Raw genomic sequence first — 70,619 nt, forward strand, 5'->3', positions numbered from 1 at the left:
TTCTGAACGGATCCTTATCCATTCAGCATGCATTGGGGCTGAACTGATCCATTTTGGGCTGCTTGTGAGAGCCCTGAAACGGATCTCACAAGCGGACCCAGAAACGCCAGTGTGAAAGTAGCATAAAGATGCATAAAGCTTTCCTTGAAAATTAAGCCTCTTGCACACAACCGTATGTCTTTTTCTGTATTTTTCAGTCCGCAAAAAAACGGATCCACAAAAATACAGATGACATCCGTGTGCGTTCCGTTTTTTACGGAACATCTGGCCCCTACATTGCTGCCCGTTACCCCTGAAGAAGCCAGAGACACTGGCGAAACATGTCGGGGGGCAGTTTTAGGTTTTAATTAGCAGCCATGTTGCCCACTGTTAGAGAGTAATAGCAGCCCGGACGTTATATTGTGACCTGTTTGGCACCAACGACAGGCCACACTTTTAGGAGGACAGCAAGTCCACCAGTCCCACATTCATCACCAGCACCTGCTTGGCACTCCTAAGCAGGCTGTACCTTTAGGCGGATAACGGTGTTGCTGGCCCTGAGTGCACTGATATGAACTGTCTGGTATCACCAGCAGGCTGTGCATTCAGGTGTTCAACAGCGTTGCCATTGTCTGTATTAAATGGGTAGTTGCCAAAGAGCACTTTCTGCTGTGTGGAGGGTTGATGCCACAAATCTCCCCCTCACAAATAAAGGGCAACAACTTATAAACCTGTTTGGTTTTGCTGATAATCAGCTTGAGCAGGCATCAGTATCTACAGACGTGACAACGCACCCTGTCAGAAATAAATAGTGGCTGGGTCCGTTCACTGGTACCCGACTGGCATTATCATTAGTTCACACACTCCAGCCTGCCGCAAATAACTTGTAGGCTGTCAAACAGCCTCACAATCCATATAGTGGGATGAAGGCTTCTGTCTCCCACCATTGACAATTGATAATGTAAATCGACAATCCCAGCTGGTACTTATTTGGAATAATACTTGTGGGACGTGGCAGCATCTCCTGCTGTTCTCATGTTGTTTGGAGTGAGTGATTAAATACATCATCTCCAACCGGTGACATCTACCATCTCTCACAGTGGGCCGTTGACTGTGTTTTTAATACCTTAGTAGGTTATTCTGTTTGTTTGTCTGTGTCCCATCACATGTGAATCACACTTACCAGTGACACTTTTTAATGATCAAATTAATAAAAGTGAAGTATTCGTTTGTACTTGGGCCAAGATAGGTTTCTATTGCCCTTATAGGCATTTGTAAATATAGTTGTGGTTAACCTTGCCCAGGTCAGGTCCTGAATTTAAGGATTATCTGGCCCCTAATAGAACATTACTATCCTTGTCCGTTATGCGGACAATAATAGGACATGTTCTATCTTTGAACAGAAATATGGAAACGGAAGGCATACGGAGTACCTTCTGTTTTTTTTTTTGCAGATCCATTGAAATGAATAATTCTGTATTCAGAACGCAAAAAACGGAATGTAAACGGAAAAAAAAATGTGCAAGAGGCCTTAGGTGGTGCCTCACCAATCCCTATTTTATTTTATTTTATCTGGGCTACGGTGTATGGATCTGCAACATTCTCTTGGCATTACAACATTTACTTACAACATTTCTGTATTCCATAAGATCGTGGATGTGAAAAAAATTCCCAGGAAATCATTCATAAATTACTAATATCCAAGGTATTTAAACATAGTCTAGGCAAATGTACACCTTGTTACTGCCTAGGCCGACAAAAACCTAGTTCCTGGGATTTACTCCTGCATACAACCTCTACTTCCTTGCATGAAGAGATGATGGCATGGAAAATGGTCTCCTTATCCTCCTTGTTATCTGAATGAAATACACTGGGTGAACCTGGTCTCAAAATTCAGGTTCATGTATCACTATCTTGATAAGGAGCTAGACAGAAACAAAGAGCTTCTGACCCTCATCCACATACTGCTTTCCCAGGTTCCACTGGTGTTTCTTGCTGGACTTCTGGAAGTAAATTCCCTCTTTCCTTTTATTTCCTTCCTTTGAGGCCTTCAGTGTTGTTCCACTAAAAGAAAACCTAAGGGCTCATGCACCTGGTCGTTCCCGTATTGCGGCCCGCAAACAGCACGTCCACAATATGCAGGAACCGGCCGTGTGTACCTCGCATCACAGATGCGGACCTATTTACTTGAATGGGCCCGCAATCTGGAAGGTTGGAAGCACATTGTGGGGTTCCTCTCAGTGCCTCCGCACCGCAAAAATATAGAACTTGTTCTATTTTTTTGCGGTGTGGACGGATCACGGACCCATTCAAGTTGAATAGGTCTGGATCCGTCGTGCTTGTGCATTGGGGACCGCAAACGGCCGTGTGCATGAGCCCTTACTGTGGTCTCAACCTTACATATAGCAAAAATTGGGTTTACAAAGTATTATTACCCTTTTCCTTTCATTTATTCACATTGGCCTAAAATGCAACTGAAATCCCAAAATAGATCAGAGGCCAGAATAGTAGTATTCGTCACAAATTCAGGATAAATATAATTTTCTGTGGCCCTGTAATTGTCACAGTGATAATAATGTGACTGCCGTGGACACAGGCAGTGGTTTCTGATTAGTTGTATGGATTATAGTGCCACATAACATGGAGGTACACATTCCTGTACTCGCTAAAATGCAGCTCAAGTGTCTGCATAGGAAAATAATTTTTTTGGAGAACAAACCTTTTCTAAATATTTATAGAGGATCATTTGCAACGTAAGTCCCCTATGGCTTTTATCTCTGGGCATATCCATCACTCCCCTGGCAGGCTATGCTCCCCAGTATATGTCCACAGAAGAAACCAGAGGATAGAAGCCACAGTGGATTGGATTTACTTTGCAAATATTATTAAAATGTTGTTCACCAAAAATGTCATCTTTGGCCATACTGTAATATAGCACAGCACATCTAGACATGGCAGAGAGGCAGGCTTTCTCCCCAGGGCATGAATCTGACTGGGCAGTGAGCACTATGGGCAGGAAGTATCTCAGTACTGTGGACCTGGCTGAACTGCAGGTGAGAATGCTGTGGGAACAGGGCTACCAGACATAAGGTATGAAGGCTAAAAGACTAAGCCCAGAGGACCATATATACTACAAGCCCATGCCTTTATTTCACATTCTGCAGAAAGTACAGGTACGCTTTAAGGAATAATGAGGACCACCGGTGAGATGGTGCATACCCACTGTAGAATGGTAATGTTAGAAGGCATTGTTTTTGTATATACAGTTTAATCATCAGTAACAGTACTCCTAGATTTACAACTCTGTGAATACATTTGAAATTGAAGCCTCCTGTATTTATGTGTGTAAGAACATATGACAGTCACAACTATGAGAGCAGAGGAAATATAATGGGGACTGATGGCCAAACAGATATGCATGAAAGATATAGAACAAGAAGAATATATGAACATCTCCCGTATTTAGTACATACTTGTCAACTTTCATAAGTTATCCTCAATCATGCCATGCATGACCACACCCCCTTATAACTAACCACACCCACTTATAACTAACCACACCCACGTTTCATTCTACAGCACTGACCCTACAATGCACTTTTGGGCGCCAGGGCTGAATCCCAGCACCACATACAGTTTGGCCACAGCACAGTACAGTACCGCACAGTGTATGAGATTACACTAATCCCATGTGCACTTTGCAGATTGTTTCTGTGCAGAAATTGACCTGCTGTGTGGATTTCCAAACCTGCAGCATGTCAATTATGTGTACAGTTTTAGATGTGAATTTCACCCTTTTCCAATGAAGGGTGAGATTTGCAGCAAAACCGGTGTTAGACATTGCGGGAACTCGTGCGGATCTGACATGCATTCACCCGCACTTGCGTGCACGTGCCCTTAAAGTTCATGGAGGGCTACTTTCCATAGAAAGCAAGATTTGCTAACTCTTCTGTCGTGGAATTTGAGAGGTCTATCCTTTTTTTGGAAGAGGAGGCAAGTATGTGGTCCCTACTCACCTGGACTGACATCTGTGGGAATCTCTTCTTCCTTGATCTTCACGCATATCACTTCCTCCTCAAATTTTACATTTCTAGGAACATCACCCTGAATAGAGTGTAAAAAAATATGCATTAAAGGAGTTGTCTCACTTCAGCAAATTGGTAGTTAATACCAGGCATTTACTACTGTATTGTGATTGTCCATGTTGCCTCCTTTGCTGGCTGGATTTATTTTTTTTATCACATTATACACTGCTCATATCCAGGGGTTACGACCACCCTGCAATCCATGAGTGCATACACACTGTAGGAAAAAGTACTGGCGACCACCGCTGGATTTCAGGGTGGTTGTGACCATGGAAATGAGCAGTGCATAATGTGATCACAACACATCAGTAAGTGCCTTGTATTAACTTTCTCTACATGATAAATGCCATTTGCTGAAGTAAGACAACCCCTTTAACATTACTCGATAAAAACAAAGTCTACAGACGTCACATCGATATGGTTCCATCTACCTGAAGATCTTGTGTTGCATCATTGTGAAGTTCCGGCATACACTGAATGTGGTCCATTTGTGGGGTTCTGGATGAAAAGAAAGTAAGAAAATACACATATATTGTATGTAGGTTCCTTGATTGTTAGGGCTCATGCACACAAGCGTAATGGCTCAGTGCCCGTGCTGCAGACGACAAATTGCGGTTCACAATGCACAGGCACTGGCCATGTGCGAATGTGGACCATTGACTTGAATGGGTCCGCGATACGCAAAATACGACAAAAGATAGGACATATCCCATGGAAGCGCTTCGTATTGTCTCTGTGAGCTTCCAATCTGTGCCTCCGCTCCGCAAAAGATAGGTGAAGTCTTAGAAACACTCAAAAATAACACCTTTATAAACTGCTTGTGTGATTTCAGCCTTATTGCAACAGGAACTATCATCCAGCTTTCCCAGTGGCCTGCTTCTGCATGGCTAGATAGATTTTTAGTTATGGAAGGCATAATAGCTTCCAGAAACTGATATAACTAAGAAATGGCAGAATACTTTCCTTGACGGAAGAGGACAGTCCAGTGTAGTCATCTCTAGACTGCATGGCAATCACAGGATGGAAATGGGAGGCTGCTTTTACCTGGACATCAGGGAGTGATAACCTCTATAGAGGCATCTAGAGCGGAGCAGCTACTGGCAGGTCTGATGACGTCAGAGTCACGTGAGGCAGGCCACATGACTGTGTACTGTTTCCTTCCCACTGAATACACAGACCGCAGGAGGAAGCCTGGGCTGTAATGTAAACCTCAGCACATGGTGGGGGAGGGAACATGTCTGCCTCCTCCCAGCAGGTCAGATCCTCACTGAGGGATCCAAGTGTCATTGGAAAAAGATCATCTTTCATCTATGTATGGAGACACATATCAGTAATATAACATAAGAAAGGGCAATGCGCAGTACATCAGGTCTGGGGCACTCCAGACATGACCATTATGAAGGGGGTTATGTGTAGTAAAGGGGAAGCTCAGGTGCTGAATAGGTTAATATCCAGACTAGAGATGAGAGGACTCCACTGCATAACGGAAACAGGACGGATACGTTTTGCTGCCCATACACTTTTATTATGATGGAATGAATAATGGAATGTCTCTAAAGGCATTCAGTTATGCATTCTGTCATAGAATTGCATTATGGTTCGCGGTAACGGAATCCATAACGCAATTCACCTTTTACCAATAAGACTACTTTCACACTAGCGTTTTAGTTTTCCCGTATTGGGATCCGTCATATGGGCTCAATACCGGAAAAAAACGCTTCAGTTTTCAGTTCATTGTCAATGGGGACAAAACTGAACGGAATGCTCCAAAATGCCAAAATTCCTCTCCCTCATTAATATTGCTAAGCGCGTTCTGAGGAGCAGCCCACGGCCACCAGACATAGTGATCACATATTAAGAAATAGGCTCAGGTCCAATTACTTCCACCACTACCACACCTCGCCAGTCACATGCTCGATAGACCTCCTGCTCCCATCTGATTCTTCCTCACCTTCTCCTTTGACGTGCTCTGATGCCTGGCTGAGAGTCCAGAGGATGTCTGTACGGGCGGGTGTGGGGAGATGGGGTCTTCAAATGCCGCAAAACTAATAATAGTATTAATTACAGATAATACAACCGGATCCGTTCATAACGGATGCAGACGGTTGTAATATCAGTAACGGAAGCATTTTTGCTGAACCCTGCCGGATCTAGTAAAAACGCTAGTGTGAAAGTAGCCTAAACGAAGAGTGAACGAATTTCAAAATATGAAATTCGCTCATCTCTAGTCCAGACATAAGGACTTAGTTTGAAGGGTTAACATGCTTTGCAATAGAGTAGGGTTCTAGAAGGGCTAAAATTATACATAGCAATGCTCTGAAGCAGCCTAATAGAAGCAGACTAATAAAATATTTGTGTAAGAATATATATATATATATATATATATATATATACACAGGGCTTTTTTTCTCAGAGAAAAGGTGGTGGAACTCAGCCCCCCTCCCCTGGCCACACCCCTACCCACCCCTAGGACCGCCCCCTAAAACCGCCCCTTTAGAGAACAGGGATGCAAGTAAAATTTGGGGGGACTATAAAAGTCCAGCCCAGCAAAGAAACCCCCCAGATGGGGATGGCACTGTTAATGGGGGATCTGGGGATGGCACTGTTAATGGGGGATCTGGGGATGGCATCCGCAGATCCCCCATCCTATAACAGTGCCACCCACAGACCCCCCATCCTATAACAGTGCAATCCACAGACCCCCCCACCCCATAACAGTGCCATCCACAGACCCCCCATTAACAGTGCTATCCACAGACCCCCCCACCCCATAACAGTGCCATCCACAGCCCCCCCCCCCACCCCATAACAGTGCCATCCACAGACCCCCTCTTAACAGTGCCATCCACAGACCCCCCATTAACAGTGCTATCCACAGACCCCCCCCACCCCATAACAGTGCCATCCACAGACACCCACCCACCCCATAACAGTGCCATCCACAGTCCCCCCCACCCCATAACAGTGCCATCCACAGACCCCCCTTAACAGTGCCATCCACAGACCCCCCCACCCCATAACAGTGCCATCCACAGACCCCCCATTAACAGTGCTATCCACAGACCCCCCCACCCCATAACAGTGCCATCCACAGACCCCCCCTTAACAGTGCCATCCACAGACCCCCCATTAACAGTGCTATCCACAGCCCCCCCCCCACCCAATAACAGTGCCATCCACAGACACCCACCCACCCCATAACAGTGCCATCCACAGTCCCCCCCACCCCATAACAGTGCCATCCACAGACCCCCCTTAACAGTGCCATCCACAGACCCCCCCACCCCATAACAGTGCCATCCACAGACCCCCCACCCCATAACAGTGCCATCCACAGACACCCCCCCAACAGTGCCATCCACAGACCCCCCCACCCCATAACAGTGCCATCCACAGACCCCCCACCCCATAACAGTGCCATCCACAGACACCCCCCCACCCCATAACAGTGCCATCCACAGCCCCCCCACCCCATAACAGTGCCATCCACAGACCCCCCCACCCCATAACAGTGCCATCCACAGACCCCCCCTTAACAGTGCCATCCACATTCCCCCCACCCCATAACAGTGCCATCCACAGACCCCCCCCCCATAACACTGCCATCCACAGACCCCCCCCCCCCATTGCCGCTCCAGTACAGTTATAAAATGTGTAAAATTAATAATGATTCTATTCATGAGGCCCCCTCTGTAGTAGAACATTCAATATATCCATCCTACTCACAGGGCTGTTATCGTAATCCAGGCCGGCCGGGCAGACGAGCGGCAGCGTCACTGACTGACGTCACGTGCCTGCCCGGCCTACTTTATGAATGAAGCAGGCGGCGCAGGCACGTGACGTCAGTCAGTGACGCTGCCGCTCGTCTGCCCGGCCGGCCTGGATTACGATAACAGCCCTGTGAGTAGGATGGATATATTGAATGTTCTACTACAGAGGGGGGCTCATGAATAGAATCATTATTAATTTTACACATTCTATAACTGTACTGGAGCTGGGGGCCGGAGCACAGTGAACGCACCGGCCCCCAGCTCCTCCTCCCAGTCCCTCCCCGCTGATACATCGCAGCCTGCGATGCTGGAGCATGGCAGGCTGCGATGTCAAAAGGTGGCGGAACGCCGTTCCGATGCGTTCCGCCAGAAAAAAAGCCCTGTATATATATATATATATATATATATATATATACTAGCTGAAGGACCCTGCTTCACTCGGGTATATTTAATCTATTTCATTTAATGTTTGTGTGTGTCGTTAAAAGATATCAACACTATCCACTATAAGGGTCCATTCACACGTCCGTAATTTGGGTCCGCATTCGTTCCGCAATTTACGGATCCATTCACTTTCAATGGGGCTGGAACGGATGCGAATCCGCATTTTCGGGATCCGCATCTGTTTTTTCAGGATCTGCAATTCCGTTCCTGAAAAAAATAAAACATGTCCTATCCTTGTCCACAATTGCGGAACAGAAAAGGCATTTTCTATTATAGTGTCTGTGATGTGCGGATCCACAAAACACTTACAGATGTGTGAATGGACCCTAACAGTGACATCTACAGCACCCCGCTCCCAAAAAGTGACCCCCCCCTACAGTGCCCCGTCCCTTAAAATTGGACCTCCACAGCAGCCCACCCCCTTAACTTTGACCTTTACAGCAGCCTTCCCCTTTAACAGTGACTTTCAGAGCATACCACCCCCTTGACAGCGACCTCCACAGTGGCCTTTACTGGATCGGAGGCATGTCCTTTTGAACAGCTCACTCTAAGGCAGCAGCACTGTACTGTCTGAGTGTGAGCTGCAGGGAGAAAGTCACCCTCCCTCCCACCCCTGCAGCTGACAGAAGTCGATTTTTACCTTCATTTTTTCAATCCCCGTCGGCTCGGGAGTGGGCGTGGCCTAGCGGGACCTAGAAGTTGATTTTTAACTTCATTAAAGGGGCGGAGAGTGGGAGGGGGCGTAGCCTAACCAGATCGGGGGGGGGGGGTGTCCTTTTGAACAACTCACTCTAAGACAGCAGCATTGTGCTTTCTGAGTGTAAGCTGCAGGGAGAAAGTCACTCTGCCTCCCACCCCTGCAGCTGATAGAAGTTGATTTTTACCTTTATTTTTTCAATCCCTGTCCGCTCAGGGGGCGTGACCTAACAAGATCAGGGGTGTGGCTTAGCAGGACCTGGGGGAGGAGTTTTAAGTAGTTTGAGGGTGAACACATTGTGGCAGGGGGCTTGTCTGGGCTCCTTCCTGCAAGAGTGACGCCCCTCTGGGCACCTTACTGGCTCATTTGCATACCAAATAAACTGGATTTTCAGAGGATAAAAACTAAAAACCAATCCTGTAACAAAGGCACACCTGGAAATAAGGTACTAAGTGCTATTAGGCCATGGCTTTACTTCAATAGCAATTATCCTGGTGACAGATTTCCTTTAAAGCTCTCCTACAGCAGTGAAGATAAATGGCTGGGTTGTTATGGAAACCTGGAGTAAAACTGTGTATGTGTAACAGTCCTACAGGCTCACCTGAGTCAGAGGACCGCTGGCTGGAGGTAGGAGTGGAGCCCAGTGGCAAGGACCGCAGGCAGGTAGTAAGCGTGGTCAGACAATCCGGATGGCAACGGTGGTAGCAGTTCAGTAAGTAGGGATAAGGCAGAAGAGTAGTCGGTAGGCAGGCGGTGGGTCAGGGCAGGCGGCAGTAAGCGTGGTCAGACAATCCGGATGGCAACGGTGGTAGCAGTTCAGTAGGTAGGGATAAGGCAGAAGAGTAGTCGGTAGGCAATTCCTGGTCAGCAGTGGACTTCCAGCAGTAGTAAGAGCAACAGATGAGGAGACGCTTGATCAAGGCTCAGGAGCTCAATAATCAGCAAACTGGAGTGCAAGGGGCTGGACTATATAGGGAAGTACCAGGTGTGGGGAATCAAGGGTAATGAGCAAGGCTAGGCAAGACTGAGGTTAACTAATAGGCTTCAGGGAGGAATGTCCAGAGAGGACGGTAGCCTAGTAAGCAGGGCTACCGCCTGGGATGTGGCTGGTCACGGGTTCGAATCCCGACAGTACTCCCCCCCTTCCAAGGTGACCTCTGGGCACCGCAGGGGCAGGCTTACCGGGGTGCCGTTGGTGGAACTCTTTTACCAGTCTGGGGGCGTGGACATTTTCTTCTCGCTCCCAGGAGTTATCCTCGGGAGGGTAACCCTCCCACCCAATTAGGTATTGTAGTCTTCCCCGGTGGATCCTGGAGTCGAGAATCTTTGCGACAACGTATTCTTCTTCACCCTGTACCCTCACAGGTGGTGGAGGGGGCGAGTGGCGGCCTGTGAAGGTGTTCTCCACGTATGGCTTGAGGAGAGAGCAATGGAAGACAGGGTGCACCCTAATGGAGTCCGGGAGGTCGAGCCGGAACGTGACCTCGTTGATTTGTGTGGTGATCCGGAATGGACCCATGTATCTTTGGGCAAATTTTTTGGAGGGGACCTTCAATCTGAGGTTCCTGGTGGACAGCCACACCTTGTCTCCCACATGGAAGCCCGGGGTGGGTTTGCGACGTCTGTCTGCTCCCTGTTTAAAGCGCCTCTGGGCAAGCTGGAGGTTGTCTATAATGTTCTCTTGTGCCTCCTGTAGGGTTGTTAGGCGTTCGGCCACTGCTGGGAGGGTGGAGGCAACGGGTAGGTGGGGAATGAACACCGGGTGCGAGCCTGTGTTAGCAAAGAAGGGGCTGTGCTTGGTTGAGCTGTGCTCAGCATTGTTGTAGGCGAACTCGGCCGTGGGGAGATGATCAAGCCAGTCATCCTGCAGGTGGGAGCTGAAACAGCGTAGGTATTGCTCTAGGGTCTGATTAGTTCTCTCCGTCTGCCCGTTTGACTGAGGGTGGAAAGCAGAGGACAGGTTCACTTTAACCCCGAGCTTCCAGAACTTTGAGGCAAATTGTACGCCTCGGTCGGAGACCACGTCGTCCGGGATCCCATGCAGCCTGAAGACCTCTCTGAGAATAAGATCGGCCGTCTGTTTGGCTGTGGGTAGGCCTTTGTAGGGGATGAAATGGGCCATCTTGGTGAGACGGTCGACCACGACCAGGATGGTGTTCATCCCGTTTGAAGGAGGAAGGTCTACCACAAAGTCCATGGAGATCGAGCCCAAGGGGCGGGAGGGAATCGGGAGGGGTTGTAACAGACCCACGGGAGAGGAACGAGGAGTCTTATTGCGGGCACAGACCGTGCATGAGGAGATGTACCTCCTTGATGTCCTCCTTGTATGTTGGCCACCAGAAGGAGCGGGAGAGAAGCTCCTGGGTCTTTCTTGTGCCAAAATGGCCGGCCACCTTGGAGTCATGGTTGAGTTTGAGCACTTCGAGCCGTGCGATTTCTGGTACATATAGTTGTAGGTCCTGATGAAACCAATGACCGTTCTTAAACGTAAGGCTGACATTGCCTGTGGGATGGGAGAGGAAGGGGTCATTTTCATATCCTTCTTTGATTGTGCCCAGGAGTTCTTTAGAGTAGGTGGCCCCTACGACCCTTCTCTCGGGTAAGATGTTATTTTGGCCCTTGTTACTCTGTGAGGGCTCGGAAAACATTCTGGAGAGGGCGTCAGCCTTGCCGTTTTTTGATCCAGGGCGATAGGTGATGAGATAGTTGAAGCGGGAAAAGAATAGGCTCCATCTGGCCTGTCTGGCTGAGAGTCTCTTAGCGCTGCGGATGAACTCGAGGTTCTTGTGGTCAGTTAGTACGATTATGGGGTTGGTGGCTCCCTCCAGCAGGTGTCTCCACTCGGAGAAGGCATCCTTGATCGCCATTAGTTCTTTGTTCCCGATGTCATAGTTCTTCTCGGAGGGGGACATCTGGCGGGAGAAATATGCGCACGGGTGTAATAGCATCCTCTCCCCTGTCCGTTGTGACAAAACTGCCCCCACCGCAGAGTCTGATGCATCCACTTCGACTGTAAATGGGAGCTCGGGGTTCGGGTGGATTAGGATTGGGGCAGAAGTGAAGAGGAGTTTCAACTTGGTGAAGGCCTCCTGGGCCTCGGGTGTCCAGGAGAAGGGGACTGCCTTCTTGGTGAGTTGGGTGATTGGTGCTATGACCTTGGAGAAGTTCCGGATAAGCTTCCGATAGAAGTTGGCGAAGCCAATGAATCTTTGTATCTCCTTCTCGTTTTTCGGAACGGGGCCAGTTCATCACAGCTTGGACCTTCCCCGGGTCCATACTTAGGCCCGCTGGGGAGATGATGTATCCGAGGAACTGAGTGGTGGTTCGCTCAAACTCGCATTTCTCTAGCTTGATATAGAGAGAGTTCTGTCTGAGCCTCTGCAGTACCCTGCGGACGTGTTGGCGGTGCTGCTCAAGGTTTTCAGAGAAGATCAAGATGTCGTCCAGGTAAACGACTACAAACAGATCCAGCATGTCCCTGAGGACGTCGTTAATGAAGTGCTGGAAGGTGGCGGGAGCATTGCAGAGTCCGAAAGGCATGACCAGGTACTCGAAATGACCATAACGTGTCCGGAAGGCGGTCTTCCATTCGTCCCCAGGGCGGATTCGGACGAGGTTGTAGGCCCCTCGAAGGTCGAGTTTGGTGAAGATCTTCGCTTCCCGGAGTCTCTCAAGGAGTTCGGAAATCAGTGGGAGCGGGTACCGGTTTTTTACGGTTATGTCATTAAGCTTTCTGTAGTCTATGCAGGGACGCAGGGAGGAGTCTTTTTTCTCTACGAAGAAAAAGGGGGCTCCCGCGGGGGAGGTGGAGGGCCGGATGAACCCCTTCCTCAGGTCCTCGTCCAGGTACTCTTTCAGAGCCTTGAGTTCAGGCTCTGAGAGGGAGTAGATACTGCCAAAGGGTATTTCGGCCCCGGGCAACAGTTCTATAGGGCAGTCGTAGGGTCGGTGTGGTGGCAGCTTGTCTGCGTTTTTCTTGTCGCAGACATCCTGGAACTCGCTGTATTGAGGGGGGATCCTTGACGGATAGCTTTGAGATGGTGGTGTCTTCGGGTGGAAGGACGGGTATGTGGGAGCAATTTAGCAAGCAGAACTCGGACGGGAATCGTATGCAGCGGGTTTCCCAGTCCACTGAGGGGTTGTGGGTGGCCAACCAGGGGATGCCCAAGATCACCGGGAACTTCGGGGAAGCGATCAGCGAGAAGTGGATCTTTTCGCGGTGATCGGGTTCTATGAGGAGTTGTAGTTCGGTGGTCTCGTGAGTGGCCGGCCCCGAGGAGAGTGGGGATCCGTCGACGGTTTCCAGGTCAACGGGGGCTGCCTTGATTGTCAGTGGAATGTTCTTTTCGCGGGCGAAGGTTAGGTCCATGAAGTTGCCTCCCGCCCCGGAGTCTAACATCGCTGAACAGGGGAGTTGTCGCCCCTCAATGTCGATGAGGATGGGAATGATGAAATGGGATCCATGAGCCGCCGTATTGTTATTTTCCGGGGTTGCTGACGGGGTTGGAGTCTGTGGTTGCTCCTTTAGTTCCGTGACGGCAATAGTCTTTCGGATCTTATGAGGACATTTGATGGCAAAATGACCCGGCTCCCCACAGTAGAGGCAGAGGTTTTCGGCCAGCCGTCTCTCCTTCTCAGCTGTAGATAGAGACCTACGTAGAGCGTCGACCTGCATAGGTTCAGTTGCTGATTGGGGGTCGCGCTGGGCGTTGGAAGAGAAGGAGTAAGTGGGTCTGTGGTCCGAGGACCACAGTCTTTCTCTCTTCCTCTCGGAGAGTCTTTGATCTATCCGGATGCATAACTGAATGAAGTCATCCAGATCGTCCGGGGCCTCAACTCTGGCGAGTTCGTCCTTTATTAATTCTGACAGGCCTCGCCGGAATTGGCTCCTCTGTGCCGCTGGGTTCCAGGTGGTGTCCGTGACCCAACGGCGAAACTCGGCGGTGTATTCGGCGACGGAGCGTCTCCCTTGCCGCAGACCATGTAGTCGCGCCTCAGCTGTCGCACAGCGGTTGGGGTCGTCGAAGACTTGGCTCATGGCGGTGATGAAGTTGTTTAGGTCGTCCAAGAGCTGACTGTTAGTCTCCACGTAAGGTGATGCCCATGCTAATGCTTCTTCCGTCAGGAGATTGACCATGAATAGCACCTTTTTTTTCTCGGTGGTGAAGGGGGCCGGGTACATCTGAAAATAGATGCGGCATTGGTTTAGAAACCCCCGATACTGGCGTCTGTCGCCGCCGAATCTTGATGGGAGTGGCATGCGGGTGTCTGCGGCCGCGCCGCGGACGTCCAGGTGTTGCCTCTGTAGTTCAATAATCTCCCTTTGCTGGCTTTGGACTACGCCTTGGAGCTGGGCAAATTTCTCCTGATATGTAGTACCAAATTCTTGAAGTTCGGAGACCTGCTTACGCAGAGTGGCCATTGCGGACTCCATAGTGCGGCTGATTATTCTGTAACAGTCCTACAGGCTCACCTGAGTCAGAGGACCGCTGGCTGGAGGTAGGAGTGGAGCCCAGTGGCAAGGACCGCAGGCAGGTAGTAAGCGTGGTCAGACAATCCGGATGGCAACGGTGGTAGCAGTTCAGTAGGTAGGGATAAGGCAGAAGAGTAGTCGGTAGGCAGGCGGTGGGTCAGGGCAGGCGGCAGTAAGCGTGGTCAGACAATCCGGATGGCAACGGTGGTAGCAGTTCAGTAGGTAGGGATAAGGCAGAAGAGTAGTCGGTAGGCAATTCCTGGTCAGCAGTGGACTTCCAGCAGTAGTAAGAGCAACAGATGAGGAGACGCTTGATCAAGGCTCGGGAGCTCAATAATCAGCAAACTGGAGTGCAAGGGGCTGGACTATATAGGGAAGTACCAGGTGTGGGGAATCAAGGGTAATGAGCAAGGCTAGGCAAGACTGAGGTTAACTAATAGGCTTCAGGGAGGAATGTCCAGAGAGGACGGTAGCCTAGTAAGCAGGGCTATCGCCTGGGATGTTGCTGGTCACGGGTTCGAATCCCGACAGTATGTGGAGACTGGAGGACCTGTGAGCTTCTATTGGCTAAGGGTCATGTGACAAAAAAAAAAGAGATTCTGCATGTAGGTACCATTGGCTTCTCTTCCAACATGTGGAGGAGGGCATTCTACCCCTTGGGAGCATAACACAACAAAGGATGATGGGGAAGCTTGTTCTGTTGCTGCAGATATAGGGCATTTATAGTAGTGTAGGCGTTGCTCATACTTTTAAATTTTTTACGTGGATTCCAAAAAAGGAAACTGCTTCAGAATCAGTGGAAAAATGCTTCAAATCTGCCTCCCATTATTTTCAATGCTGGAAAAAGGAAGCTTCCTACCTATCTTGCTGCCATTTCTGCTCAGGACAGACACTAATCACCTAGTTAGCTTGCTGCCTCCGGGGGAAAAAAAGAGAATACGAAGGGGTAGATTCAAACAAAAGCATGAAACAGAGAATATGGAAACTAGTGGACACAACATTATAAATTTGAGCACAAATACACTAAATGAAGGTCAATTCAAATTATTGAATAAAGGACTTAAATTTGCACCTACTGCACCGTTGAAAAAATTTGAGGTATACATTGGTATTGAGAAATATATAAAGAAACTTTGTTGCAAGAAATATTTCATGAAAAATCCTATTGTAAAACACGATACAGTAACATCTACATATAAGCATGTGGATTTGAAAGTAAAATCTAAAATGTATCCAAGACAGGAGTTAGGAAAGGAATTACTAGCATTCAGAGGAGCAGTAGAGGCTGATATAAGAAAAATAACAACAAAAAATAAGAGAAGTAACCTTACTGAAGATTAAATACAAGCACTAAAAGAACTTCAGAAGAATCATCAAATCACCATTCGCCCTGCCGATAAGGGTGGAGCAATCGTGATTTTAAATACAAAAAATTATGAAGATGAATGTTTAAGACAGTTGTCTGATACCAGCATGTATGCAACTCTGGATGCAGATCCATTAATAAAATATGAGGAGGAATTGAAAGACGTGTAAAATAGCCAAGGAAACAGGTATTCTTAACAAAACGGAATATGATTTTATATTGGGCACCCGTAAGAGGTTACCAATTTTTTATTGCATTCCCAAGGTGCATAAAGATCCAACGAATCCACCGGGTAGGCTGATAGTATCAAACATCGGCTCCCTAACATGCAATCTGTCATGCTATTTAGACAATCATTTACAACCATATGTTAGGGACATCCCATCGTACATTAAAGACACCACAAAGGTAGTGAATTTATTTGAAAACCTCACATGTGGGGCATGGCCTTGTCGGGCATGTGAGCGGACGTGTTTGCGGGGAGCTCCTGACCTGCCGTCTGCTATCCTGTAGAATCCTGTATCTGCAGTAAGCGCTGCTGCTCTGGGCTTCACTGAGGGACACCGGAGAGTGGGCGGATCCTGTAAAGAGCACTATGACCCGCACCGGCAAGAAGGAGAGGGAGCTGAGATAGGCCGGAACATCCACGCCGGTCAAACAAGATGGCGCCGCATCGGAGGTACGGGCCGCGGATGTGGCGGCCCGTCTGGGTAAATACGCCCGCACAGCCTCTAACATACCTTCCTCTGAAGGGCCTGCTCCATCCCTTGTTACATCGGGGGAGACATCTGTGAGGCAGAAAACCTCTGCGCCATCAGCAATGGGGCCTAAATATGAGAACTTACTGGCAGGGGAGATGGCTGGAGCTGCAGCTTCTGTTCCCTAGCTCCACCTAGTGGCCCTGCATTTTTATGTACTCAGAATATCCAGCATGGACAGCCTGATAATGATACTGATGAGCCCACTTCTAAGGATATCTTTAAGGCGGTTCAGCAATGTAACAGCTCGCTTGCTCTTCTCACTACTAACATGGGCAGCCTGCAAGAAAATATGTCCTTTCTCCGTCAAGACCTCAAAAAAGTCACCGATAGGACAAGCTCCGGTTGGTGGGGGTCCCTGAGAAGGCAGAAGGTCCTGATCCAGTATCCTTTTTTGAAGATTGGATTACAATTCAATTTGGCAAGGACTTGCTATCCAGGATGTTTGCTATTAAAAGGGCGCACAGAGTGCCATTCCGCGCTCCACCACCAGGAGCCCCACCCCGCCCAGTTTTAATGAAGTTGCTACACTTCAGGGGCAGGGACTCTATACTTAAGAAAGCAAGAGACCATCCTGAGCTACTGATCAATGGAAGTAAAATTGCGATTTATCCAGATTTCTCCGCAGAGGTCCAACGGAAGAGAGTCAAGTTCCTGGATGTGAAACGTCGCCTTCGGAATCTACAAATTCCGTACTCTATGTTGTATCCAGCCAAGCTTCGTGTAGTGGTGCACGGAGAAGTCTGCTTCTTTGACACTCCTCTAGAGGCGGCGCAGTGGATTGACACCAACAAACCTTCGCTGAAGAATTTGGCATCCATGGGATGAGTGTCCCGTCTATCCCAGAGTTGGATCACGTGAGATATGATGGATATACTAAGGGACACGTTTGATATGTTATGCATATTAATGCTTTACGTATAGGACGTACCTCATTTCTGTCTACTGTTCTTATGGTCTTTTGTTTATGTTATATGTGTTCTATATGTAGGGTCCTTAGACCCATGTGTTACTTTGGTGTGTTGTGGGTGTCACCTAAAGATATTTATATGTGTCTTTGTACTTGGATAATACACATTACGCTGCAGATTCCCTTGCATGTGGGCAGGTCAGCAAAGGTAACCCGATCTATGTTTGCATTCTTTCACGGGTTTTCCTGTGGCAGTTATCCCGCCATATACACTCACCTAAAGAATTATTAGGAACACCATACTAATACGGTGTTGGACCCCCTTTTGCCTTCAGAACTGCCTTAATTCTACGTGGCATTGATTCAACAAGGTGCTGATAGCATTCTTTAGAAATGTTGGCCCATATTGATAGGATAGCATCTTGCAGTTGATGGAGATTTGAGGGATGCACATCCAGGGCACGAAGCTCCCGTTCCACCACATCCCAAAGATGCTCTATTGGGTTGAGGTCTGGTAACTGTGGGGGCCATTTTAGTACAGTGAACTCATTGTCATGTTCAAGAAACCAATTTGAAATGATTCGAGCTTTGTGACATGGTGCATTATCCTGCCGGAAGTAGCCATCAGAGGATGGATACATGTTCTCATTCTGTTTACGCCAAATTCGGACTCTACCATTTGAATGTCTCAACAGAAATCGAGACTCATCAGACCAGGCAACATTTTTCCAGTCTTCAACAGTCCAATTTTGGTGAGCTCGTGCAAATTGTAGCCTCTTTTTCCTATTTGTAGTGGAGATGAGTGGTACCCGGTGGGGTCTTCTGCTGTTGTAGCCCATCCGCCTCAAGGTTGTGCATGTTGTGGCTTCACAAATGCTTTGCTGCATACCTCGGTTGTAACGAGTGGTTATTTCAGTCAACGTTGCTCTTCTATCAGCTTGAATCAGTCGGCTCATTCTCCTCTGACCTCTAGCATCCACAAGGCATTTTTGCCCACAGGACTGCCGCATACTGGATGTTTTTCCCTTTTCACACCATTCTTTATAAACCCTAGAAATTGTTGTGCGTGAAAATCCCAGTAACTGATCAGATTGTGAAATACTCAGACCGGCCCATCTGGCACCAACAACCATGCCACGCTCAAAATTGCTTAAATCACCTTTCTTTCCCATTCTGACATTCAGTTTGGAGTTCAGGAGATTGTCTTGACCAGGACCACACCCCTAAATGCATTGAAGCAACTGCCATGTGATTGGTTGACTAGATAATTGCATTAATAAGAAATAGAACAGGTGTTCCTAATAATTTTTTAGGTGAGTGTATATGGCCGACTGTAGGGAAATTTTTTCGCCCGCTTTGTTGGGTTTTTCAGGGTAGGGATCCTATCCTTGCCGGAAGCTGTTCTGTTTTTGAGTTTGTTTTTGGGGCTGGGAATGGGTGGGCTGAGCGATGGAGCGGGATCCGAGATCTTCTGTGGTATGCAAGGAGTATGGAGGCAACATCTATGACTGCTGTGGTGTGCTTGGCTATTAACTATACTACTGTATGAGGTATTATGGCAAATAGTCTTAAGATAATAGGGTGGAATGTTAGGGGTTTAGGTGAACCGACTAAACGTATGGCGATGTTTATGGCGCTACAACACTTTCACCCTGCTATATTTTGTCTGTCAGAGACTCATTTATCTACTAACACTACCTCGGTCTTACAAAGGCCGTGGATTGGTCACACATTTCATTCCATGTTCTCTTCACATTCTAGGGGTGTAAGTGTTCTAGTGCATAAATCTCTGCCATTTATGTGTCATTCATCTCACATAGACGATAATGGACGGTATGTTGGTCTCCACTGTACCTGTTATCATTGGTCCTTTATATTGGTAGCAGTGTACATTCCCCCTCCCTATAGTAGTGAGGTGATAAAGGAAATTATGAGACATGTTGAGGATTCACCCCAATGCCCAATACTGATAGTAGGAGATTTTAATACTTGTCCTTCTGCAACATTGGATAGGGGAGGGATTTCGGGAGCAAGTAGGGACTCTAATTTTGCCAGTGTGTTGCGGGAATTGGACCTACATGACTTTTGGCGGGTGAGGAACCCGAATTTGCGTCAGTTCTCATGTTTCTCTAGCTCTCACCATTCGTTGTCCCGGATTGATTTAGCTATAGGTTCGCCTGATGTGCTGTCGCTAGTGGCGGAAATCAAATACTTACCTAGAAGTCTTTCCGACCATTCCCCAATTTTTGTTGAAATGCATTTGGGCACTAAGGGATTGGTACATGGAAACTTACTCCGTTTTGGTTACAGCTGGTAGATGGGGAGAATGGTATGGTGGAGGAATTGAAGGAGTTTTTTGTGCAAAATGTTGGGTCGGCGGCTATGGGTGTGGTGTGGGATACTTGCAAAGCGTACGCTAGAGGCCTTTACATTCAAAAGATTAGTCGACATAAAACTAAATCTCGGGAAGCCCAGATAAAGCTGCAAGCTTTAGTAGTGGAGGCGGAGGAAAGGTTTGCAAATACACCTGACAGGGCAATTGAGGACTCCCTTATAGCAGCTCAGGCGGGGTTGAAGCAGCATATCTTGCATACGGCAGATAATCGCAGTTTTTTTTAAAAACAAAAGTACTTTGAGGCAGGGGAAAGTTCCGGTAAGCTACTAGAAAGGGTTATTAGAGCCCAGGAGGGACCGTCCAAAATCTTGTCTATTCAGAGGACAGATGGTTTTCTTGCCACGACAGATGAGGAGATTCTGTTAGTATTCCACACTTATTATGAATCCCTGTATAGGACTAAATTAGAGGTGGATTCTACAAATATAGCTAATTATCTTGCAGAGATTGAGATTCCGCGATTGTCAGCGGAAAGTGTGGCATGTCTAGATGGCCCTTTAACACTCACTGAGTTGGAATTGGCGCTACAAGCATTTCCCAATGAGAATGCCCCGGGGATAGATGGACTATCGATAGAGTTTTAAAAAAAATATAGCAGTGTCCTATTGCCCCATCTAATTTTGGTTTTTAATGATTCCCTTCAAATCAGGAAACCTTCCTGCTTCTATGAAAGAGGCTATCGTAGTGGTCCTGCCCAAACCTGGTAAGGATCCCAGATCCCCTGACTCGTACAGACCAATTTCACTGTTGACCTCTGATATTAAGTTCTTGGCGAAAGTTTTAGCGAATCGTCTACAGTCCGTCATCTCCACTATTATTCATAGTGATCAGGCGGGTTTCATGCCTGACAAATCTACTTCGGTAAATCTTAGATGACTTTTTCTTAATATCCAGAGAAGAGTTGAGTCTGTCGGAGGTCGAGCCATCCTTTCATTGGACGCGGCTAAGGCCTTTGATAGTGTTGAATAGAGTTATCTTTGGGAGGTGTTGCGAGTCATGGGGTTTGTGAAGACCTTTATCTCCTGGGTTCAGTTGTTATACAACGGACCCACGGCTAGGATACGGGCTAATGGGGGAACTTCGGAGTCGTTTAGATTCAGAAGAGGAACCCGGCAGGGATGCCCATTATCCCTTCTGTTTGCTATCGCAATTGAGCCGCTTTCCTGCTTGTTGCGCTCATCTGATAGGATAATAGGATTTCCCTGTGGGACCTGGGAGAAGAGGGTGTCCCTATACGCTGATGACATGTTAATATATGTGGGTAATGTGGAACAGTCCTTAGGTCCTGTCATGGCACTTGTACGGGAGTTTGGAAGTAGGTCTGGTCTCCGTATCAACTGGGATAAGTCCACTCTCCTACCGTTAGATGAATCTGCTATGACTCTCCTCCCACAGTCTAGTCCATTGCAGATTGCGCATCAGGTCAAGTATTTGGGGATAATAGTTACCGCAAACCCCAACAGTTATATTAAACTTAATATAGAGCCGCTTTTGATCACAATGTTGGTTAAGATTAAGGCTTGGTGCAAATTGCCGTTGTCTGAAATTGGGAGGAGTAACCTTCTTAAAATGATTCTCATGCCCAAACTCATGTATGTCTTGCATAATTCCCCGGTATGGATTCCTCGCAGGATATTTATCAAAATTGATAGGTTATTTAGGGATCTGATTTGGTGCCATAACAAAGGCCGGATTAGACTAGACACTCTGCAAAGAGGGAAAGAGGAGGGTGGGCTTTCAGTCCCGAATGCATGGCTCTACTACATTTCGGCTCAATTGCAACAGTTGAGGGGATGGGGGAGGACTCCTGGGGATATTTCCTCAGCCAGACTGGTGGCACACATTATTGGTCACAATAATCCGGTGGCTGTATTGGAAAATAGTGGACTTGTTGGCAAGATCTAAAATCCATTTTATCTATACCCTCCAGCCACTTTTTAACTATTTTTTACCTTTATCCTGTATTTTATTATCTGTGCAAACAATCATCCAGTCAAAACACTGAACTAATCTACTACTTATGGATATATATTACGTTTATGCTTGCATTTATGTTTATACTTTTGTCTCCATCCATTGATCCATTTATGCGCCCAAACAATTATTATTTTTTTTTTATATATATACAGATATAAATGCGTGTATGTGTGCATGTACGCACGTTTGTATACACACTATTTTATCTACTGTCCAACTACTACTATGAACTTTTGTTTATTTGTACTTTTATATTACTTACACCTTTGATTCTTTTACACTGCTACAGACAACTGTAACAACCATATGTTTTTTCAGACTTGATAAAGGGGTCCTGAGTACCCCGAAACGCGTCGTCTATTCAAAATAAAAAATCTCGTATCCAAGCTCGGGTTGTGATTTGCGCCTCAAGTCCATTGGCTCGCCGCACGTATCCAGTGCAGACGAGACCTGTTTTTATATATTCCAATACCCACCCAAGTGGCGGTTTCGGCCCCCGCCCAGGGTTGTTTCGGACACCATTCGGCAGCACCAACTTAGACAACCTCAACACTTCGAACCTCCCTCCACCAAAGTTGCACCACAATCAGTGCAAACCAAACCAGGTGAGTAATTTCACTCATCTTGGTTAGGGGGAAGGGACATCTATCTGTTTACCCTCACCTATGAGCGCCTTCTCTCCTCTCTTGGCCATCTGATCACTAATCATTGTTGGCAAGCTGACAGGGCATCCCACACTTTTTATGATACACAAGGTCAGGCAGAAATGTCGGGCGCTGCTATCAATACAAGGGTTTACGCAGTTTTCGTTATATGGAAAAATCCGCACCTGCCTGAATTATTCCATTTCGATGGCTTCTCACCCTGGGAGCGCAAAGGAGTGAGGTATTTATGTCAGCTACAGAGTGCTGATGTTTTTAAGTACTTTGATCAGTTAAGAAATGAATTTGGTACAATGATGCACATCTTCTGGGAGTGACACAAGCTGCGCGCGTTCTGGAATGGGGTTCATAGGTCATTGGCCAAGACGTTTTCCTTCCAAATACCGAATACACCTGGTTTCTTCTTGCTATTTTACTCAGACCTACCGATGAAGGTGTTACGTAAATCTTGTTTGCGTTCCCTAGTCATAGCCGCAAGGGCCTGCATCCCGGCGAGATGGAAGTCGTCCTCACCCCCACAGATTAGCTACTGGATTCAGAAGGTTGAGGAGATACGGAGAATGGAGGAGCTCACGTCGGCTTTAGGGCATACTACTAGCGCTCATGTCAAGGCATGGACCCAATGGCTTATCTTTCAGGGTACACAGGAGTACCAAGACCTGCTGGCACAATAAGAATTTATTCCCCCTTCTGACCCTTCCTCCCTCCCCCTTTTTTTGTCTAATCCCCCCCTTGTTGTTTGGTCTTTGTCTAAGTCTTCTGTTTTGTCTGGTCAATTCCAATTAATGTCTAAAAAAGTGTTTGATGGAACGTTCAAAATAGTATGTCGGATCTGTTTTGATGGAACACGACTAGTGCTTGTTCTTTTTGGTGTCTGGTTTAAGAAAATGCTTCTACGGGACGGTTTTCTCGCTAACTGTCCCATCATATGTTTCATATTGTGTTCTCTCTTTATGAAAATGATATGTGAAGATGTTAACCCATCGGTGATTAAATAAAGAATAAAAAAATAAAGAAATGAATTTGGTCTCCCACACACGGCCTTTTATAAATTTCTGAAACTACGGCATGCCTTTCAGACACAGGCTAAATCCTTATCGTTGAAATGCAGAAGAGCAATGGAAGTCACTGTTAGCGCTCACTCCACAATTGTCAATTTGTGAGGGGCAACGTACAGTACAGACCAAAAGTTTGGACACACCTGTAACAGTACAGCCTGGATCACAACGGCTCCCTGTGACGATACGCTGACTTGCGCTCCAGCGTGGAACGCACCGGCCGTCTGCGATGATACGCTGGCTTGCGTTCCAGCGTGGAACGCAGCGACCGCCTGTGTTGTTACGCTGGCTTGCGCTCCAGCGTGGAACGCAGTGGCTGCTGGGCCCTCCTGTGACTCCGCCCACTTACCGTTAGGCCCTTAAATAGAAGACAGGTGCTAAGCAGGGTGTTCCACTAATGGAGTGCGCACCATGCTAGCTCCACTGCATCTGAGGACTCTGTCCACATATCCAGACCTGGATCCCTAACAACAGCGTGAAGGACTGTCTACCTTCTTGCCACTGGCTTCCCCACTGCTGGCTTCCTAGCCAGGACCAACTAACCGCAAGTATATGCCTGTTACCTGCTCTGATTAATGTCCTGGAACTCTGAGTGGGGTGGTTCCTGACTGGTGTGAGACGATACTCCCAAACCAACTCTGAACCTACTGCATACTATATACTAAACTGTGGACATGCTATACTAACTCTGAACCTACTGCATACTATATACTAAACTGTGGACATGCTCTGAACCTACTGCATACTATATACTAAACTGTGGACATGCTATACTAACTCTGAACCTACTGCATACTATATACTAAACTGTGGACATGCTATACTAACTCTGAACCTACTGCATACTATATACTAAACTGTGGACATGTTCTGAACCTACTGCATACTATATACTAAACTGTGGACATGCTCTGAACCTATGGCATACAATATACTAAACTGAGGACATGCTATATACTAACCCTGAACCTATTGCATACTAGATACTAACTCTGAACTGTGCACAAGCTTATACTAACTTGTGACTCCTGTAATACTGGGAGACCTTCCTCTCCAGCAGTAATACTAAATAGATGGATAGCGGTAAATGATTTTGTTATCCCAAACTCTCCGCCCAAGACTGAGAGAGACGCCTGGGGTACATACTGAGTAACCGCGAATCCCACAGCCAAGAACAAGGGCAGTGGGATAATAGTGCATGTCCATTGCTTCCGCAGTTGAGATCCTAACTGATCAACTAGGTGCGTTACAACACCTTCTCATTCAAAGAGTTTTCTTTATTTTCATGACTATGAGAATTGTAGATTCACACTGAAGGCATCAAAACTATGAATTAACACATGTGGAATTATATACATAACAAACAAGTGTGAAACAACTGAAAATATGTCATATTCTAGGTTCTTCAAAGTAGCCACCTTTTGCTTTGATTACTGCTTTGCACACTCTTGGCATTCTCTTGATGATCTTCAAGAGGTAGACCCCTGAAATGGTTTTCACTTCACAGGTGTGCCCTGTCAGGTTTAATAAGTGGGATTTCTTGCCTTATAAAAGGGGTTGGGACCATCAGTTGCGTTGAGGAGAAGTCAGGTGGATACACAGCTGATAGTCCTACTGAATAGACTGTTAGAATTTGTATTATGGCAAGAAAAAAGCAGCTAAGTAAAGAAAAACGTGTGGCCATCATTACTTTAAGAAATTAAGGTCAGTCAGCCGAAAAATTGGGAAAACTTTGAAAGTAAGGGCTATTTGACCATGAAGGAGAGTGATGGGGTGCTGTGCCAGATGACCTGGCCTTCACAGTCACCAGACCTGAACCCAATCGAGATGGTTTGGGGTGAGCTGGGCCGCAGAGTGAAGGCAAAAGGGCCAACAAGTGCTAAGCATCTCTGGGAACTCCTTCAAGACTGTTAGAAGACCATTTCAGGGGACTACCTCTTGAAGCTCATCAAGAGAATGCCAAGAGTGTGCAAAGCAGTAATCAAAGCAAAAGGTGGCTACTTTGAAGAACCTAGAATATGACATATTTTCAGTTGTTTCACACTTGTTTGTTATGTATATAATTCCACATGTGTTAATTCATAGTTTTGATGCCTTCATAGTCATGAAAATAAAGAAAACTCTTTGAATGAGAAGGTGTGTCCAAACTTTTGGTCTGTACTGTATGTCCGAGTTGTTTTTACTACACCGGCTGTATAGGACTCCAGAGTTTTTATGCCGGATAGGTGTTCGGGCAGGTGCGGATTATCCTAGATGCGGCATAAGTCCTGCATCCTTGTTACACATGTTCTGGGATTGTGCGGAGCTCCGGAGCTTCTGGACCGAGGTTCTGGCCTCTATAAAAGATGCATATAATATTACGGTTACACCTGGGCCAAGAGCATGTGTGGTCGGGATATTGGACATCAAAAATCGTCATCATCGTCTGGGAGAACAGCGTTTGTTATTTCAAGCTAGGAAACTGATAGCCAGATATTGGCTTAGACCCCAATCTCCGTCTAGGAGAGAATTTCTCAATAGGATGTCAGATATACTGCGCTTAGAAAAAGGTGTATATATTAAAAGACAATGTGTAACGAAGTTTAACAAAATATGGGAAAATTGGGAGAAATTTAGGATACAGTGCACGGATTAGTTACCTTTTCTAACTGTGCGGTGTGGTGGGTAGTAGCAAAGACCTTGTTTCTTTGTGCTTTCTATCTCCTTTATTCTGTTTAGCTTTGGATATGTGCTGTCTGAAGATGATTAGAACGACATAAGATGGGTGTGAAATGGCCTGTTAAACAGATAAGATTCTTTTGAAATATTGATAACGTAACCGATTTTGGAAGTCGGACCCGTTCCATTGCTCGGGTGGGGGGGGAATGGGTTTTAGTTGGGTAGGGAGGGGACGGTCTTTTGGTTATAAACCAAAATGGGTGGCAAACTTGGTTTGTACAATGGATATTGTGTAACAATATTACTTGATCTCATGTACGTCTTCTACTATGCTGGATGATACATATTGTATTCATGGAAATAATTCTATGACTGATCATGTAATGCTTTGGTAATACTTTTATTGACTGTTGTATGTATATTGTGCAGACTATTTTCTCTCTCTGTATTTTTGCAATTTACAAAAATTTTAATAAAAATTATCTGATTTAAAAAAAGAAAACCTCACATGTAAACCCGATCAATCATATCTAGGGCATACAGGCAGTATCAAAGATATTAACTCAAAAAAATTACCTCAGGTCAGAACAAGTACAGTTTATTTTGGATAGCATCAAATATGTCCTCACGCATAACTATTTTTATGTTAAGTCCAACTACTACCTACATTGTGCTACAGTTTCTCGGTTTGTACACATGGATTTTAATTGAATATGTGAAAGAATAAAGCATTGGTTTTTAAGGATAAGGAGCTGTAAGTTTTTTTTGCTATTCCTGGATTGCTCACCTGGCTGCGTCTAGACTAGTACAGTCCGTGACTCCTTTAAAAAACTGGAGGTGAGTGCTGCAGTAAATGAATTTTTTATTTTTTTTGCAACTACTACCTACAGTTTCGCCCCCAGCTTTGCTAACTTATTTATGGCTGCATGGGAGCAAACCTCAATAACACCTAAGCTGGGAGCGGATCTGGTCCTATGGCGTCGATATATTGATGACGTGATTCTAATCTGGCAGGGCACTTATGAGAAGCTAATTGAGTTTATAGAATATTTAAATAATAACCAATATAACCTGAGATTTACATCAAACATAAGCAAACAATCAATATAGTTTTTGGATTTAAATATAGAAATCAAAGGGTCAAAGTTTATGTAATATATCTACATGTAATACATATCAAAAACAGGTAGTTAAAAACAACATTATATTAAACACCAGCTGTCACCTACCACGGTGGTTATTAAATGTACCTTTTAGCCAGTTCTGATGTCTTAAGAGGAACTGCACACAGGGAGAACAGTTCGAAAGGGAAGCAGAATCTATGAAAGCTCAATTTCTGGAGAAAAAAATATCCCCTATCCCTTGTGGAGGATTCGTTGAATAAAGTCAGAAAACTAAAAAGACAAACATTCTTCCAAGAGACTAAAAAACTAAAGAAGGAAGATGAACAGTCCTCTAAATTAATATTACCATTCAATGTGGAGCATAAAAAGATATCTAACATCATAAATAAACACTGGCATCTATTAAAAGAGGATAAGGTGTTGACGACTACTCTACCAAGTAGACCACGATTGTATTTACTAGAGCACCAAATCTGGATCTACAAATAGCCCTTACCGTTAGGAGACAAAAATAAAGATCCATAACCACATCCTGGGAGAACCTGAAAGGGTTCTATAGGTGTGGACCAAATTTAATAGAAAAACTACCACTATTGTATCCAAGGTCAACACGTTTAAGTGGGAAATCAAAGAGACACTAACGTGTAATAGTGAGGCAGTGATCTATATTATGGAGTGCCTGTTTGCTAAACAATATGTAGGACGTACGGGAAGATTACTAAAGACCAGAATCGCGGAACATATTAATAACATAAAAAAAGGATATGAGAAACACACCCTCTCACAGCATTTCAACTTATATCATGACAGAAATCCAGCGGGCTTAAAATATGTCTAGACATGAATCGAGAATGATATACGAATTTGGATTGCTGGTACCCTGGGGACTCAATTCGGAAATGGAGATCTTTGGTTTCCTAGATTAGGGTCAGTGGCACGTTTGCAAACATGTCGTTGCCAGGCTGTTTACCAGCGCAGCGACGTGCCCTGCATTCTCCCACCGACCCCACGACGCCAATGATCACCAGGAGTGACCCTCACCCTTTCTTTTCATCTCTTTTTCTTTTTTTTTATGTATTTATTCATTATTCAATTTTTTCTATTTTTTTGCATTTTTCTACATTTTGTATTTTATGTCTGTATTGGGGAACAATAAGGTGGTAATAACATAGCATAAGGTCCTGGTCCTAGCACGCCCAAACTAATGCACCTGACTGGTACAAAAATATATCAAATAAGGGCTGCATTGGACAAGTTCCGTGAGTTGCTATCGGCAACCATCAGCAGACAATAGCGAAATTTGACATCTCACTGAACCCTGATAATTTTAATAATGGGTTTCCTTTGAGTGTATATTTTAAATGAACAAAATAAAGATATAATTTTATTTTACTACTAGTTAGAGACCCCTAAAGGGATTTTTGGTCCAATAGACCGTTCAGTATTTAGTATAGCATAAGGTCGGAACAAATATATAGGTACAATTTAAATTAAGATGGTAATATACTATATGTGATATATCCATGGATTTACGTGTATTTAGTTAATCATCTTATGGAGTGCTTATTCTGAAGTACTACATAAGATATATGGAGGGAATGATGGAGATTGTAAATGTGGTTCATGTAAAAGGTGTCATTAAAAAAGGTGTATGCACATAACCGCAGTGTCTGAATGGAAAATGAATACTAAGACGAAATATAGTCCAGTCCAGAGTTTAGATACTGGCAGTCCGGTCCGGATTTTATAAGTCACATGACTCCTATATAGGTAACAATCTTTATGTCCCTCATTCTCATTATATTTGTAACCACTGAGGAAGAAACCCAAGTGGTTTCGAAACGCGTCTGATGATTGAAAGGACAGTAGTTCATACAAAGTGCAATTCTTTGAAGCAAGGATTTCACAATCAAAGATCCGATCCGCAGCTACAGCGTACGTTGTAAGAAAGTGCCAGCACTAGCACATGTGCAAGAAAACCAACGTGCTCCACAAGAGACCCGAGTTCAACAGAGCCACGTACGTACCACCTAACAGTGCGGGCAGTGACGGATCTGGTAAGCAGCTAATAACATCCTCTACTAATCAATCTCTTGTATTAACGATAAGATTGGTTGAACGAGTCGGACAGTGGTGGCGCAATCACTCCTTGACTAATATGCACCTTGTATGGAGTAGCTAGTCACATAAGGACGTACTGCTCGAATTCTTTGTATAACAACGATACAGCCGAACAAACAGTAACAATCTAACTGGTTGAGTACCGCTGCATACTATATCCAATATATATCCAATATAATAGTTTAAGAAGTGGCAATTTGAAACCATCCAGGAACACCGTAATAAGAAGTTCCGACGATGGAACTGCCCGCCGGATCACACTGCCGCAAATGTGAAAGTAGCCTAAGACACTGTATCAACTTCTTTTATGCTGCTGTGGAACATTTTGATTTTTAATTAGTGCGAGAGCTCCTCACGATATACTTACAGAGGGACCGTGACTGCATAATTTTGCACATTTTTATTTTTTATTTTATTGTTTATATTTGATGTATTTTTTATTAGTATTATATGCATATCTTAAATAAGGTATTATATATGTTTTTTTTAGGTAAACAATAAATTGTGGATATACACTCACCTAAAGAATTATTAGGAACACCTGTTCTATTTCTCATTAATGCAATTATCTAGTCAACCAATCACATGGCAGTTGCTTCAATGCATTTAGGGGTGTGGTCCTGGTCAAGACAATCTCCTGAACTCCAAACTGAATGTCAGAATGGGAAAGAAAGGTGATTTAAGCAATTTTGAGCGTGGCATGGTTGTTGGTGCCAGACGGGCCGGTCTGAGTATTTCACAATCTGCTCAGTTACTGGGATTTTCACGCACAACCATTTCTAGGGTTTACAAAGAATGGTATGAAAAGGGAAAAACATCCAGTATGCGGCAGTCCTGTGGGCAAAAATGCCTTGTTGAGGAGAATGGGCCGACTGATTCAAGCTGATAAAAGAGCAATGTTGACTGAAATAACCACTCGTTAAAACCGAGGTATGCAGCAAAGCATTTGTGAAGCCACAACACGCACAACCTTGAGGCGGATGGGCTACAACAGCAGAAGACCCCACAGGTACCACTCATCTCCACTACAAATAGGAAAAAGAGGCTAATTTGCACGAGCTCACCAAAATTGGACTGTTGAAGACTGGAAAAATGGTTTCTTGAACATGACAATGAGTTAACTGTACTAAAATAGCCCCCACAGTCACCAGATCTCAACCCAATAGAGCATCTTTGGGATGTGGTGGAACGGGAGCTTCGTGCCCTGGATCCCTCAAATCTCCATCAACTGCAAGATGCTATCCTATCAATATGGGCCAACATTTCTAAAGAATGCTATCAGCACCTTGTTGAATCAATGCCACGTAGAATTAAGGCAGTTCTGAAGGCAAAAGGGGGTCCAACACTGTATTAGTATGGTGTTCCTAATAATTCTTTAGGTGTGTGTATTTTCAATGAAAACCAGCCATTTATTACTAATTACATTGAGAGGCTAGGTGGTATAGCAGGCCGTGTTATATTTCAGTGAGCTCTCTTTTCTGTCATTGTTATTTACAGCTTGCAGACCCATGCCAGAACCCACAGCAGAAACCCGAGGCACACTTGTGAACATATCCCAAAACATTCCTAGAGAACATCTACTGGTGATTGTGTTAACTCTTTAGGATTGTTAAATTGTTTGACATTATTCATTGTAAAGTTAAAGGGGTTGTCCGACATAATCTCAGACAAGTCCCCAAATGGAGTAAAATTAAACATGTTGCTATACTTACCTCCGGACCTCCCTCTACCTCTTGAATTTTTTTGTGCCCGCACCATTTTCTGCAAACATTTGTGTCTTGTGATTTTTTTGGTACTTTTTAAAAGTACCAAAAACGGCGGGCAAGGCATAGAGGAGGAGGGCTCAACAAATTTATCATAAATACCAGCTCACAGCAGGCAGAGATTTGCATTGCTTTTTTTTTTGTCTTTTATTCATTTTCAAAGTTATGTTAACGAACAACTAGAACGCAAGTTCAGAGAGCCACAAAGAACATAATTACAACACAATCCTTAAAGGGGATCTTCAGGATTTAAATATATTCACAGATACCCTTCATTAGTTATAATGGCTCGTTTTTTCTAGGGAGCAATCATTAGGAGAAATAAAATGTCCGCCATCCTATAAGTGCACACAAAACCTGTTCTAATCACACAGGAGGACAAGTTACTTCACAACACTGAGCTATAGAGCTGCCCCATCCTCTCTGCTCGTCAGGGGTTATGATCCTGAATACAGGTGAATCTCTGTGGGAATGGAGATGAGAAGACATGAGAGGAGGGTGAGGTGTGGGTAATGAGCAGCAGCACTTGTATGCAGTCTCCATTACCACAGCTCCACATAACCACAGCCTGTTCTGTCTGTCCTCTCTGTACTTCATGTCTCCTCATGAACTAAATTCCGCAGAGATTCAGCTAAAGTTCTTATCATCTGTATTTATGATAATAATCCCTGAAAAGTAGAGAGTAGGAGGATAGGGCAGCTCTTTACCTCAGTAACTTGTCCACCTGTGTGATTAGGACAGGTTGTGTGTGAACTAATGGGATGGTGGCCATTTTGTTTCTCCTAATGATTGCTCCTCAGACAAAACAAGCCATTATAAATAATGAAAAGTATTTGAGAATATATTTAATTAAAGTAATATTTAAGTATTTTCATTTTATTAATTCCCGGAGAACCCCTTTAAGTACATATCAGATCAATAGTATGTGTAGCAAAAGATAGCTTTCGTCCAGGCAATAATCCAGTTAGAAAAAACAAGATATATCCGCCTGAATACTACAGATTAGCTATAAGGCAAGTATGACTAGGAAGTAATTGGCATCTTCCAAATTGAACGTAAATGCGACTTTCTGGGGAATAGGTCGAAAATGGTGCCTAAACAGAAAATGCAGCTGAATCATATACAAGAAAAACAAACCCAACTGAAATGGACATAAACATAGCAAGGTATCAAAGAAAAGAAAAAGGTATGGGAGGGGGAATATGAGGATGTCCCGGGGAAGAGTTATACAAAGTTTTAGTTGGACGCCAGTCCTGATGGGCCCGAGTGGGACTACAATAAGAAGTCTGGGGGATCCATCATCCTCCATTGTTAAAAGAGGTTGGTAAAAGTAGGATAACAAAATAAGACTGGGGGTTGCTCTACCATCACTGGATTATCATGTTGGCCTCATTGACCTGTCCAGCCAAGGGGACCATAATTTAGTATATTTGTGATGTGATCTGAGTTCCCAATGGGAAAGTTCCTCAAGTCTGGCTAAGGCGTCCACCTTATTTTGCCATTGTGGGGTAGTGGGAGCAATCTCAGACCTCCAGCCGGAGGCTATGAGCAAACAGGCAGCAGCTACTAGTATTCTGACTAAATCTTTAGTTTTTTCAGGGAACCCCTCAGGTATAAGTGATAAAAGGGCAATTTCTGGGCGGTATGGGAGTTGAGTAACAGTCATCTTAAAAATAGCGGTGTTATTTTCAAATTTTTTTGTTCAAAAATCTGCAAATCTGGAGCATGACCATCAAATATGAAAAAGATTATCCACATGGGCATGGCATCTACAACACATATCAGATATAGAGCTATACATTCTTCCCTGTCTAGAGGGAGTCAGATACCATCTGGGGAGAATCTTATATGCATTTTCTTGGATTGTGATACATCTGGATTTAATTTTAGGTACCAATAAAATGGTCTTTAGATCTTTGGTTGACAATTTCAAGCCTAAAGTCTCTCTCCCACTCTCTAATAGAGTAAAGAGATGCAAGGAGTTCTACAGTTTGTAGATTGCGGTTTATATTAGAAAGAAGCTTAACACCAGTATGTGGTTGAGTTAACAGCTTCTCAAACCAGGTAAGTGAGGAAGGTTGCCGTCTCTAAGCTAAACCCTCTTTGATTACAGAGATTTGCATTTCTGGCACACTGACATCTTAGAGACGTGCCAAAGTTATGAAGAGGCGTATTTTACTCCAGTGCCCTTCAAATTAAGACAGGTTTATGAAACATTGGTCTTGATTTCCCTGGGTGCACAAGATGTAAAAATGGAGGACAAGGATTATCTTTTGTGTGTCTTGGTCTGTATTCTGCATAACATAGTCAAATTATGGTATTATTGATATGGCGTCTATTTTTTTAAAGAATGCATAATAAATGTGTCTGGACTGGAAAGTTTGGTGCTTTGATTTCTTTTTATAATTTGTAAAGTTCATGCATCCAAAGACATAAAGTCTGTGGTTCACACAGACACGAGAATACTTTTGATTGGGCCCTCAAAGTGGAGATCTGGTGATCCAGAATAATCTTTTTCTCTGAATAATTTTCAGATTCCTACACAACAAACTCCATATCTCAGCTTCCTGGACCCGTGTGACATTGAGTAAACTGCATTATACCTACATTTCCCTGCTTTATGGGGTTGTGCCAAGTTTTCATCCTATCCCCTTATTCACAGACTGAGATCGGAATATCCTTTGTATGCATCAGCCAGAGATGGCCAGGGTCACAGAAATAGATGACTAGGCTGGGCTACTCGGCTTCCATAACTCTTATAGAAGTGAATGGAAGTTACATAAATAGCAGAGCTGCCTCTGTAACCCTGAGAGCCTCATATGACCGGTAGTCCAGTCTTGGCCATGAGAGGCTGAGATGGGAATACCCTTTTAATTTTTGATTACACCTACATTTGTAAAGTCAGCACTCTTGAAAACATCCTTTTAAGAACTCTGCTAAGTCACCATCTATTATTAACTCATGTGAAAACAGAACGTGGTCTCTGACCCTCCATTGTATAACCTAACCATACAGTACGTATTGGAGCAGGTTTTTTTTTCTGGTATCGGAGGGATGCCGGTCCTTGTCTTCTACTTTTATCCTGCAGTGTCGTTAGATGGGTTCAGCTGGTGTGCACCTGCGCTGGCACGTTTGCTGTGCATGCTCCGCCTGTTCTGTCTGTTGCACAGGATAGGCCAGGGGTCAGCTGTGTGCTTTTGTCATATGCACGCACTTTAGTTTCACCCCATGTCTGGGCTCCTATGTCATAACGTAGGGAAGGGGAGCTTTGTGCCTCCCGTTCCTATTTAAATTCGGAGCACAGTAAGTTTGGTACGCACAGCTAGGCAGTAATACCTTTCTGTCAGTAAGATGTATTACTTTATTCTTCCTGCCCTTTTGTACCTACGGTATTTGGCAAAATTAGTAATATAAGACGCACTCCCGCCCCCCGCCGGTGCATGATATAGTCCAAATGCTAATGATCGCTTCCATTATGAACGTGGTCATTAATATGCAGGAGGCGCAGGGAGCAGTGACAGAAGCGCTGCTTGGCTGTACTCACCCTCCCTGGTCTTCTTCCGGGCTCCGCTCTGCGTCCTGACTGCATACAGTGTCAGGATGTAGTGCACGTAGGCTGTGTGATGTCAGCTTACAGTGCAGCACGGGCTGGAAGAAGACCAGGGAATGGTGAATGGATCTGCAGTGTGGCAGTGCCGTTTAGAGAAAACGAGGTAAGTTTATTTTATGTCTGATCTGAGGCTGATGGAGGTTGGGGATGATTTTGAGGTCTGATGAAAAATATTTTGTTATTTTTCTTTCCTAAATCCTGGGTGCATCTTATAGGCCGAAAAATACAGATTCACCTGTGTTCTGTCTGCGTCCACTATGTGTACCAAGAAATAAACTGCAAACAGCAACTTTGTGACCAGTGGTGAGTGCCGCGGTGCTTTCTTTCTTATGCTATCATTATTAGTACTATATCACCGATAGAGCACCACCGTGAAGGTTCGGGATCCCAGTGTTTTAAGTGCTCCAGTGACTACATAGACACATGCAGCAGTGCCGGCTGCGCTCTTTTTTCTCACTCTCTGTGATGTATTTTGCAGATGTCTCCCTGTTCATCTGAGTGAAAAAGAGTTCAAGGAAATCTCGTCATCGGATTTGTTTAAAATGTCAACAGCCTTTACCTGACGACTCTTCTCTGTGTGTAACTACTGTGCTTCAGTGGAGCCCTCTGCAGGTCTTTCAGAAGCTTATGATTTTTCTTGCCTGGTTCAAGGCTCAGTTATCCTGCACAATGCAGCAATACTGCCTCTTTCCCGCCACACCTCATTGATTATAATGGGGTCTACCAAAAATGTGGGCACTACCCGGCAAATTTGCAGAGAATCGCAGTGGTTATTGTCCTGTTGATTCCCAGCATTGTTTGCCAGTACACCTGGCTGCAGATGTGAAAGTAGCCTCTTCTGAATCCTCAGAGTCTTGAAAAAGTGTAATCCTTCAGACAGAAAGAGTCTATATTGTTACAGTTTCAAGGGATAAGCAAAGGGAAGAAAGGAAGTACCGTATTTTTCGCCCTATAAGACGCACCGGCCCATAAGACGCACCTAGGTTTTTGGGGAGGAAAATAAGAAAAAAATTATTTTTAACCAAAAGGTTTAACCAAAAGGTGCGGAACTAATGGTGGTCTGTGGATGACGGACACTGTTATGGGGGGGATCTGTGGATGACGGACACTTATGGGGGGATCTGTGGATGACAGACACTTATGGGGGGATCTGTGGATGACGGACACTTATGGGGGGATCTGTGGATGACGGACACTTATGGGGGGATCTGTGGATGACGGACACTTATGGGGGGATCTGTGGATGACGGACACTTATGGGGGGATCTGTGGCTGGCACTGTTACGGGGGGGATCTGTGGATGGCACTGTTACAGGGGGGGATCTGTGGATGGCACTGTTATATATGTGCCATCCACAGACCCCCCACCCCATAACAGTGCCATCCACAGACCCCCCCAGCCCATAACAGTGCCATCCACAGACCCCCACCCTTTAACTGTGCCATCCACAGATTCCGTGTGCCCCCCCGCCGCCCCCCCAGTATACAAATATAAGATGTATTATTGAATTAAAAGTTATTAAACATGCCCCCCTCACTCCTAATAGTACCGTATATCCTAATTGCTTCTGTATAATGCCGGCAGGCGGGCCGGGCGCGTCACTCACTGACGTCACTTGCCTGCGCCGCCTGCTTCATTCATAAAGGAGGCGGCGCAGGCACGTGACATCAGGGAGTTACGCTGCCGCCCGCCCGGCCTGCCGGCATTATACAGAAGCAATTAGGATATACGGTACTATTAGGAGTGAGGGGGGCATGTTTAATAACTTTTAATTCAATAATACATTTTATATTAGAATACCGGAGCGGTGGGGCGGGGCTATAGTACAGTGACCGCACAGCCCCACCGCTATTGCCGGCCCCCAGCTCCTCCTCCCAGTCCCTCCCCCGGCCCCCGCTCCGTACATCGCATCCAGCGATGTTAAACTGGATAAAGTGCGTCTTATGGGGCGAAAAATACGGTAAAGCAACTCAGGGAAGATGGATCAAATCACTCATTACCCAATTGCTATACTCTAGAGTAGGGGTGCACAACATTTTCAGGTTAGGGGCCACATTGTCAGACTGAACCAACGACAAGGGGTATTACAGACTGAAATTCTGCATTTATGGCATATTGAACATACAGTATATACCATAAACGTATAGTTACACTTTACAGGCTCCCATCTAATGGAAGAATTCATGAAAGATACCTGTGAGCAGCCACAAGACATAGACATACATGTCTGTCACCAGATGCTTGGGGGCCTGCTCTTCCTGAGGCTTGCTCTACTAAGTGGGCTTCTTATTGAGTGGAGTTAAAAAAAAAGGAGTTCTAGTGCCGAGTGTGATTTTGTGGGAGTGATTGCAGGTGGCTGAGTGTGGCTTGAAGAAGAGATCCTTGAAAGTTAAGTTTTTGCATTTTAGTACTGCCATTTAAAACTTTTTTTTCCCCCCTCTGCTGGGTGTTGCCATTTAAACCCATTTTTTTTCTCTGCTTGATTAAGGGGAGTGGCCTGGGGAACCAGGTGCTATAAATTGACCCACTAGACTCTCTAGAGCCTGCTCTGCCTGAGGGTTGCTCTACTAAGTGGGCTTCTTATTAAGTGGAGTTAAAAAAAAAAGGAGTTTAAGAAAAGGAGTTGGAAACTAAGGTTGGTTATAATTTCCTTGTGTGTTGTTGGCTTAATTCTAGGTAGTCCTTCAACTACAGCAGACAGGGTCTAATTCTAAATCATATTTACTGTTTTACTTTTTTACTGTTGTAATCCCCATTTAGTATGTGTTGCACAATTGACAACGCAGTCCAGTGCACATCTTGCATGATGTATGAAGTCCTGGAACAGCCGTTCAAGGGTGTATATCTTTGTTCAAGATGTGAGCAAATTACCCGTTTGGAATCGCTAATCGAGTCTCTAAATGGGCAAGTTGCAACACTGAGAGGCATTGACAATTTGCAAAAGAGTTTGCTTCTCACCGAGCAAGCACTCTTTGGGGTAGATGAGGGGGAGGGTGACAGAGAGGAGGCTGAGGAAAGTGAGGTAGCTAGCTGGGTAACAGAACGCGGGGTCGAGGGAAGAGTGCCAAGGAGGCTAGCCCTGATCTGACACACCCAAACAAGTTTGCACGTTTGGCAGATGAGGGGGATGTCAGCCCAAGGACGGCACTGCTGCAGCCGGACACTTCCCCTGCCAGTCAGGGGAATGTCAGATCCAGTAAGCAGGGGACCAGGAGAGCAGGGCAGGCCAGACAGGTGCTCGTAGTGGGAGACTCCAATATTAGGGGAACAGATAGGGAAATCTGTCACAAAGACCGCGATCGCCGAACAGTGTGCTGTCTTCCTGGCGCTAGAGTTCGACACATCGCAGATCGGGTTGACAGATTACTGGGAGGGGCTGGAGAAGATCCAGCGGTCATGGTCCATATCGGAACCAATGACAAAGTTAGAGGTAGGTGGAGAGTCCTTAAAAATGATTTCAGGGATTTAGGTCAAAAGCTTAGGGCAAGGACCTCAAAGGTAGTATTTTCCGAAATACTGCCTGTACCATGAGCCACACAAGAAAGGCAGTGGGAGATTAGGGAGATTAACAAGTGGCTCAAGAACTGGTGTAGGAAGGAGGGGTTTGGGTTCCTGGAGAACTGGGCCGACTTCTGTATCGGCTACAGGCTCTATCGTAGGGACGGGCTGCACCTCAATGGGGAAGGGGCAGCTGTGTTGGGGAAGAAGATGGCTAGAAGGTTGGAGGAGTGTTTAAACTAGGGACTGGGGGGGAGGAAAATTACACTATAGGAGGGGAAGATAGTGCAGATAGAGACCGGGGGCAAGGTAGTGGGACTGGGGGAGGAATGGAAGGAGGGACTAGAACAGTTCAGAAGGAAAGGTGTAGAGTAAAAAATATACATAAACCTCTCAAATGTATGTATACTAATGCCAGAAGCCTGACTAATAAAACTGGGGAACTGGAATTAGTGATGTGTGAGGAGAACTATGACATAGTGGGAATAACTGAGACATGGCTAGATGATAGCTATGACTGGGCAGTTAATGTACAAGGTTACAGTCTGTTTAGACAGGATCGTCAAAACCGGAGAGGGGGAGGGGTCTGCCTTTATGTAAAGTCCTGTCTAAAGCCCACACTCCGTGAAGATATAAGTGAGGGACATGAACATGTGGAGTCACTGTGGGTAGAGATACATGGAGCTAAAAACAACAATAAATTACTAATAGGAGTTTACTATAAACCACCTAATATACCAGAGTCCACAGAAAATCTACTACTAAACGAGATAGACAAGGCGGCAAATCATAATGAGGTGGTTATTATGGGGGACTTCAACTACCCAGATATAGACTGGGAAACTGAATCTTGTATATCTCATAAGGGAAACAGGTTCTTGGCAATAACCAAAGACAATTACCTCTCCCAACTGGTTCAGGACCCGACTAGAGGGACGGCCATACTGGACTTAGTATTAACCAATAGGCCTGACAGAACAACAGACGTGCAGGACACCTGGGAAATAGTGACCATAAAGTAATAACCTTCCAATTATCATTCAAAAGAGCGTTTCTACAGGGAGGAACAAAAATACCAAACTTCAAAAAAGCTAAATTTAGCCAACTAAGAGAGGCCATAGGCCTAACTAACTGGGACAAAGTCCTCAAAAATAAAAATACAGCCACAAAATGGGATATCTTTAAAAACATCCTAAAATCTCATTAAGAGAGGTACATACCGTATGGGAATAAAAGGTTAAGGAACAAAAAGAAACCAATGTGGATAAATAGAACTGTAAAGAAAGCAATAAATGACAAAAAGAAAGCATATAAATCACTAAAACAGGAGGGTAGCACGGAAGCACTGAAAAACTATAAGGAAAAAAATAGAACATGTAAAAAACAAATAAAAGCGGCCAAACTAGAGACCGAAAGAGACTAATTGCCAAAGAGAGTAAAACTAACCCTAAAATGTTCTTCAATTACATAAATGTTAAAAAGTATAAATCTGAAGGTGTCAGCCCTTTAAAGAGTAATGAGCGGGGAGTCGCAGAGAGCGACGAGGAGAAAGCAAAACTGTTAAATATTTTTTTCTCCAGTGTATTCACTGAGGAAAATAAACTGTCAGATGACATGCAGAATGTAAAAATAAATTCCCCATTAAAAGTGTCCTGTCTGACCCAGGAAGAAGTACATCAGCGACTTAAAAAGATTAAAATAGACAAATCGCCAGGACCGGATGGCATACACCCCCGTATCCTAAGGGAATTAAGTAATGTCATAGCCAGACCCTTATTTCTGATATTTGCGGACTCTATACTGACAGGGAATGTTCCACAGGATTGGCGCATGGCAAATGTGGTGCCAATATTCAAAAAGGGTCCAAAAACAGAGCCTGGAAACTATAGGCCGGTAAGTTTAACATCTGTTGTGGGTAAACTGTTTGAAGGTTTTCTGAGAGATGCTATCTTAGAGCATCTCAACGGAAATAAGCAAATAACGCCATATCAGCATGGCTTCGTGAGGGATCGGCCATGCCAAACTAATTTAATCAGTTTCTATGAGGAGGTAAGTTCTAGTCTTGACAGCGGCGAATCAATGGATGTCGTATATCTGGACTTCTCCAAAGCATTTGACACTGTACCACATAAAAGGTTAGTATATAAAATGAGAATACTCGGACTGGCAGAAAACGTCTGTATGTGGGTAAGTAACTGGCTCAATAATAGAAAACAGAGGGTGGTTATTAACAGTACACACTCAGATTGGGTCACTGTCACTAGTGGGGTACCTCAGGGGTCAGTATTGGGCCCTATTCTCTTCAATATATTTATTAATGATCTCGTAGAAGGCTTGCATAGTAAAGTATCAATTTTCGCAGATGACAATAAACTGTGTAAAGTAATTTACACTGAAAAGGACAGTATACTACTACAGAGGGATCTGGATAGATTGGATGCTTGGGCAGATAAGTGGCAGATGAGGTTTAACACTGACAAATGTTATGCACATGGGAAGGAATCATGCAAGTCACCCGTACATACTAAATGATAAAACACTCGGTAACACTGACATGGAAAAGGATCTAGGAATTTTAATAAACAGCAAACTAAGCTGCAAAAACCGGTGTCAGGCAGCTGCTGCCAAGGCCAATAAGATAAAGGGTTGCATCAGAAGGGGCATAGATGCCCATGATAAGAACATAGTCCTACCACTTTACAAATCGCTAGTCAGACTACACATGGAGTACTGTGTACAGTTCTGGGCTCCTGTAAACAAGGCAGACATAGCAGAGCTGGAGAGGGTCCAGAGGAGGGCAACTAAAGTAATAACTGGAATGGGGCAACTACAGTACCCTGAAAGATTATCAAAATTAAGGTTATTCACTTTAGAAAAAAGACGACTGAGGGGAGATCTAATTAATATGTATAAATATATCAGGGGTCAGTATAGAGATCTCTCCCATTATCTATTTATCCCCAGAACTGTGACGAGGGGACATCCTCTGCGTCTGGAGGAAAGAAGGTTTGTACACAAACATAGAAAAGGATTCTTTACGGTAAGAGCAGTAAGACTATGGAACTCTCTGCCTGAGGAGGTGGTGATGGTGAGTACAATAAAGGAATTCAAGAGGGGCCTGGATGTATTTCTGGAGAGGGGCTATAGCTACTAGAGAGGGGTCGTTGATCCAGGGAGTTATTCTGATTGCCTGATTGGAGTCGGGAATGAGTTTTAGCTCAAAAAGAGTACAATGCACTAATAAAATTGCCCCCAAAGGTGTACATAGCCTTTAAACCTTCATGTGCTGGGGCGTTGCCGGAAGCTGATATGAGCGGACGCGGTTAGCAGAAGCTCCGGACCTCATACCCTAACTTTTTCCTTATTCTGAATGTAAAAGAACGCCAACATTTCGGTATCGGTGGGTAAGGGCCCGGGCAGACCCCGCGCTCCGAAATTGTCCCGAAATAAAGCTCTATTGGCAGCAGTAAAGCTTAAATAATTTGCCCGCCTGGATAACCAAGATGGCAGCGGTGCGGGAGCACCGTCACGCGACTCATCTGCCTCCAGTGAATCGCTGGTTGAAGCGGAAGACTCGACTCAGGGAGCCGAACCATCGCTTAAGCAAGTGACGGAACAGCTTTTACTGGCTATTACAACCTGTCGCTCCTCTCTGTCTGGGAAGATGGAAGAGGTAAAGGTAGATATAGGCCTTTTAAGAGCTGATATGCAAAACATGCGAGAGCGTATTAAAGAGTCTGAACAGAGACTTTCCGATATGGAAGACAGAGTGAGTCCGATACCTGCACAAATATCTGAATTGGAGAAGAAAGTGGAATTCTGGCAACAGAAATGCGATGACTACATCACACTCGGCGCAACAATCTGCGCATAATAGGACTACCAGAACGAGCAGAAGGTAATGATCCTTGCACCTTCATTACTACATGGCTCAAGTCCACTTTCCCTGATGCTAATTTTTCTACTGCATTCATTGTGGAGAGAGCTCATAGAGTTCCCTCCAAAGCGCTGCCGCCGGGAGCTCCCCCGCGACCAATGTTAGCGCGTTTACTGAATTCTACTGATAGAGATCATATCCTTCAGCTAGCACGGTGCAAACAAAATTTGTCCTTCGAGAATGCCACAATTATGCTCTTTCGGGATTTCTCAGCGGAATTACAAAAACGCAGGGCCACGTTTATGGCGGTGAAAAGGCACCTCCGTGATTTGAATATACCATATTCTATGGCGTATCCAGCCCGGCTGAGAATTACAGATGGAGAGAGCAGCAAATTCTTCAATTCACCAGTGGAAGCTGTCAATTGGTTGGACAGCAAATATCGTCCTGCCAGAGAACACAGATGAATCTATCTTTAGGGAAATTTGTTGTTTGCTATTCTACTATGTGAAGTGGATGCTCACTCAAGATCTACGGCCACACCATTGGGACTTACACCTATTCATAACCATACCTTTTTTGTGTACAGGTATTGACTCAGTAGGTGAAGTCTCTTCATTCATCATCTGCCTCTTGCCTTATACTTCTACTTGCTGTCATAGTTTGTTCTTATCCAATTCTGTCTGATCTTCTGATGTTCTTTAGTTATGCTGGTTGGCAGCCATGTAATGTAATGTCATCTTGCGCCTTATAATGATAGCTGCCGTATATACAGTACAGACCAAAAATTTGGACACACCTTCTCATTCAAAGAGTTTTCTTTATTTTCATGACTATGAAGGCATTAAAACTATGAATTAACACATGTGGAATTATATACATAACAAACAAGTGTGAAACAACTGAAAATATGTCATAGTCTAGGTTCTTCAAAGTAGCCACCTTTTGCTTTGATTACTGCTTTGCACACTCTTGGCATTCTCTTGATGAGCTTCAAGAGGTAGTCCCCAGAAATGATCTTCCAACAGTCTTGAAGGAGTTCCCAGAGATGCTTAGCACTTGTTGGCCCTTTTGCCTTCACTCTGCAGTCCAGCTCACCCCAAACCATCTCGATTGGGTTCAGGCCAGGTCATCTGGCGGCGCACCCCATCACTCTCCTTCATGGTCAAATAGCCCTTACTTTCAAAGTTTTCCCAATTTTTCGGCTAACTGACTGACCTTAATTTCTTAAAGTAATGATGGCCACTCGTTTTTCTTTACTTAGCTACTTTTTTCTTGCCATAATACAAATTCTAACAGTCTATTCAGTAGGACTATCAGCTGTGTATCCACCTGACTTCTCCTCAACGCAACTGATGGTCCCAACCCCATTTATAAGGCAAGAAATCCCACTTATTAAACCTGACAGGGCACACCTGTGAAGTGAAAACCATTTCAGGGGACTACCTCTTGAAGCTCATCAAGAGAATGCCAAGAGTGTGCAAAGCAGTAATCAAAGCAAAAGGTGGCTACTTTGAAGAACCTAGAATATGACATATTTTCAGTTGTTTCACACTTGTTTGTTATGTATATAATTCCACATGTGTTAATTCATAGTTTTGATGCCTTCAGTGTGAATTTACAATTTTCATAGTCATGAAAATAAAGAAAACTCTTTGAATGAGAAGGTGTGTCCAAACCTTTGGTCTGTACTGTATATGTGTGGAGGGGGGGGGAATACACCTTATCAAGTTCCAGCACACTTAAAGGTAATACCACCGTATATACTAGTGTTTCTAGGTTGAGCGTTTATACATTACTCACCTGTATGTGAGAAAGTTAGGGTATGTGAAATTGTTTGTTACACCTGACAACTAAGTGCAATTGGTAAAATCTACCATTAGTACACCCCGTCTGTTTGTTGCCACGGGAACTTTAACCCTGTTGTGTTACTTGCGGGACGGTAGGGACATTTGCTTGGAATAAGCTAGGTCCCAGGCCCTGCTAAACTACACTGTTCTATGTTTAACTTGCATGTGTTAACTGTTATGTACTATGATATTGCTATACTACGGAGCTTGCTGAGATATCAGATAGCCGTTGAATTAAATAAGGGGAATCCGATGATTAGGTATTTAATGTGGATCCGAATTAATTGGTTACATATACTAAAATGGCTGACATGCGGGTAATGTCGTGGAATATTCGAGGTCTGGGAAGTGTTAAGAAACGATCCATGGTATTCTCTGAGATTAGGAAGTTCAACCCTCACATCTTGTGTTTACAGGAGACTCACTTAACCGCAGAGACTACTAAAAGGCTTCGGAAACCTTGGCAACAGTGGGCACAACACTCATGCTATACAAATATGCCTCGAGGTGTATCCTTAATGGTACATAAGTCACTGCGGTGGGAGCTTGAGAAAATACAGAATGATCCGGCCGGTCGACACATATTTGTGGCAGCATACATTCAATGTACCCTATATGTTCTCCTCGGCATATATATACCCCCTCCTTCTTCTCTACAAACTATTCACCAAGCCATAAGTTTTGCTGCTTCATATCCATCAGCTAGGGTGTTGTGCATGGGGGATTATAATATGACAATGTCTAACGCCTTGAACAAGTTTTACCCAAGAGGGATCCCAGATGGTATTGATGCTTCTGGATCTTCTCTGGCTAAATTAATGGAAGAGATTGGGTGGACAGATATGTGGCAGCTTAAATATCCTGAAGGCAAGACATTCCTGCCAGTCACAATAGTCTATCTAGAATAGATTACGCTATGGGGAATCCTGCCCTATGTTCTACTGACTACCAGATTGAATACGGAATGAGAGGAGTCTCTGACCATTCACTGTTACTCCTGACCTTTTTACCTGAGCATTGGAAGGCTGGTCATTCAATGAAGATACATCCCTTCTGGATCACCCTTTTTTCTCCCAATGATCGCATCCCAGACCAAATATCAGTATTCCTAGAGGTTCATGATGACAATATCGAACCTTTGCTGAAGTGGGACACGCTGAAGGCTTACTTAAGGGGATGCTTAAAATCTTCCATCTCCTTTGTTAAACGAGCTTCGGCCAGGTTAGAGGAGGAAGTGGCATCTGAATGCTTCAATTTAGAGAGATTATACGTTGGTGATCCTACTGACTAGAACAAACAGAACTGGCTTTTAAAAGGTAGCCAATATCTGAACCTCCTGAAGGAGAAGGCCCAGCGCAGGCTATTTTTTTGTAATTACCCAGATAGGCCTGTCTAGGAAACAAAAATGGGCATTGGCCTCATTAGATGCGGCCATGGCCTTTGACTCGATAAAGTGGCCGTTTTTATTGGCTACTCTGGAACATTTTGGATTTGGTCCTAATTTTATTAAATGGATTTCCATTTTCTATAAAGACCCAAAATCTAATATTATGGTAAATGGTATGTGTTCAAGCAGTTTTAGTCTTGGTAGAGGCACCCGGCAGGGCTGTCCGCTTTCCCCCTTGCTCTTCGCCTTGGCCATAGAGCCCCTGGCTATACGTATTAGAGGTGATAAAATTTTCAAGGGTGTGAGTCTGGGACAAGGTGAAGACAGAACAGGTCTGTATGCGACACGACATGGTGCCCTTTATGTCAGAGGTTGAAACCACTCTTCCTAGGGCCGTATCACTAATTGAAGGATTCAGTCTCTTTTCTGGTCTCCAAATCAACTGGTCTAAGTCAATACTTTTTCCATTATACACTATAGACTCAATACCCCTCAATGGAGAATTACCTATAGTATCCAGCTTCAAATATTTGGGCATCACAATTACCAAGGATGCAGACACTTTTCATGTCTCCAATGTTAGACCTCTCTTGGATTACTGCAGAGATAAATTTAAGATCCGGGGGGGCCTACCATTGTCGGTGGCAGGTCGCATTAATTTGGTCAAATTGATTGTACTCCCCAAATTCTTGTATGTTCTGGAACACGCCCCTTTTATTATTCCGAAGAAGATTTTCCAACAGTACAAATCTATGCTGGCACCTTTTATCTGGGGACCTAATAGACACAAACTTTCGGTAGATACTTTGTGCCGCCAGAGAGGAAATGGGGGTATGTCCTTGCTAAATCTGTATACTTACTATTTGGCGGGGCAACTGCTACTTGAAGGCATGTTTGACAATTGATATCCAGATACCCAGATCAGAATATCTCTTGGCCGAATTTTGAATATTAAGACACTATGGCCTGTTTTAGAACAGCCACATCTGTTCCCTGGACAGCTATTACCACTACATAGATTGGGTATACAGGTTTGGAAAGCCTGCAAAAATCTATGCAATTATGAGTATTACATTCCGGATACCCCTTTATGGGATAACCCCATGTTTCCCTCTCTGTTATCCTTACCGGGAATTCAATTTTGGAAAGAACACAATGTCAGCTTATTGGGAAATGTCTATGATGACAATATTTTTTGTGCATACGACACACTGAGCACTAGATATGAACTTCCCAGGAGTTAATTTCATAAATACCTACAAATCCGTCATGCCTTGCAAACACATTTTGGTACAAACAGAGTTAATATTACTAACTTTCCTATGATTGGGGTGATTCGATCTCAGGGCCCCAAAGGATTTATATCAGGGCTTTACACTCACCTACTGAATGCTAAACTTAAGTTCAATCCCTTAGGGGTTATCCCTAAGTGGAAGCCACTGATACCAGACCATTGATGAGGATATTGAGGAAACTCTGGAGTCACCCTTACTGGTATCTCCGGCCATAAATAATAGGTTTATCCAACTGTGTATAATACATCAGGGATACCTATCCCCTCTGCGTCTGGCTAAGATTGGTGCCTTATCACATTCTTGCTGTCACAGATGCTCTATGGAAGGAGCTGACTTTTGGCATTTAATATGGATGTGTCCACACATCCATAGGTTCTGGACAAAAGTCACTGATTTCTTAACTATCCTTATGGGACATACAGTACCCATGGCTCCTAAATTATGTATCTTTGGCATCCTAGATGAAGAAATTTGGGATCATTATGGTAGAATATTTTTGAGGGAGGCTTTATTTTTGGCCCGGAAAGCGGTGGCAATCAGGTGGATGGGGGAGAGAGGTCCCACGGTAAATCAGTGGAATAATTTGGTAAATACTGTCATACCCTATAAAAAATATAGTATACAAAAATAGAGGTTGTGCTTCCAAATTCACTAAGATATATTCACTAAGATATGGGAGAGATGGTGTTCCTCATCGCAATCAATGTACTCTCACCAAGAGTTGTCTAGCTCTTTGGCTATCATGTCTTGGCGACTGTGAGCTCATGTGATAAAAGCAATACAAACAATATATGTGAATATTGTTTATTTGGCAAAGTGAACATGATATGGCATAGTACACCTTGTTTTTGTTGTGCATACTGTTGTGTGTACTTTGTATACCTTGCATATTTTATTTGTTCAATAAAACAAATACATTTTTTTTAAAAAACCTTCATGTGCTGCCTTCAGACTACAGGAAAAGAGAATTTTGGGTGAGCAAATTTAAATTGTTTCTTGTTTCAAAACAGCAGATTGTTGGATTATTGTGGTGCTCAGATTTTTTCTGATCTCAAGTTATTTCTTACCTAGTGATGCCACCCACCAGCTTTGTGGTTTTGAAACAAAAGATGCCAAGTCTATAAAAAGCCATGATGTTACCGAAAATACTAAAAGGTGAAGCTGATGAATGTGGTGCTCGAAGGGTCTTCAAAAGCTGGAATCTCTTTTGAGTGTGGAGTCTGCCTTTATAACACTATGAAACTAAAACTGAAATATTAGACATGCAAAGCCACCGGCTGACCAAGGAAGTACGAATAATCTTCCCAACAGTATGGTGGTCCTACCAAAAATCTTTGCTTTGCTGATATACAATAGTAACCAATCATGAGTTCTGCCAGTCAGAAGTTATAACAAATTACACACGTGAGGCAATGGAAATATTCCCCTAAATTTCCCTACAGTTCTGCAGGTTGTTTTCAAACAAACCCGACTTTAAATAGGCCTCACCTATGGTTCGTAGTAGTGAAGAGAGCTTAGGGGCTGTTAGGTGGAGAAGACATAGCATCACATTTGTTACCTGTCTGGTTTTTGCTGAGTTCGAATTATAGGCCGATTCCCATCTCCTCATCCTTTAGTGAGGGTGTTAAAGTGATAATTGCCTATTAAATGGATTGTCCAGCTGATTTTTGTTTTCTTTTAAAAGGGTCAGAATGGCAAAGTAAAAGAAGGGATATTAACCTCAACCATCCCGACCATCTCCCATTCAGATGCTTACCAAGTCACTGTTGGTCGCTGCTTCCTAGTTTCTTTTGAAATCCAGAAAATGCCCACTCAGCCAATCACTGGCTGACATGGGTCACCTCTGAGGACAGTGATTGGCTGAACTTGAGAGTTGGGGTATTGGTGAAGGGTGTATCCCTTTTTTATTTTGTTATGCCATTCTGACATATATTTTTATTTTATTTTTTAATTCTTGACCAGTATATACCTTTAAATGTTTATAGCTTTTTCCGCTTTATTATCTTACTTACAGAACAGACTCCAAAAATAGTGTTTAGGTCTTTCTGTTGTTTCTCCATAGTTTTCATATTTTTTGGGAATTGTACTTTGAGAATGAAAGACAAAACGAATGTGTTTGTTCTTTGTATGCTCCAAAGCAGCGATCAGCAACCCTCGGCACTCCAGTTGCTCTGAAACTACAATTCCCAGAATCCTCTTTTCACTTCTATGGGAGTTACAAGAACAGCCAAGTACGTGTGCATGCTGGGAGTTGTAGTTCCACAGCAGCTGCTGCTGATCACTGACCTAAAGGATCTATTGCTTTCCTTAGAGTTAACCCTTTGGCTGCTGCTTAACAATCACACTTCCGGCCTTCAGAGAGGCCAGCTCTTTTTCCTACAATGTCCAAGCACGACCATCCCTGCTGAATTGCAGGGTGGTCATATTCATGGAAACGAGAAGTGTATAATGTGATGGAAAAAAAAATCAAGCCAGCAAAGAAGCCAATATGGAAAATCACAATACATTAGTAAGTGCCTTGTATTAACTTTCTCTACATGATAAATGCCATTTGCTGACATGAGACAATGCCTTTAACATATCCCCTTTTATTAACAAAATAATAAAAAAGGTTCAGGGATCAACTCAGTGCCTGTGAGATGGAATGATGTTCTTCCCTTCTGTAGAGACTAGATCTAGAATGAGTTCTTTGGTGTTTATCTAAACTAGATTTTTGCGTAAAACATTTTCCACACTCAGAACATGAAAATGGCTTCTTCCCGGAATGACTCCTCTGGTGCTCAACAAAGTTGGATCGGTGAGCAAAGCACTTCCCACAGTGAGCGCATGAGAATGGCTTCTCCCCAGTGTGAATTCTTTGGTGACCAACTAATGCAGATTTCTGGGTAAAACATTTGCCACATTCGGGACATGCAAATGGCTTCTCCCCAGTGTGAAGTCTCTGATGTTGGATAAGGTTTGTCTTCTGAGCAAATCCTTTACCACAATAGATACACGAAAAAGGCTTCTCTCCAGTGTGAATCCTTTGATGCTCAATGAACTTTGATTTGTGTATGAAACGTCTGCCACAAATGCTGCATGAAAATGACTCATCTGTGTGAATTTTCTGATGCTCAGAAAGTGTCACTTTACGTGCAAAACCTTTGCCACACTGGGAACACATAAAAGGCTTTTTTACTAAGTGGCTTCTCTGGTGGGTTTCCAGACTGAACTTGTCTTTGAAACATTTGCCATATTCAGAACATGGCTTTAGGTCTGAGTAACTTCTCAGATCTGAACTTTGACTTTGAGCAATATCTCCAGCAGAAGATGCATATACTTCACTGTCTCCATAAACCGAAGAATCTGAAACAATATCTATTAAAGAGTGATCGGACTCCTGGTAAGTTGATTTCACATCTGTGCTTCGTGGAACATGAAAAGTAATGGAATTTTCTTCTTGAAAATCTTTGATCACTTCATGGTGGTCCAGTTTGCAATCTGAAGTTAACGTAAGTGTTAGATTATCATACATTCTGAATGATGTTACAGACATAAATAAGCATATATAACACATACCTCGAAGTGTTTCTGTTTTGGGTATGGCACTGTAATAGTTCATTAGTGAGTAGAATAATTTTGGGACCATTTTCATTCACTAGTCTAACTTCAGGAGTAGTAGACACTCAATGACCACCTAGTACTGAAATATTATGTTAGCCTACTATCTGTAGCACAGGTATAAATAGTTGACTTGGAAGACTCTTGGACATTTTTTAAGAATAACCAAAGTCCTACACAGATGATTTCCAGACTGCCCTAAATCATTTCATAGTCATTCCTGACCATTCCCCCAGCTTCTCCCTATGCACTTTTGCCAGTTTCAATATGGCAGAATTTACAGATGTGTACTTGCCAGGCCTTCACTGTGTACTGTGAAGGCGCCACATTGGATTCGATCCCACTTACATTTTTGAGAGCAGGGTATATAATACAATAATTTTTTTCAAGAGCAAATAGGAATAATTTCTAGCTTGGTCATTGTCATTTACCTGGACTGAAATCTGTCAGGGTATCCTCCTCTTTGATCTTCACACTGATTATGTTTATACCATCAGCCTGGAACAGATTGTGACATATATAAACAGAACACAAATGACCAGTGGTAGTGACTCCAGGAATGGATCAGTGTTGTTGGGGCTCCCTTCTTTTTTTTTTTGTAATTTCAAAATCTATTCAAACTCAAATGGACATTGCACCTTTTGCTGCCCCTATACACAAGCCCTTGTTGACAACTGAATGTGTAACCCACTCTACCTCAAACTGTAGGCTAGCTCACCGCTTGTTTTTTGGATGCAGATGCAATGCTGTGTCAAGTTTTTGTTACCAGAGGAGATAGCATCACTGCTGATCCACAAGGCCCGCACTAAACCATTTCTCAAAGTTTTATGTTTCTGGTTACAAAGCTTATTCTTCAATATAAACTATTATATTACTCATGTTGCCTCTCACCTCAATGACGCTGTTGTAATGAGAACCTTCAGCTTCATCTTCTGGATGATCCTGTTGAATATTGGAATGTTCCTCTATAGACTTCTTTGGATAATAAACAGGACATCTCTCTGGTGCATTTTTCTTAGTGGACCCATCTGTAGGAGGATATATTGGTTGTGTGTGATAATGAGATTAATGTTTCTAGGCGACACACAAACCTCTTACACATTTACGTTTAGTGAGAATTCCCAGTTTCCTCTTACCAGCTGAGTTGAGAGGCTGGTGATCCATCTCCATCATGATATCCTTGTACAGATCCTTGTGACCTTCTATAAATTCCCACTCCTTCATGGAGAAATGGACAGTGACATCCTGATACCTTATAGGAACCTGACAAATACATTGATGCAATGGTCATACAAATACCTCTCATGATGTTACTTTATAATGTCCCGGCATTCCCAGCAGTGCTCACCTCTCTAGTCAGCAGTTCAATGATCATATTGGTGAGGTCCAGGATCTTCTGCTCATTGCTTCTGTCATGCAACAGAGATGAAGGTGTAGGCTCCATGACAGTGGTCTGGATCCTGCTCCTGCCTCCTGATACAGGACTGCTGGCCATATTCTCATTATTAGAATTCTTTACAGGAACATAAACCTTAGTAATGAGATGCAGAATGATAGATATATAAAATAATACACATACTGCTGAATATGGAAGGTGAAATGGGACATGACTCCCAGGATCTCTCACCTTTCCAGTCAGTAGGTAGATGATCTCCAGAATAACATTTAATATGCTCTCAGTCATGTGACTCCTGTCTTTTTCCATCCTGAAGAATGACACAGGTTCAATGGGAGATTACCATCTAGGAAGACCTTGATAAGAGAAGTATGGAGTTGAGGCCGGTGTACACTGGCCGAGAGTAGAAACACTCATTAGATGATCTGTCGGTGTAAAGGTGCCGCTGATTACTTGATGAACAAGCGAAAAACTCTTTAATCGGGCAATTGCATCTTTTATGCGGTCACCTAAATCACCATTTGCTGGCAGCAGATTGTGCTGTCTAAAAAGCCTCTGCTTCCAGCAAACAATGATTCAGTATGGGGACGAGCGTTGGTATTAGCAGTCACTCCTTCCTATACTGTGGAGGAGATCGCTGCATGTAAATACAGCGGTCTCCTCCACTGACAAGCAGACTCTTGTCGGGAAGGAATGTTTCCTTCCTGACAATGGTCTCCTAAATTGTGCACTGTGTATTATTTATAGGTGTAAGCCAGGGTTATGTTGAGCAAAAGCATATCTAGTACAAGAAAAGTATGTATATATTGCTAAAAAAGAACTATTACTGTTGCCTGTGCCCACCTCCTTCCTCTGTGCTCATTACTACCTCTGCCGACTACACCTGCCTTCAGCGCTGTGACCAATACTTACACTGAGGGTGCTATCAGATGTGGCTGCCACATGGCCAAGCTGCAGCCTGCAGGTCTATGTGACTTACTAATGGAATGTGTACTTATGGTTTTAGTCCAACCATGTGGCTGTAAACATCCAGCAAATAACACTTATTTCATCATTAAGCCGCACAGTCCCATGACTCAGCTGTATGGCTTGTGTTCCTTGGGCTCACCAGAGATCATTCTGAGGCCCAACCTCAGGACTTATCATCTATAGGGTTTGATAGGATTTAGTGGTTATTGATTCCAAGGTCAGTTCCAAATTATCTTCTGCTAGACCTTAGGGGCCCTGCAATATAAGGGGCTCATTATTGTGTTAGAGCTTGGGCCTACCAGAGGATCCTCTGGTAGGCCACTCCAACCCTGGCACTGACATCTGACAGCACACTTATACCAACTGGGTATTACTTCCTCATAACCACTTGCCAAGCAGGTAAAGTACTTCTATCCTAAAACAAAAACACCAGAATAACCACATGTGTTTTTTTGCTGTGTTGTTTGTGGCATTTTTTGGAAACAGTGGGGGTCATTTACAAAGATTGAAGTTTTAGGCAGGTCTTTGTTTCCTCTCCGTGCTCCCGGAGGAGGTGCGCCTCGTCATAAATCAGACCACCTCTTACAGTCCATGCACCTGGAGTGAACACTACCCTAACACCTGACTGGAGTCGTTTTAACTCCTCTTTTAGAGCTTTTTCCAGGCGTAAAAGTTAGTAAATTGATTGGGGCAGAAGTCCCAGCCCCCGCCACTATTAGAAGACAGGGTAAAAATGTCCCAGCCCGCGCCACGTGGAGAAGACAGGGTAAAAATGCCTTGAAGCTAAATATTGTTGCACAGGCATTTATGAAGTCAAAAAGGGGTCTTGCAACTGTTTTTACACCAAATCCTGGCGTAAAATGTTCATAAATGACCCCCAGTGTCTTACCCCTATAGAGAAGGTAATATATGAACAAATGCCAAGAAGTCCAGCATGTGCATTTTTTTTTAGAAAAACCCAGAAAGACACCATAAAAAAGCTGTATGTGAACCCACTCTCATCCTTCCTTGGGCTCTGCCCAGTAATATGAACCTCCTTCCCTGTACAATCTCCTTCTTTACCCCAGAAATCCTTCCGCATGCACCCGCCTCTTCTCAGTACTGTGTGCCTAGCAGTCCTTTCAGGTAACCACCCACCTCTTCTCAGCACTGTGTGTCTATCAGTACCCACCTATTCTCAGCACTGTGTGTCTAGCAGTCCTATCAGTACCCACCTCTTCTCAGCACTGTGTGTCTAGCAGTCCTATCAGGTAACCACCCACCTCTTCTCAATACTGTGTGTCTAGCAGTCCTATCAGTACCCACCTCTTCTCAGCACTGTGTGTCTAGCAGTCCTATCAGTACCCACCTCTTCTCAATACTGTGTGTCTAGCAGTCCTATCAGTACCCACCTCTTCTTAGCACTGTGTGTCTAGCAGTCCTATCAGTACCAACCTCTTCTCAGTACAGTGTGCCTAGCAGTCCTATCAGGTAACCACCCACCTCTTCTCGGTACTGTGTGTCTAGCAGTTATATCAGTACCCACCTCTTCTCAGCACTGTGTGCCTATCAGTCCTATCAGTACCAACCTCTTCTCAGTACTGTGTGCCTAGCAGTCCTATCAGGTAACCACCTCTTCTCAGTACTGTGTGTCTAGCAGTTCTATCAGTACCCACCTCTTCTCAGTACTGTGTGTCTAGCAGTCCTATCAGGACCCACCTCTTCTCAGCACTGTGTGTCTAGCAGTCCTATCAGTACCCACCTCTTCTCAGTACTGTGTGCCTAGCAGTCCTATCAGGACCCACCTCTTCTCAGCACTGTGTGTCTAGCAGTCCTATCAGGTAACCACCCACCTCTTCTCAGCACTGTGTGTCTAGCAGTCCTATCAGGTAACCACCCACCTCTTCTCAGCACTGTGTGTCTAGCAGTCCTATCAGTATTCACCTCTTCTCAGTACTGTGTGTCTAGCAGTTATATCAGTACCCACATCTTCTCAGTACTGTGGGTCTAGCAGTCCTATCAGTATACAACTCTTCTCAGCACTGTGTGTCTAGCGGTCCTATCAGTATCCACCTCTTCTCAGTACTGTGTGTCTAGCAGTTATATCAGTACCCACATCTTCTCAGTACTGTGGGTCTAGCAGTCCTATCAGTACACAACTCTTCTCAGCACTGTGTGTCTAGCGGTCCTATCAGTATCCACCTCTTCTCAGTACTGTGTGTCTAGCAGTTATATCAGTACCCACCTCTTCTCAGTACTGTGGGTCTAGCAGTCCTATCAGTACCCACGTCTTCTCAGCACTGTGTGTCTAGCAGTCCTATCAGTACCCACGTCTTCTCAGCACTGTGTGTCTAGCAGTCCTATCAGTACCCACCTCTTCTCAGTACTGTGTACCTAGCAGTCCTTTCAGGCAACCACGCACCTCCTCTCAGCACTGTGTGCCTAGCAGTCCTATCAGTACCCACCTCTTCTCAGCACTGTGTGTCTAGCAGTTCTATCAGTACCCACCTCTTCTCAGTACTGTGTGTCTAGCAGTCCTATCAGTACCCACCTCTTCTCAGCACTGTGTGTCTAGCCGTCCTATCAGTACCCACCTCTTCTCAGTACTGTGTGCCTAGCAGTCCTATCAGTACCCACCTCTTCTCAGTACTGTGTGTCTAGCAGTCCTATCAGGACCCACCTCTTCTCAGCACTGTGTGTCTAGCAGTCCTATCAGTACCCACCTCTTCTCAGTACTGTGTGCCTAGCAGTCCTATCAGGACCCACCTCTTCTCAGCACTGTGTGTCTAGCAGTCCTATCAGGTAACCACCCACCTCTTCTCAGCACTGTGTGTCTAGCAGTCCTATCAGGTAACCACCCACCTCTTCTCAGCACTGTGTGTCTAGCAGTCCTATCAGTATTCACCTCTTCTCAGTACTGTGTGTCTAGCAGTTATATCAGTACCCACATCTTCTCAGTACTGTGGGTCTAGCAGTCCTATCAGTATACAACTCTTCTCAGCACTGTGTGTCTAGCGGTCCTATCAGTATCCACCTCTTCTCAGTACTGTGTGTCTAGCAGTTATATCAGTACCCACCTCTTCTCAGTACTGTGGGTCTAGCAGTCCTATCAGTACCCACCTCTTCTCAGTACTGTGTACCTAGCAGTCCTTTCAGGCAACCACGCACCTCCTCTCAGCACTGTGTGCCTAGCAGTCCTATCAGTACCCACCTCTTCTCAGCACTGTGTGTCTAGCAGTTCTATCAGTACCCACCTCTTCTCAGTACTGTGTGTCTAGCAGTCCTATCAGTACCCACCTCTTCTCAGCACTGTGTGTCTAGCAGTCCTATCAGTACCCACCTCTTCTCAGTACTGTGTGCCTAGCAGTCCTATCAGTACCCACCTCTTCTCAGTACTGTGTGTCTAGCAGTCCTATCAGTACCCACCTCTTCTCAGTACTGTGTCTAGCAGTCCTATCAGTACCCACCTCTTCTCAGCACTGTGTGTCTAGCAGTCCTATCAGTACCCACGTCTTCTCAGCACTGTGTGTCTAGCAGTCCTATCAGTACCCACCTCTTCTCAGTACTGTGTGCCTAGCAGTCCTTTCAGGTAACCACGCACCTCCTCTCAGCACTGTGTGTCTAGCAGTCCTATCAGTACCCACCTCTTCTCAGTACTGTGTGTCTAGCAGTCCTATCAGTACCCACCTCTTCTCAGCACTGTGTCTAGCAGTCCTATCAGTACCCACCTCTTCTCAGTACTGTGTGCCTAGCAGTCCTATCAGTACCCACCTTTTCTCAGTACTGTGTGCCTAGCAGTCCTATCAGGTAACCACCCACCTCTTCTCAGTACTGTGTGTTTAGCAGTTATATCTGTACCCACCTCTTCTCAGTACTGTGTGTCTAGCAGTTATATCAGTACCCACCTCTTCTCAGCACTGTGTGCCTATCAGTCCTATCAGTACCAACCTCTTCTCAGTACTGTGTGCCTAGCAGTCCTATCAGGTAACCACCTCTTCTCAGTACTGTGTGTCTAGCAGTTCTATCAGTACCCACCTCTTCTCAGTACTGTGTGCCTAGCAGTCCTATCAGGTAACCACCCACCTCTTCTCAGCACTGTGTGTCTAGCAGTCCTATCAGTACCCACCTCTTCTCAGTACTGTGTGCCTAGCAGTCCTATCAGGTAACCACCCACCTCTTCTCAGCACTGTGTGTCTAGCAGTCCTATCAGTACCCACCTCTTCTCAGTACTGTGTCTAGCAGTCCTATCAGTACCCACCTCTTCTCAGCACTGTGTGTCTAGCAGTCCTATCAGTACCCACCTCTTCTCAGCAATGTGTGTCTAGCAGTCCTATCAGTACATACCTCTTCTCAGTACTGTGTGTCTAGCAGTCCTATCAGTACCCACCTCTTCCCAGCACTGTGTGTCTAGCAGTCCTATCAGTACCCACCTCTTCTCAGTACTGTGTGCCTAGCAGTTATATCAGTACCCACCTCTTCTCAGTACTGTGGGTCTAGCAGTCCTATCAGTATACAACTCTTCTCAGCACTGTGTGTCTAGCGGTCCTATCAGTATCCACCTCTTCTCAGTACTGTGTGTCTAGCAGTTATATCAGTACCCACCTCTTCTCAGTACTGTGGGTCTAGCAGTCCTATCAGTACCCACCTCTTCTCAGCACTGTGTGTCTAGCAGTCCTATCAGTACCCACCTCTTCTCAGTACTGTGTGCCTAGCAGTCCTTTCAGGCAACCACGCACCTCCTCTCAGCACTGTGTGCCTAGCAGTCCTATCAGTACCCACCTCTTCTCAGCACTGTGTGTCTAGCAGTTCTATCAGTACCCACCTCTTCTCAGTACTGTGTGTCTAGCAGTCCTATCAGTACCCACCTCTTCTCAGTACTGTGTGCCAAGCAGTCCTATCAGTACCCACCTCTTCTCAGTACTGTGTGTCTAGCAGTCCTATCAGTACCCACCTCTTCTCAGTACTGTGTGTCTAGCAGTCCTATCAGTACCCACCTCTTCTCAGCACTGTGTGTCTAGCAGTCCTATCAGTACCCACGTCTTCTCAGCACTGTGTGTCTAGCAGTCCTATCAGTACCCACCTCTTCTCAGTACTGTGTGCCTAGCAGTCCTTTCAGGTAACCACGCACCTCCTCTCAGCACTGTGTGTCTAGCAGTCCTGTCAGTACCCACCTCTTCTCAGCACTGTGTGTCTAGCAGTCCTATCAGTACCCACCTCTTCTCAGCACTGTGTGTCTAGCAGTCCTATTAGTACCCACCTCTTCTCAGTACGGTGTGTCTAGCAGTTATATCAGTACCCACCTCTTCTCAGTACTGTCTCTAGCAGTCCTATCAGTACCCACCTCTTCTCAGCACTGTGTGCCTAGCAGTCCTATCAGTACCCACCTTTTCTCAGTACTGTTTGTCTAGCAGTCCTATCAGTACCCACCTTTTCTCAGTACTGTGTGCCTAGCAGTCCTATCAGTACCCACATCTACTCAGTACTGAGTGCCTAGCAGTCCTATCAGTACCCACCTCTTCTCAGTACTGTGTGCCTAGCAGTCCTATCAGTACCCACCTTTTCTCAGTACTGTGTGTCTAGCAGTCCTATCAGGTAACCACCCACCTCTTCTCAGCACTGTGTGTCTAGCAGTTATATCAGTACCCACCTCTTCTCAGTACTGTGGGTCTAGCAGTCCTATCAGTACCCACCTCTTCTCAGCACTGTGTGTCTAGCAGTCCTATCAGTACCCACCTCTTCTCAGTACTGTGTGCCTAGCAGTCCTTTCAGGTAACCACGCACCTCCTCTCAGCACTGTGTGCCTAGCAGTCCTATCAGTACCCACCTCTTCTCAGTACTGTGTGCCTAGCAGTCCTATCAGTACCCACCTTTTCTCAGTACTGTGTGTCTAGCAGTCCTATCAGGTAACCACCCACCTCTTCTCAGCACTGTGTGCCTAGCAGTCCTATCAGTACCCACCTCTTCTCAGTACTGTGTGCCTAGCAGTCCTATCAGTACCCACCTTTTCTCAGTACTGTGTGTCTAGCAGTCCTATCAGTACCCACCTCTTCTCAGTACTGTGTGCCTAGCAGTCCTATCAGGTAACCACCCACCTCTTCTCAGCACTGTGCCCAGGGCTCCCTCCACAACATGTATGGCATCCTAGCATACAGCCACCAACCTGTCCTCAGCACGTTGCCCAGTTCCCTTTTCTGTACTCCGCCTGCAGGGTGCACTACACCTCTACCATGTACCAGCCTCTTCCCGCTATAACCACTTGCCTCTTCTTAGCACTTTGCCCAGCATCCCGTCCCTATGCGCCATCTTCTCTTTTAGAATTTTTTCCAATCCGCCCGTGGTACTAATTCCTCACCTCCCTTATAAGTGAAGCAGTCCCTGGCCTGGATGTACAGAGGCACGGTAATCAATACCTCTGGGTTATGGGTAGATGCGGTTTCCTAGCAGGCTAAAGGACCTGTGATGACGTCATGCCTACGTAACCAGCAATGCCTGTGGGAGGAGTTCTGACGTTTGCTAGAAGGGCGTTCTGACTGACTGAGCAGGAGATGACCACACTGTATACTGAGAAGTGAGCCTCGGCTGAAATGCTCTGCAGGAACTTAGGGTTGTGAGAGCCCTGTCCTTGTGGGGATGCAATTCTCTGCAAGAACCGGAGAGTCCAGGAGGACTCGGATGCAATGATCTGCATGGACTGGGGGTGCGCTGTGCTTGTGGGGATGCAATGCTCTGTAGTGACTGATTTTAGGTTCAGATATGCAATGCTCTGCAGCAGGACCTGGAGAGTGTAGGAGAACTAGGATGCAATGATCTGCATGAACTTGGGACTCTGAGAGCGCTGTCCCTGTGTGGATGCAATGCTCTGCAGTGATTTTGGGCTCTAGGGTGCAGTGCTCTGTAGGATCAGAGTCTAGTAGACCAGTGCTATGCAGGGACTGGCAGCTCTGGGTTGCATAGACTGGAGAGGAGAGCCTAGTTTCACTGGGATGCAATGCTCTGCACGGACTGGTGCTCTGCCTCTGAATGTCCTGTCCTGGCGATGCAATGCTCTGTATGGACTGGGGACTATGAAATGCAATGCTCTGTATCGGCTGCAGAGTTGTACATGGACTGGGGACTGGTTGCACTTGGATTCAGTGCTTTGTATGGACTGGGCGCTGCCTTGAGAATGCAATGCTCTGCAGGCAAGTGTGTATCCATAGTAGGACAGTGCGCAGAGGAACTCTCACCCATCCAGAGAATGAAGGGCCTTTATTTAGTGCTGTGCCCCTGGATATGCCATACATGTGCACACAGAGCTCAGATGCTGGAACTTCTGGTTCACTCTGAGCTTTCCATACAATAAAACAGGGGCATACTAATTTCACACTTGCATTCTGCTGTCCGCTCGTGAGCTCCGTTTGAAGGGGCTCACGAGCGGAGCAGAACGCTTCCGTCCAGCCCTGATGCAGTCTGAATGGATGCGGATCCGCTCAGACTGCATCAGTCTGGCGGCGTTCAGCCTCCGCTCCGCTCGCCTCCGCACGGCCAGGCGGACAGCTGAACGCTGCTTGCAGCGTTCGGGTGTCCGCCTGGCCGTGCGGAGGCGAGCGGATCCGTCCACACTTACAATGTAAGTCAATGGGACGGATCCGCTTGAAGATGACACAATATGGCTCAATCTTCAAGCGGATCCGTTCCCCATTGACTTTCAATGTAAAGTCTGAACGGATCCGCTCAGGCTACTTTCACACTTAGAAAATTTTCTAAGTTTTAATGCAGACGGATCCGTTCTGAACGGATGCGAACGTCTGCATTATCGGAGCGGATCCGTCTGATGAAACATCAGACGGATCCGCTCCGAACGCCTGGATAAAATAGAACAGGAAATTATAGCTAAAAAAACTAAGAAATATAGAAATATAAATAGGAAAGACGAGAAAAAATATGGTAGAGAAGAACATATAGAAGAAAATTCCCAGTCCAAAAATAAAGAACAAAAAGAATCAAAGAGGTATAACATACCAACCCAAAACAGATATGAAACTTTGGCTGATGTTTCTTTTTTAGACCATACTCCCCCTCACCATTCACCACGATTGAAACAAAAACAACCTCAACCAATAAGTCACAGAAAGACACCCCCCCACACATACAGGACACCATACAATTTGAGACACAGGGCACCACAGGAACAGAAGAATCAAACACACTCAAAAATGGATGTAGGAAGACACCAAAGATGGACACCGAACACACAGGACAATTATTATTTAGAGAACACATGGGAGAATCACCAACACAGGGAAAATCACCAAGTAAGAAGAAGGCACGAAGATCCCAGAGAAAGAGGCGAACACAGGAACCATCACTAAAATTAAATGACAATATTATTAATTTGAGCACAATAAATCTCACTTCCACACAAATTACACTTTTAAATAAGAGCCTAAAATTTGCACCATCAGCCGTTTTGAACAAATTTGATACCTACATAGGTATTCAGAAGTTTGTTCGAAAAATCTGTTTAAAAAAATATTTCTTAAAAAATCCACCGACTGTGGAACAACAAACAAAAGATTCTTACATTCATACACAGATGAGAAATAAATCAAAAAAATTCCCTAGAGCCGAAATAGGCCCTGAAATAGCCACATTCCAAAAAAGTGTGGAAGCAGATTTGGTAAAATTAAAAACAAAAAAAGGATATAGAAATAATTTAACAAATGGAGAAATGAATGCCATAAGGGAACTACAAAAAAATTAAAAAGTAGTTATCCGCCCAGCGGATAAAGGGGGAGCGATTGTGATCTGGGGAGAGGATCAATATAATATTGAATGCCTCAGACAATTAAAAGACCAGACCACATATACCCCCCTGAAAAAAGACCCGACAGAGATTTTTAGACAGGACCTCTCCCAACTGTGTAAAAGAGGATTACAACAGGGAATTTTGACACAACAGGAATTTAACTTTATTATGGACACACCAGGTAGATTACCTATTTTTTACTGTCTACCAAAGGTCCACAAAAATATTGTGGACCCACCAGGCCGCCCTATCATTTCGGGCGTTGGATCTCTGACAGTAAATCTATCACGATATATAGATACCTTGCTTCAACCTGAGGTGAGAAAAATTAAATCCTACATACGTGATACGACAGAGATCGTAGGTGTTGTGGAGAGCCTGGACGTCCAGGACCATTGGATTATGGGTACCTTGGACGTCCAGTCCCTCTACACTATCATCGATCATAACCAGGGTATTATAGCTTTGAGAGAGCAATTATCTGGAAACAAACTGTGGAACACGAATCAGATCGACTATGTATTAGATGGTGTAGAACATATTCTGCACCATAATTACTTCCTCTTTTCCGATCAATTTTATGTACAGAGGAGGGGAACCGCCATGGGTACCAGGTTTGCCCCCAGTTATGCCAATTTGTTTTTGGCACATTGGGAGGCTACTAACATCGAGCCCGAGCTGGGGGCGAATCTGGTCCTATGGCGGAGATACATAGACGACATTATATTCATTTGGGGTGGAACAAAAGAGAATCTGGATAGTTTCATTAATAGAATTAATGATAACACAAGTAATTTGAGCTTTACCTCTAACATTGGAAAGGAAAGGGTAGAATTTTTGGATATTGAGATCACACGAAAGGAAAATAAATACGTGTGTAACACTTTCCAAAAACCGACGGCCAAAAATGGATACATCCCTTTCTCTAGTTGCCACCTACCAAGGTGGCTAACAAATGTCCCTTTCGGACAGTTTCGCCGTTTAAAGCGAAACTGCACGGAAGACAACAAATTTGAGAAGGAGGCCAACATCATGAGGAATCAGTTCAAAGAAAAAGACTACCCAGAACCCATTATAAATGAGGCCCTGACGAAAGTAAAAAACCTAGATAGGAGGACCTTCTTTAAACCATCACAAAAATTAAAACAGGAGGAAGATTGGAGTTTTCGGATAATTTTGCCATACAATACACAAGCAAAGCAGATTGAATATATTATAAAATCTCATTGGCATCATTTACATGAGGATAAGACCATAGGGATGCTTTTGCCCCCAATGCCTAAAATAATATATTCAAAGGCCCCAAATTTGGAAATACAAATAGCACCCTCGGTAAAAGAAAAACGTAAGAAAGGTCCAGTTACAAATTGGCTCCAGCCAAAAGGTTTCTTTAGATGTGGGAGATGCTTGGGCTGTAAGAAAACTAAATTCCCAAGAAAAACAACATCAATTACTTCCACACAAAACTCTCACTCTATGACTATCAAACATTTCCTTACTTGCAACTCCACCAATGTTATATACCTGATCCAGTGTCCATGTCGGAGACAATACATAGGTAGGACCAAGCGCACCTTGAAAACTAGGATAGCAGAGCACCTAAATAATATCATCAAGGGCTATGACAAACACTCGCTATCCAGACACTTCAAGGTGGCACATAATCAAGATCCTGGGGGCCTCTCCTTCATGGCGCTGGAAAAGGTGGATAAACATTGGCGAGGAGGAAATCAGATTGAGAGACTCTCAAGGGCAGAGTCTAGGAAGATTTACGAGTTTGGCAGTTTGTTGCCAAGAGTTTTAAATGCAGAGTTGGAAATATTTGGATTTATATGAGGATAGGGTGGTCCGTGTGGGTGTCGATGCAGGGTTGCATGCCAGGCTGTTTTGTTCCAGCGCCGCAACCCTCCCTCTACCCCACATGGACAACCCGTTTTTCTACAATACCTAATTTGCAACATCTTGAAATATTCCCTTTGGCAAGAATCTGTATCACATGTAGACTACTAAAGAAGATCCATACAAATAGAACAATATAATGACAGATAGATCTATTCAGTGAATAAGTGCCCCATATATTGAAAACTGTTTATATTTATTTTTAGAATTTTTATTTTTATATATATGTTACCGTTTCATTTGGTAATATGTATTTTTAAACATTAAGTGATAGGAATATGCATTGAAGAGATTGGTATGTAGAAATATATACTAATATATAGAAATCCCTATATTAAAATGTATAATTTGAAAATAAAACGTTATTTCTGAAAATTAGCAAATGGAATAGACTAAAAATACAAAACTGTAATCATTAAAGAAAAAAACGGATCTCCATGAAAAAAACGCACAGAGATCGCAAATAAACCACAAGTAAACCGCAACACTATAAAATGACACTCAAATAATTCGAGCCAGACCGGCTTTTTGTCTAAACCTTAGGTCCGAGCCAGACTTTGAGAAAGACCAAGAACAGGTATAAAAGAAGTGGATCCATAAAGTCGGGGTATGCCACTGAGGAAGGGGAAAGCGTCTCCCCGAAACGCGTTTGGTGATAAATTGGAAGAATACCCCGCTCTTCATGAAAGAAAAGTGCACTTTAAAGAAGAAGAATTACTACTATTTTCTCTATCTTGGAAAAAGCCTCTAATACGTCATATACCTGCGCCTGAGATCACAAGCACGCAGCTTTCATACCAAGTCAGCTGTTGGAAGTAACTGCGCAACACATGTGGGACGCGACGGACTCCATAGCCGGGACGCCGGCTTGCAGCACGGAGCAGAGGTCGTTTTTCTAGCCCCAGCAAAGTTGAGAACCAGGCAAAAGGTAAGCCCACACAGTGGGTAAAGAGTCAAGAGGCAATAGATCTATAAGATCGAAGAAATTGATGATTTATACTTGGATATTTGAAAATATTCTTCAATCCTTCCTTTTGAATTGTATTGCGAATACATAGAGACTGTACTCTCTACAAAGATTACCAATCAGACAGGAGAAGTCAGCGATGCACTAGCGATACCCGTGTATATGTAACAGGATACAAATTGATACACATAGCGCTATTTTGTGCATCCACAATAGGAAACAGAGTTGACATATCTGTGTATCTACAACAGTCTATCCACCAAGGACAATTCAGCGGCGCTGAATATTCATGTGTATGTTTATTTGGACATAGGATTATAATATTTAATGCATTTTTAATGGTATAGAGGATTGAATCAGTTTTTTGGCGAAGGTAGCCTATCCAGTATAACCTATCTCCTTCACCATTGTATTGGAACACAATTTAGTGAGGTTTAACTGGATTAGGCAACCTCTGCTCAGAAAATATTTTCTACACCTTTTTTTTATTTTTATTAATAGTATTTTATTGTTTTTACTGCTGTCTTGTTGTATGTTTCAATAAATCCTGTCCTTTATTTCCATATACGAGTGCCCATCCATATTTTCTTTTTTACATTTGTCACATTGTATCATTGCTTCCCGTGAATACATGACAGATAATGAACATTGCTAGACAAAATGTCTTTTCTTTTGATTCAGAAGCTGAAATTGTCACGGAACCATGAACCAGACGTACAACAAGAGATAAGTGAAAATAAGAAGGCTTTATTGAAAATAAAGCTGTAAAGCAAAAGTCCAACGGATGGTGAAACCGAGCAGAGTCTTTGCGAAGCCAGAGGTCAGGAACCAGAAGGGTAGTCAGACGAAGCCAGGATCAGGAACCAGCAGGGTAGTCAGACGAAGCCAGGATCAGGAACCAGCAGGGTAGTCAGACGAAGCCAGGATCAGGAACCAGCAGGGTAGTCAGACGAAGCCAGGATCAGGAACCAGAAGCAGCAGCAGTCTTAGAAGCATGTGAACACAAGAGGACCAAGCAAGGAACTGAAGCCACAGACCTCCTATATATATGAGCTAGGCATCCAGCTCCTCCCAGGGGAAGGAGGAGCTGCAGGGTGGAAGGCTACAAGAAACCCAGGACCCAAGATGGCCGCCAGCACATGTCAAACGAAGGAGAGCAGCAAGCAGGTATAACCATGACAGTACCTCCCCCTCAAGGGCCCCTCCTCCGCGGAGCACAAAACGGTTTCTGAGGGAAGCGTGCGTGGAAGGCTCGGAGCAAGGCAGGAGCATGGACATCTGCGGAGGGAACCCAGGAACGCTCCTCTGGACCATAACCACGCCAATGGACCAAAAACTGCAACCGACCGCGGACCAGGCGTGAGTCCAGGATATTGCTCACCTCATATTCCTCACGATTGCCCACTTGGACCGGACGAGGCCGAGGAACCGAGGAAGTGAAACGATTACACACCAGTGGCTTCAACAGGGAGACATGAAACACGTTGGAGATCCGCATGCCAGGAGGAAGCGCAAGGGCATAGGCTACCGGGTTTACCCTGCGAAGCACTCGGAAGGGACCAACAAAGCGAGGCGCCAGCTTGGGAGTGGGCACTCGAAGGTTGAGGTTGCGGGTGGACAACCATACACGGTCTCCGACCTGGTAGGAAGGAGCAGGCGCTCGTCTGCGATCAGCCTGGAATCTCTGGCGCTGCGCAGAGACCTCAAGGGACTTCTGGATCTGTACCCAAGAAGCACGTAGGACGGAAAGGTGATCCTCCACAGCCGGAATATCCTGGGGAGAGAATACCTCCGGTAACACGGCAGGTTGGAACCCATAATTGGCCATGAAGGGAGACGTCCCAGAGGAAGAGTTCACCGCCGTGTTCCTGGCAAACTCAGCCCAAGGCAGGAGGTCAACCCAATTGTCTTGGTGATCGGAGACATAGCAACGAAGGAATTGCTCCAAGGCCTGATTGGATCGTTCTGCGGCCCCATTGGACTGAGGGTGGTAGGCCGAGGAGAAGGAGAGATGAATCCCCAACTGGGAGCAAAAGGCGCGCCAGAACCTGGACACAAACTGACTCCCCCGATCCGACACAATCTCCTTAGGCAAACCGTGCAACCGGAAGACCTCCCTGGCAAAAATCGTGGCCAACTCTTGTGCAGAGGGTAACTTCTTGAGAGGAACACAGTGGCACATTTTGGAAAACCGATCCACAATCATGAGAATGACCGTATGGCCTCGGGATGCAGGGAGGTCCACAATGAAATCCATCCCCAGGTGTGACCATGGGCGCTCCCCGGTGGCTATGGGTTGCAGAAGGCCCAACGGAAGGTGCCGAGGGGACTTACTCTGGGCACAAACGGAGCATGCCGCTACATATGCGGCGATGTCGGAACGTAGGGAAGGCCACCAGAACAGACGTGAAACAGCCCAGGACAGCTGATTCTTTCCAGGATGCCCCGCGGTCTTGGAGTTATGGTAGGTTCGCAACAACCGAGTGCGCAACTCCTCAGGCACAAAACATCTGCCGTTGGGTCTCCCAGAGGGAGCACCAGATTGAGCCGCCAAAATCTGCTCACCCAGGGGAGAGGTCAGGCTGGTGCGAATGGCGGCCAGGATCTGATTCGGAGGTATGACCGAAGTCGGAATCGACTCCTCCCTGGACAGCTCGGAGTACTGCCGTGATAAGGCATCCGCCCTGATGTTCTTGGAACCGGGTAGGTAGGAGACCACGTAATTAAAACGTGACAAGAACAGAGCCCATCTGGCCTGACGTGGTGTCAATCTCTTGGCCTCAGAAAGGTAGGTCAGATTCTTGTGGTCCGTCAGGATGAGAACCGGAACCACCGAACCCTCGAGCAAGTGCCTCCATTCTTTAAGGGCCTGCACGATGGCCAATAACTCCCTGTCACCAATCTGATAGTTGCACTCCGCGGAAGACAGTTTCCGGGAGTAAAACCCACAAGGAAGCAGAGGACCCTCTGGTGTTCTACGCTGAGACAGAAGGGCGCCTACTCCCGTCTCAGACGCGTCCACCTCGAGGACAAAGGGCAACCCAGGGTTGGGATGCGACAGAATCGGAGCCGACACAAAGGCGGACTTTAGGGCCTCAAAAGCTCGGATGGCCTCGAGCGGCCAGACCTGGGAATTACTGCCCTTCCTGGTCAGATCCGTGAGAGGCTTGGCCAGCATGGAAAAGTCCCTGATGAACTTCCGATAATAATTGGCGAAGCCCAAAAAGCGCTGCAGGGAACGAAGACCACTGGGCTGGGGCCACTGTAAGACAGCCGAAACCTTCTCAGGATCCATGGAGAACCCCTCAGCGGAAATGATGTAACCTAAGAAGGTTACCTGGGATCGGTGAAATTCGCATTTCTCAAGCTTACCGAACAGCTTGTTCTCTCGTAACCGTTGCAACACTCGTCTGACATCCAGAATGTGGGCCTCCATGGATTCAGAATATACCAAGATGTCATCCAAATAGACTACCACACACTGCTGCAACAGGTCACGGAAAACATCGTTGATGAATTCCTGAAAGACTGCGGGCGCATTGCACAACCCAAAGGGCATAACCAAGGATTCGTAATGACCGGTCCTGGTGTTAAACGCGGTCTTCCACTCATCGCCCGCCTTGATCCTTACCAGGTTATATGCCGCCCTCAGGTCGAGTTTGGTAAAGACCGTGGCCCCTTTAAGGCGATCGAACAGCTCGGAAATCAAGGGTATCGGGTAAGCGTTCTTGATCGTGATGCGATTGAGACCCCTGTAATCGATGCAAGGCCTCAACTCACCGCCCTTCTTTTTCACAAAGAAAAATCCAGCCCCTGCCGGGGACGAAGATTTGCGAATGTGTCCGCGTGAAAGCGCCTCCCTCACGTACTCCTCCATGGCCTCATTCTCCGCTACCGACAGTGGATAGACTTTGCCACGAGGAGGAACGGCACCAGATTGTAACTCTATGGCACAATCGTATGGGCGGTGCGGAGGTAGGGCAACCGCGCGCACCTTATCGAATACATCCCGGTACTCCTCGTATTCAGGAGGCAACAGAGAGTCCGAGGAAGTACACAGCAACTTGACAGACCCATGGATGCAACTAGCCCCACACTGCGGTGACCACGAGAGGATTTCGACCGATCTCCAATCGAAAGTCGGATTATGCTTCTGGAGCCAGGGGTACCCCAAGACCACCGAGTAGTGTGGAGACGAAATAACCTGGAGGCAGACCGACTCTCTGTGAACGGCACCAATGGCTATCCCCACTGGAAGGGTCTCATGAGTCACGTGTGGCGGCAGAAGGGGTCTGCCGTCTATCGCCTCAAGAGCCAGTGGGGAACCTCGAGCCTGCAGAGGAATGGAATTGGCGGCAGCGAACACACTATCAATGAACAAACCACCAGCACCAGAGTCCACCAACGCCTGGGTCGTCACCGAGCCCCCGACCCAGGAGAGGACAACAGTGATCAGTGGTTTGTCAACACGGGAAACCGGGGACGAGGAGACTCCACCCAAGATCTGCCCCCGACAGGATCTCAGGGTACGAGCGTTTCCCGGACGGTTCGGACATGCCAACCGAAAATGCCCACCGAGACCACAGTACATGCATCGGCCCTCGCGTCTCCGGAGTGCCCTCTCCCCCTCGGACAGGCGAGCAAACCCCAGCTGCATGGGTTCACCCCCAGACAAGTCATCCCCAGGAGGCGTGGGAGGAGAGGGAGGCACGGGTGGGACAGCAAACGTAGGCACCAATCTGTTAGAAGACCTCCGCAGGTTCTCCTTAAAGGAAGGTCTCTCCCTGAGTCTGGTGTCAATCAAAATCAGGAAAGAAATAAGAGACTCGAGCTCAACTGGTAGGTCCTTAGCTGCAACCTCATCCTTCAAGGCATCCGAGAGACCATGAGAGAAAGCAGCGACCAGAGCCTCATTATTCCAGCCCACCTCTGCTGCCAGGGTACGAAACTCAATGGCGTATTCAGCTACGGATCGTGAACCCTGTCTGATGGACATAAGGAGCTTCGCAGCAGAGGCAGCACGAGCCGGCACATCGAATACCTTCCGAAGAGAAGCAACAAAACCGGAAAACTCGGCAACCACCGGATTGTTGTTCTCCCATAAAGGGCTGGCCCAGGCCAAGGCCTTGTCCGAGAGCAGCGAGATCAAGAAGCCCACCTTTGATCTCTCAGTAGGAAAGGCATGTGGCAGCAACTCGAAATAAATGCCCACCTGGTTAAGGAAACCTCGGCACTGAGTTGGCTCTCCCCCAAAGCGCTGTGGAAGAGGGGCAGAACCGGTCATACCCCGAAACACCGCAGGCGCAACAACAGGTGTCGGGGTAGACTCTGGCGCAACAACCGGAGCGGCAGTAGGAGCGAGCCCAGGAGCGACAACCGACCCATCGGCAACGGGAGCGAAATGAGCCGTGCGTTCAAGCAGGGTTTGCAACGCCACAGCGAACCGACCCAACAGGTGATCCTGCTGATCAAGTCTGGCAACCAGCGTGGGTAGCGAGGATGGCCCTGTACCGTCAGAATTCATGGCTTGGTCCTAATGTCACGGAACCATGAACCAGACGTACAACAAGAGATAAGTGAAAATAAGAAGGCTTTATTGAAAATAAAGCTGTAAAGCAAAAGTCCAACGGATGGTGAAACCGAGCAGAGTCTTTGCGAAGCCAGAGGTCAGGAACCAGAAGGGTAGTCAGACGAAGCCAGGATCAGGAACCAGCAGGGTAGTCAGACGAAGCCAGGATCAGGAACCAGCAGGGTAGTCAGACGAAGCCAGGATCAGGAACCAGCAGGGTAGTCAGACGAAGCCAGGATCAGGAACCAGAAGCAGCAGCAGTCTTAGAAGCATGTGAACACAAGAGGACCAAGCAAGGAACTGAAGCCACAGACCTCCTATATATATGAGCTAGGCATCCAGCTCCTCCCAGGGGAAGGAGGAGCTGCAGGGTGGAAGGCTACAAGAAACCCAGGACCCAAGATGGCCGCCAGCACATGTCAAACGAAGGAGAGCAGCAAGCAGGTATAACCATGACAGAAATTGGAAAGAGTTCCAACTTTTTCTTGTCTGGTTGCTGCACCAAATGCTGGATCATTGTATAAATAAAATATTTAATCCATTTTATTTCTGGGGTGTACCTGGAAGTGCAACAGCGCAGTCAGCATCTGCACCGCTACTCAGAGCAATGGTGCAGGCGCGAGACTGACAGAGCCAGGCGAGAAGTCTGTACCTCCTGCCAATCAAGGGGGAGAGGGGAATCTACAGCAAGAAT

General features: G+C 45.3%; 2 protein-coding genes across 3 annotated transcripts in view; both read right to left on the minus strand.

Moving 5' to 3' along the window:
- The window catches only part of LOC121006091, a 6,299-nt gene extending 1,118 nt beyond the window's left edge, over positions 1–5,181 (minus strand). Inside the window, exons 1-3 of the mRNA XM_040439009.1 lie at positions 5,109–5,181; positions 4,496–4,562; positions 3,996–4,083 (exon numbers count right to left, since the gene is read on the minus strand). Of these exons, the coding sequence (XP_040294943.1) occupies positions 3,996–4,083; positions 4,496–4,562; positions 5,109–5,116 (163 nt within the window). The 5' untranslated portion in view covers positions 5,117–5,181. The remainder of the gene's footprint in view (positions 1–3,995; positions 4,084–4,495; positions 4,563–5,108) is intronic.
- A 44,100-nt stretch (positions 5,182–49,281) lies between these two features.
- On the minus strand, positions 49,282–59,149 carry LOC121006082 (oocyte zinc finger protein XlCOF7.1-like). 2 transcript variants are annotated; one of them, XM_040438985.1, is made up of 7 exons: positions 59,055–59,149; positions 51,986–52,179; positions 51,707–51,889; positions 51,495–51,621; positions 51,250–51,386; positions 50,790–50,856; positions 49,282–50,238 (listed from the first exon to the last, which is right to left on the minus strand). In XM_040438985.1, the coding sequence occupies exons 2-7, from the start codon at positions 52,061–52,063 to the stop codon at positions 49,379–49,381; spliced, it is 1,452 nt and encodes a 483-aa protein (XP_040294919.1). In that variant the 5' UTR covers positions 52,064–52,179; positions 59,055–59,149; the 3' UTR covers positions 49,282–49,378. The 2 variants fall into 2 exon arrangements, with proteins under 2 accessions (XP_040294919.1, XP_040294920.1); XM_040438986.1 differs by lacking the exon at positions 59,055–59,149 and adding an exon at positions 56,738–56,821.
- Positions 59,150–70,619: the final 11,470 nt, after the last annotated feature.

Source organism: Bufo bufo, chromosome 6, assembly GCF_905171765.1.
Source record: "Bufo bufo chromosome 6, aBufBuf1.1, whole genome shotgun sequence".
NCBI classification, from domain to species: domain Eukaryota; kingdom Metazoa; phylum Chordata; class Amphibia; order Anura; family Bufonidae; genus Bufo; species Bufo bufo.

Excerpts from the sequence above, each read along its gene's own strand:
- LOC121006082 (XM_040438985.1), bottom strand. The coding sequence starts at position 52,063 with ATGGAAAAAGACAGGAGTCACATGACTGAGAGCATATTAAATGTTATT. Across the intron at positions 51,387-51,494 it reads CCAGCCTCTCAACTCAGCTG|ATGGGTCCACTAAGAAAAAT; the intron begins GTAAGAGGAAAC and ends ATCCTCCTACAG. Across the intron at positions 50,857-51,249 it reads ATTACAACAGCGTCATTGAG|GCTGATGGTATAAACATAAT; the intron begins GTGAGAGGCAAC and ends AATCTGTTCCAG.